Genomic DNA, 72,089 nt, shown 5'->3' with positions numbered 1-72,089 from the left:
TTGAAATAAGAATATGCCCATATGTTAATCGGGAATGTGAGCTATCATCATGCCAAATTTCAGCCCAATCCGACCAGTATTTTTCGTGTTCACTTGTCACAAACATACATCCATACATCCATACATCCATACATCCAAACTTTCTCATTTATAATATTAGTAGGATACTAGGATAATTTGTGAAATTTTGCGAATGTTTGATAGTTTACTGTTTTCCGTATATTGTTTAGATGCATTGGTAGGACATTATGGCAATGGTGGGCATATGTGTTATACTATAGCATACCGTAAATTTAAAGAACAAACAAATTCTCAAACCGTGCTTGTACTCTCCCATTGCAAACGTAAAGCACGAGCATAACTGCAATAATCCATTTTACACTAGCGCCAATCCCGTGCGAAGAACGGGTACTCTGCTAGTTTTGGTTATAAATAACATTGGTAATTATATAGTTGACTAGCTGTAACCCGCGGGCTTTGCCCCGTTTAACTTCTTAATTTTCAAGATTACCTCGTTCGCATGGCTCAATCACGTCCTGGTTGAAGTTTGTTCGCTACGCTCACTCACCTTTAGGTTGGAGCTCGTTCGCTACGCTCACTCACCTTTAGGTTGGAGCTCGTTCGCTGCGCTCACTTGCCTTCAGGTTAGCTCGTTCGCTACGCTAACTCGCCTCCAGGTTGAAGTTCGTTCGCTACGCTCACTCACCTTTTGGTTGCAAATTTTAGCTGTTGTCATAAATGTAAAAGAAATAATAGTGCTGCACCCTGTTGGTAATCCTTGTAACTTTAATGCTATTGAACATCATAGAACAGAACCAACTTGTTTAATTGAAACAGCTGTTAAGATTCAATAATTCCATTTCTCATAAGGTTAACATGGGAAACTCCAGAGCCACTGGGGCGGAGCCCGAAAGGATTTTTGAAATAAGAATATGCCTATATGTTAATCGGGAATGTGAGCTATCATCATGCCAAATTTCAGCCCAATCCGACCAGTATTTTTCGAGTTTACTTTTCCCATACACACATACACACATGCAGCAACCACCTCTTTTTTATAATAGTATAGATAGATATTACTGATATTATAACTTTAATGTAAATATACGTACGTTAGAATAATAGAACTTAAAAAAGTATTTGTTATTCTTTAGATAATGTTTTGGGCACCACACTGAAAGACTAGTGTCATATCAGTCAATTTTGGATTCGCCAAATAATACTTTTACTGAAGACTGGTTTTTAATTTGAATTTACTTTCAAATAAGGCAGACATACAATGAAAACTTAATACATACAAAGGTTATTTATTTTGAGGACGCATACGTGTAATCAATTTCGTGACAAAGCCATGATCTCTAAAACGGTTTTCAAAGATTCTTGTAGCTCACTATTTTCTCTGGAAAGTTCATACAATGTTGATTCCAATTTTTGTTTTACTAGATTAGCATGAGCTAATCGTCTCATGAAGCTATTAAGTATGCTGCAATCTTGTTCTTTTACTTCTTCTAGTGCTTCTTTTGAAACCCCAAAAGGCAGCACCTTCTCCTCCTGAGTTTCCAATCTTGTACATAAATTTCCTAATCGCACTAATTTTTCTCCTTTCTCTAAAATATGTTCTAGATTTTTGATGACATCATTACTCTCCTCAGTAAGTATTAACAGCTGGCTCTCGTCTAATGAAGCATCTGTAATCAGACTTTTTCGAGCCTCAATATACTCAGCATACGTTTCCTCCTTATCTTTTTTTAGGTCTTTAAGTGAGGTTTTGGATGCTTGTTTTTCACTTAGTTGAATTTGCAAAGTACTCATTTCATCTAAAAGTTTCGCCATCCTACTGTTCTGCTGAGTAATCATGCTGTTATAAAATTGATCTTTAATCTTTAAAGTTTCTAGTTCTTTTCTACGTGTATCCGTTGCAGTCTTGTACTCCTCTAGTGTGTCTGATATATTTCCAATCACTGTTTGAAGATTCTTTTCTAATCCACCACTCATTTCTTCGACACACTGGATCCCTCTTTTACTTTCTTCGTCTCTTTTAGTTAAATACTCACCTTGAGCTATGGCCATAGCCTCATTAAACCGTTCCTCCATCATAAATAGTATAGTTTTGTAGTAGTCCTCAAGTTCCTCTTGAGTTTGATTATTGAACTCGAGGTTTTCTCGTACACCATCCAGACAAAGCTTTACATCCAGATCAAACTCTTGTTTTAACTTTATAATTTTCTGATGAAAATCTCCTAGCAATTTGTCCATCTTCAAGCTATAATCCTGCCAAGACATTGCCTCTTGTGTTTTTGATTCATCAATGTTGTCTGCTAGCACATTAATTATAAAGTCCTTAAGATCCATTGCATGCTCAAAAGTACTCCATGCTTCTTCCATATCTTCCTTTATCTGAGGAAAGCGTTTTGTAAAATGTTTTGTGTACCATTCCTTCAAGTATTTTGACAAGTTCTTCTGACTGTAACTAGTCTCGCGAGATAATTCACCCTTCCTAGTTTTTATTCTAATCTCTTCAGCTTCCTTAAGTTTAGTTGCTTTTTTCTGAGCTTTACGCTGTTTCTTTTCTTCTGCTGTTAAAGGCATAATAAACAATGCCTAAATTTATATAAAAAAGCTAAGTATTTAAAACTGAAAGTTTCACAAATTTGTTAAAACCCCGATTTTACTGTTGTAATGATAAATTACTTGTTTAACTATAACATGTTATGTAAACAATAGGAAAATACAATAATAACATTAAAATAAATAGTATTCTATTTTCAATCATATGATAAATTAAGTACATACACACTATGATGATACTGATACTGTGTGTGCTAAAACAAACTCTTAATTCGTTATAGGAAGAGTTGCATTATCATAGACATTTCTACTACGTATTCGATTTCGCAAGGATCTTTACAGTCTGTAACAGATAATAACCATGAATACTAGAAAAGACTTTGTAAATTTAGGTTATTGCCCTGGAGAAAGGATAAACTGCATATTGCACTCGAGAAACACGTTGTGCGGCCCTTTAAGGGCACCACCTAACATTCCACTGATACTAATACCCTCAGCTAGACTCTTAAATGAATATGAGGAGCAGTGGAAGAAGTCGACCCTAGAATCCACATGGCTGCCACTTCTAAGAGAAGCCTGGAGATACCACTGTTGAGGGTATAGCTTGTTGGTCTATAGCATCTTTTGTAAGATGCTACATATGCCCGTCTTATTGCCGGGCTCTGCTTTGACTATGACATTCGGGCATTGTTCTAGGAAGAGTCGACAAAATTACTGGCCTTGGGATTCATAATGGAATCCTCTCTTGGCCCTCGTGCACACATCGATCACATAACTTCCAAGGCCAGCTCATTGCTGGGAATCTTTTTGTATGGGTCTGCTTTTAGTATTCAGAACGGCCAAAGACCTTAAGTCACCACCATAGACTAACCAACCACAGGTAAGGGAGTATGTTTTATCAATGCTCACCATGTGTACCCAATCGTTGAGAATGACAATGTATTGTAATTAATCTGGGCACCATGGTACAATTACTGGGTTGAATTTTGATACACACTGACTATTTGGGTCAAGCTATGGAATCGTTTTTGATCCAGGTCGGACCATATTGCTTTGTCCCAGTGTTCTTTTAAGTCAAAAGGGAAAAGTCACCCTTAAAGTAAAGCCATTAAATTGAAATGTCCATGTCTTCAGCTCCTGAGCAAAAATATGTAAGACTACATTACTTTACTACGTAACACCTGTCATCAACATAATATATATTTTTGTGAGATGGAGCAGTTAAAGAGTTGGATCAGTTTGTGTTTGCATTGGAAGAAGGTTGTGGTTTCAGTAACTTACTTCAGATTATAGTTTACCTGGTGTATTACTTCACAATCAGGTCCTGAAAGATCAGTAGAGGTTCCTTCTTTTACTCCCAAGGAGGTCTTGTTGATTTCCGTTGTTTCCAGGTCATGAATGTCTTAATCACTGAAACACATGTCTAAATATTGATTAAGTTATTTTAGATAGTAATAGTGTTAATTGATTCAATATGATCCTGTTGATGAACTGGCGGGCAATGTAACTTAGTCTAACCTTTTGCCTAACCTAGAATTTTTACTAGGCTATTGACATAATTAGACTGACCAAGCTATCATCTTTTTCGTAAAGTCATTGCGCAGTGAATAGATGATGACAGTTGACAAATTTGTGTTTAAATAAAAAGAACTTAACTGATGTTTACACACCTGTATATTATCATTTCCTATAGGCCTACATGATAATATATACGATTGCTGATAACTTGTAAAATATATTGCCAGGAAAATTTACTAGACACAGTAGAAGCACTAATTACATCGTCCATTAAACTCTGACTGATGTAATCTATACAGGGTGATTGATATAAGTGTGCCAGCCGGTTTATTCGAAAACTATAAGAGATATCAAAAAAAGTTAAATGGTAAGTGCCTTGGATTTTTTATTTATAAAATTATAGTTAAGTCCAAAAAATTATTTTAGCCGCCATTTTTCCAATATGGCCGCCAACTTTGATTTTTCTTATGGAACACCCTGTATTTTATGATGTATTCTGGTAGAAAAAGAAATTTTAAGACGATTTTATTCTTGTCATTTTTTTCATAACCCTAACCGTTTCAAAGATAATAATGGTTTAAGTTGTGAAATTTTCAATGGTTTTCGAACAAAACAGCTGGCATGCTTGCTTAGGCCTTTATCGAAACTTTTTCTCATGCAGAAATTTCAAAACTTTAACCATTATTATCTTTGAAACGGTTAGGTTTATGAAAAAAATGACAAGAATAAAATCGTCTTAAAATTACTTTTTCTACCAGAATACATCATAAAATACAGGGTGTTCCGTAAGAAAAATCAATGTTGGCGGCCATATTGGAAAAATGGCGGCTAAAATAATTTTTTTTACTTGACAACAATTTTTTAAATAAAAAATCCAAGGCACTTACCATTTAACTTTTTTTTATATCTCTTATAGTTTTCGAATAAAACGGCTGGCACACTTATATCAATCACCCTGTATACAGGGTGAGTTTCTACTGACCGTGTTAACTTCGCCAGTGGGTTCTACTCACTAAAAGGAACAAAAAAGTTCCTATAAACCCATGTCCGATTTTCGACCGTTTGGCTGTTTTGGGGGATTTTGTGTTTTTCTTATTTTATTAGACTTTGCTCCACAATTTATGTAATAAAAACTTAACCAATTACTTTAGAGAGTTATAGATAAAATCATTGGAAAGAACATTAAATTTGCTATAAATCAAAGGTTTCATTCAACAATTATACCATTACATAGTCCACGTTATAACCAAAATAAAGTAAAAATGTCATTAAATTAATTTATTACGATAATTTTCATGGGCCTCCTTTGATACATAAATCTGCATTTATGCAATGTTGAAATGCATAAAAAACTTGGCATTTTAATAATCTTTCAAATGATATGCTATTCAATACTATTATTGATATAAACCAGTGAGAAATTACTAATAAACTGCAATAAAACACGGTTTACAGATTTTTTTTGCACAGTTTTACTGTTAATAATAATTACTGTGTACTCCATGATGTATTTTATTGAACTATCTGATAAAAGTTGTACATTATTTTAACTTTTAAATATTTATTAAAATTATCTGAATTAATAAAATGTATAAACTCAAGGTTTTTCACATTTTCAAAGATGTAGTGTGTTTGATTCTTAAATGCTGTGTAATTAGTTTTACCTTGTGCTTGATTAAGTCAGCTTTTATTGATTTGTCATCTATAGCTAGATAACTCAGCTGCTTGAACATACCTTATTGAGTAATTTGCTGTTTTAACTTTATATTTCCAAGTCAATTAAGAGTTTTTCAACATTTATTAAAATATGGAGCCTTTTACCAATCAAGATTATGCCAACATGATGAATACAGTAATTATTATTAACAGTAAAACTGTGCAAAAACAAAATCTGTAAACCGTGTTTTATTGTAGTTTATTAGTAATTTCTCACTGGTTTATATCAATAATAGTATTGAATAGCATATCATTTGAAAGATTATTAAAATGCTAAGTTTTTTATGCATTTCAACATTGCATAAATGCAGGTTTATGTATCAAAGGAGGTCCATGAAAATTATCGTAATAAATTAATTTAATGACATTTTTACTTTATTTTGGTTATAACGTGGACTATGTAATGGTATAATTGTTGAATGAAACCTTTGATTTATAGCAAATTTAATGTTCTTTCCAATGATTTTATCTATAACTCTCTAAAGTAATTGGTTAAGTTTTTATTACATAAATTGTGGAGCAAAGTCTAATAAAATAAGAAAAACACAAAATCCCCCAAAACAGCCAAACGGACGAAAATCGGACATGGGTTTATAGGAACTTTTTTGTTCCTTTTAGTGAGTAGAACCCACTGGCGAAGTTAACACGGTCAGTAGAAACTCACCCTGTATATAAAATCCAATGTATGTTTGTATGTTTGTCCTTTATGGACTCCAAAACCGCTCGACAGTTTGTAATGAAACTTTCAGGCATTATTAAGCATTATTCAAGGATGGTTTGTGTGAAGTTTGGTGCAGATCCGTCAATAGGGCTCCGCCCCAGTGGCTCTGGAGTTTCCCATGTTAACCTTATGAGTACTCATATTTAAATGGAATTAAAGAATCTTAACAGCTGGTGCAACTAAACAATTTGATTCTGTGATGTTCAATAGCATTAAAAAGTTAATAGGTTTACCAACAGGGTGCAGCACTATATTTATTTTTAATTTATGAGAACAGTTAATTTGCAACCAAAAGGTGAGTGAGCGTAGCGAACGAACTTCAACCTGGAGGCGAGTTAGCGTAGCGAACGAGCTAACCTGAAGGCAAGTGAGCGCAGCGAACGAGCTCCAACCTAAAGGTGAGTGAGCGAAGCGAACAAACTTCAACCAGGACGTGATTGAGCCATGCGAACGAGCTCATCTTGAAAATGAACGAGCATGTGACATAAAACCACAATAGGACAGGACGACGTCTGTCGGGCCAGCTAGTTTTATTATGTAATTAACTGACGATAGATTTTTTAGTTAGAATTGTATGTATTTTTTAGCAAAAAAAGTATGAAGATTGAAACAATTAAAGAAGAATAGCTACAATTCAGAAACATTTTAGGCATAAAATCGTCACATACGCTGTAGATACAGCGTAGTGTTCCCTAGTGTTTACTTAAACACTTTACTAGGTGCTGGACTAGTCCAGTGCATCGACAAGCCGACCAGAGTGACACACAACACATCTACTTGTATTGACCACATTTTTGTCCGTTTTCATGATATGAGACGAGTCAAATCTGCTGTCATACAATCTCACATCACTGACCATTACAGCACTGCTCTTACAATCACTAACACCATTCAGACGCCTACAGGAACTGGAACTGACACTCTGCCACAGAACCAATTTCGCACCTACATTGATCACGCTTCACTAACTGAACATATTACAAAAACTGACTGGAGTCCTATCATGAGTAATCACGAGGTTAATCAGTGCACAGCATGTTTTTGTTCGACATTGAGTAACTGTATCGGAGCCTCAACAAAAACAATTAAAAATCACTCAACAAGATTTAAAAAAATAAAGCCTTGGATTACCGTAGACCTCATTAAATTAATTCGAATACGAGACAAGTTAAGTAAAAAGATCAAAACCCAACCTTTTAATATATTACTTCTAGATAGATTCAGGGCCCTGCGCCTATCTTTAAATCAAAACATCAAACTCGCAAAGAAAAATTATTATAGGGGTAAAATTTCAGAATCGAACAGGGATCCAAAATTATTTTGGGGCATAGTTAGTGAAATATCGGGCAGGAATTGCTCTAAGGACCATTTTCCATTTGAAAAAGTTTTACCTGGTTCTTCGAATAATGCGAACATGAAGACTAAAATAGCTAACGATTTTAATAAGTTCTTTACATCAGTAGGTTCTAAATTGGCCAACTCAATCAATTCAGCTGGGGCTCCAGTCGTAAACGACGCTGACTTCTCACTCGACACGAATTTCACATTCAACACGGTCACACACGCTGACATAGAACGTTACGTCCAGGGTCTGCGCGGAGGGTCTGCACCTGGCCATGATGGTATCTCGGCCTTTGTTCTTAAAGAAAACATCCACTCTCTATGTGCTCCTCTTCTGCACATTGTCAATGTTAGCCTGACATCTGGTATATTCCCAAACGAGCTGAAATTGGCCAAGATCATTCCATTGCACAAATCCAATGATTTCACAGACATGAATAACTATCGTCCGATTTCTTTGTTGAGTGTAATCGCTAAGCTATTAGAGAAAATATCTAAAGACCAACTTGTTTTTTACCTCCACCAGTGCAATATTTTAAGTGAAAATCAGTATGGTTTCAGGAGTGACAAAAACATATCTGATGCTTTATTCGATATTAATAAATGCATTAACGAGGCAATTTATGGCAACAAACGAAGTATGTTAATATTTTTAGACTTGAAAAAAGCTTTTGACTCAGTGGACAGAAGTCGATTGTTGCGTAAACTTGAGCTTGTAGGGGTGCGCGGCACCTCGCTCGCTTGGTTCAGCAGCTACCTCTCTGATAGGCTACAAACTGTCGCACTTGGTGAAGTGTCAAGCGATGTTTTGCCAGTGGAGTATGGTGTGGTCCAGGGCTCGACCCTTGGTCCTGTTTTGTTCCTCCTTTATATTAATAATATTTCTAAAATTCAAACAGAAGGAAAATTAACATTATTTGCTGATGATACTCTAATATTTGTAACCGGATCATCCTGGGAGGAGGTTAAAAACAAGGCAGAATCAGAACTCTGTTTGCTAAAAAAAATGGCTTGACCAAAATGTATTGTCTCTTAATATATCTAAAACCAAATTCATGCCAATTTCATTACGCAAGATAACCGAATACAAACTTGAAAACCTATCTATTCATGTCTGTGGAAATCATTCCAATAACTCTTGTTTTTGTAGCAAAATTGAAAAAGTTGATTCATACAAATATCTTGGTATTGTTTTTGATTCAAAGATGAAATGGTCGGAACATGTTGAATATCTAAAAAATAAATTACGTAAATATATTTATGCGTTTAGGCAACTTAGTGATATACTCGAAGAGCAAGAAATTAAAATAGCATACTATGCATATGTTCAATCATTGTTATCTTTTGGAATTATTGCTTTTGGTGGTGCTTACAAAACTATCTTGCAACCTGTTTTTGTTGTACAGAAAACAATACTTAAAGTTGCTTTTAAAAAACACTTTAGATATTCAACTGACGACATTTTTGTAGAAACGGGAGTTTTGACAGTCAGACAGTTATTTTTAAAATTTATTTTAGTTCACATGTACAAAAACTTTGATAATATTTTTATAAAAATTACTCATCCCCACAATACGCGCTTTTCTCGAAATGTTGGTGTAAAATGTTCCACAAACTTTAAAATTCATTTTCACATACGAATTGCTTTCACTTAACCCAAATCATTTATCGTAACATGTGTAACAGATATCAAAATGTCAACATTCTAAATTCACCCTCTCTCTCTCTATTTAAGAAGCATGTAGTAGCGTGGCTTGTAGGATTGAGTGCAGAGGACACCAAGGCCGTTATCGCGTTGGGCGGACCTGACCGTTGACCCTACACAATCACTGATACACCACCTTCACTGACTGACCAACACACCACACTCCACCTCTCCTCTTCAATCTTCACCAGATTTTTATAAATTTTCGCTGTTTTGTACAAAGAGTTTTTTATCGTCAATTTAATTCACAGAAGAACACCAAACATCCAGTTTCAAGCAAGAAAATTTTTTAAATTTAGAATTATACGAATTATTTTTTGTTTTCCTATACATTTTTTTACCTCCCATCTAAATTACCTTTTTCGCAACTCGAGTCTACGCACAGGCCCTGCCTATGTAGACTTTTTCCTTTGTTATAGAAGGTATTTTTTTGCACATTTTTCTTTTTATTTCTACAGAATATAATTTTTCTTTTTTAATCTAGTTAGTAATGTTTGCTGTATTATATTTAAGTAAAAAAAATACAATGTAATTATATGTATATAATTTATGGGAAATAAAATATTATTTCATTATTTCATTATTATTATTATTATTACAGACGTTGCATTTCTGTCAAGCAAGTTGGTATGTATGGACTCTGGGATGTAGAGTAGAGGAAATCAAATGCAGTAGCCATTCCAGGACTAATAATTAGTTATGAAAATTTGAAAAACTACTGATATTAAAACCAATACAATTAATTGACGTGCAAATTTTTGCCAAACAAAGTTCTTCCCTAGTGTTCCTTACTTACAAAGGCTGTGCTTATTATTTATAGTTTTTGTTCCTATGACTATTACTGGTAGTACGTCCCTTAGGGAAGCATAGAGGAGAATGACTACTAAATATACATACCCCAAATAGCACAGTTTATGTATCTAAAACGTATCGGACATTGCACTGCAACATAGGACATGTAACGGATGCTATTTGTTACCTATCAGATAGATACCTGATACGTATTCGGAACGTGCAAATGTCCGCGCTGAGGATATGTATCTTTGGATACTTTGGATATGTATCCGCAATGTAACGAGAATATGTTTTTAATACGTAACTGAATATATATAATGTATGTATGTAGATGTGATGGAATAAAACCCAGGGGCAGTGGAATAATTACCTAGGGGTGGAGCTAGAAGCGGTGGAATGATTTCTTGCATGGCCATGCTGGAGATGTATAACAGGAGTGTAGTTGTAGAGGTAGACCTACATGGAGGTAGTACGAATCTTACCTTAAAAAATGCTTAATGCAGTGGAATGATAACCTGGAGCGTAGCTGTAGGAAATTAGCTAGGCCCACATAGAGGCAACTGCGATATGTAAACGTTTGGTGAAACGGATTTAAGTACCTGTTGACAGTGTGCAGTGCACTGTTATATACTGTGTTATTTACACTCTGAAAATTACTATGATGGGAGCAGTAGCACTTTTTGGCCAGAAGGCAAATCTGTGAAGAATTTTTCCGAGGTAGGATGTGTTGGCAGTCTTCTTTGTGAAGAATATTTCCAAAAATGTGTATTAAACCCCTATTGTTTATTTAATCATTGTAGGTATCGGCAAAGTTTACAACCCTACCTAATTTTCATTGATTTTATCATTGTATGGTTAAAATTAAATGCATTGATTAAATTAAAACGTACGTTTCCTCATAGATAAAACATATGTTTTAACTATGGTTTCATTTAAGCCTAACTTCAAAAGAACACTTAGAAAATACAAATTGACGACAAGCAGGATTAGGACGGGTCCACTCTACCTGCGGATATTTTTTATGGGGAAATCCCCACAAAAAAATCAAAATTTCAAAAAAATGAAAAAACACCTGGAGATATTATGGATTAGAACCTACATACCAAATCTCATCGAAATCGGACCACAGGTGTAGTCCGTAGCTCTGTACACATCCACACACACACACACACACACACACACACACACAGACATCACTTCGAAAACCACTTTTTTGGGTCCAGGGGGACCCAAAACGAATATATCCACTCAAAACTCAAACTCGAAAATTTTGACGAAAACAATACTTTCTCCATATACTATGGTATAGGGGGAGAAAGTAAAAATGTAAATCCAAGGCCAAATCTAAATCCAATCCAATTCTGACATCTGAGTGAGTGTGAGTAGTGAGAAGTGAGACAGAGACACTACTACTAGTGGTACTAACTTACTTGTCAAAGTTGTAGGTTATGTTTCCAAATTGTAATTGTAATGTAATAAAATTTTACTAAATATGGGAAGAAAGTGTTTAGTTTTTATTTCTATGTTGTATTTAGGTATGTCATTTATGCTTTTAGAATCAGACTGTACCCATATTAAAGGCACTTGGAACACTAAGGACTTCTTCAAATTTCTAGTTAAATTTGGTGTACAAAAGACAGATCTTCGATTCAAAAAAGACACTCTAGGATACATTTTTGGAAATATCACCCTAAAAAGTGATTTTAAGTTTAATGCCACCTTAGCTGTGCTAGATAGAGCGTTTTTTCTTGATTACTATGGAAATAGGACAATTGTAGATAAGGAATTGGCATGTCAACAAATGTTTAGTAAAATCAAGGAGGTTGCTTATGATTCTGTATGCTTGACTGAAGGAGAAGATTTCTTGAGAAAGGTACCTTGCCTAGATGGAAAATTATGCTATGATGAAGATGCCCCCTGGGATGTTATAAAAGGTTCTCAATTCACATTTCAAGTAGAAGACCTCAAAGAACCACGGTAAGGTTAAATTAAATGCAGACCTAGAATAGGCTAGTTAACTCTAGCATGCACGTGTCAGATGAATTTTCTCCATGCCCATTTTAAATGTAAAAGAAATTAGGTACACAAAATGGCACCCTAGTCAGGGTTGCCACCCGTCCCGATTTTGGTTCCTTAACACGTTCGCTGCTACGGACGTTCTGGAACGTCACCGTTCATTGTTTTTTAACGTTTCCATGGATCAGCCAGCTCGTCACGAGCGTCCATATTTCTTTGCAGCTCGTGGGGACGTACTTTTCTGACAATAAAAAATATAGTTTCCCAAAATCACTACCAGGGCTGTAGGTATAGAACAGGGCTTTGTCCCCACCTCTTTCCTGCTAGATAGCAAAACTACTTTACCGACTGCAATCTGGGTAGTGCTGCTATCTATCAGAATTGCTCGGTACTATGTCCAAAGCTAGTTTTATTGCAGGACATTGCTATCCAGTATAACTACTGTTGTTTTTACTGCAATTCAGTGCCGTAAAACGGGGTGACTTGAGCCCACTTTTGAACTTTGCTTGTTCATTAAAGTAATCCCATTAAGTATTTTTTTATGAATCTTTTACAGTAAACTTAGTCTTGGTCTATTCTACAAATGTGTGGAATAAGATTTTTTTAAAGTTAGTGTAACTATTAAAAAAAAAAATATGGGTGGGCTCAAGTCACCTCGTTGGTCGGGGTGACTTGAACCCAGCTGATATATTTCAATGCTATTCTAATGCACTAGACCCACTGCACTGACCCATGAGGTGACTTGAACCCACATATATAGTTGACTATTTTGGTATTTTTTTAGATTAAAAATTCCTGTTTTTTTAGGTTTAATGACGGTAAGTGTAAAACAAAACACAAAGTTTTCGTCGAAACTGTAATAAATTTATAAAAAACTTACAGAAACATTTAAACAAATTTTACTTACTAAATATTGAAGATCTGAATATGATTAATCAGAAAAAGTCCACCAGCAATTTTTGAAAATATAAAAAGTAATTTTTTCTGTAAATGAAATGTTGCCAATATCTCGTTCTAGTTAATCTGAACCGATTCGTCACTCCGATATAGAAAACTTCACAATAGACATTTTGACAGTCATTAATAGACTAACTAAATGTAAAAATAACAAATTGTTTTTTATCTACACACTATTTACACTAGTAAAAGCACTTGTTCTACTTTATGTCTTTGTCCATTAACCGCCACTTTTCCACTTCTGGAACGGCAAAAGATCCTTCGGCGGTAATGGGTGTGGGGGCTGCTATTTTTCCTTTAACATCTGCTTTGCTGTACCAGCACTCGTCTACCTTTTCTGGCCATTTCCAATTACTAAGACCACTCATGGTCATTGTACTTATTTTAAAGTCTTCCCCTGCATTACCAGTACCGGGACCTATGTCCGTTATCATGCCAGGGAAAAACTTGCCTTCATACATCACCAAGACATAGCAGCCTTTTTCATAAGCACTTTTTTTTGTTTCACAATTTTCTTTTATCTTGGAAAAAATGTTTCTTTCATTTTTCTTGCTAGTTAATTTAGTTTCTATCTTCTTGCTTCTTCCCTTTTCTGGTGCTTGCATTTCTAATATATCATCAAAATCTTCTTCTTCGAACTCACTATACTCTGAATATACACTCTCTGGTTCACTTTCACTGCTAGTATCTGAATCTTTGCTCACTGCTGCTTTTTTCTTTCTTTTTACTGGTGGTGATGTTAAATTGCTGGTAGATGTTGAAGGCTGGTTACCATGTTGAACAATCGTTACCACTTAAACACAGGTGGGCTCAAGTCACCCCAAAATCTGCCAAACTTGGTCATGATAAGGTAAACCCAGGTCATACTGACTTAAACCATTACATAATCAAACATGCTTCAACATGTTTGTGTTGTCGAGGAAATAATGAAATGGGGAAAAATAGTTTTATTTTCATTTAAGTGCAAATACCCATTGTGCCGATAACCTTTTTTCAACGTAATGAAATTCAGATTCGGACGTGTTAACATTATTATTTTTTATAATTATTAAAATGGACAGTTAAAATAATTGGAATTGTTTGTGGTGAAAGCTAATTAGGTAACCTTCAAATTGATATATAAAACCTTTTGATAAATCATTTAGGTTTTCTGAAACGAAAATTCAAAACTTTTTCTTGCGTTTTGGGCTCAAGTCACCCCACTGGGCTCAAGTCACCCCGTTTTAGGTGTATTACCGGTAACGGCAATGTTACACAGGGGCGAGCGCTAGTTCAGCTCCTGGCGCCGTCCCGGCATCTAGGGCTCTCAGTGAACGTGTTTATGCCCGTATTTAAGCTTATGTTAATTCGGGGGGAGGGGGCAATGTCCCAATTTTCTCCTAACCTAAGGTGGCAACCCTAACCTCAGTGCTTTCTCCTTCAGAGTAGGCCTACCTTCCACTCGACTCAATTACAGGATAACTTTGAAGTCTAATTCAATATAGCCTAGTGTGCCAGTTTTGTAATTGTAGATCTTATATATTATACTAGCTGACCCGACAGACGCCGTCCTGTCCTAATGTGGTTTTATGTCAAAGGCTCGTTCATTTTCAAGATGAGCTCGTTTGCATGGCTCAATCATGTCCTGGTTGAAGTTCGTTTGCTACGCTCACTCACCTTTAGGTTGGAGCTCGTTCGCTGCGCTCACTTGCCTTCCGTTACATTTGACAACAAATTCGTAAAAAACAAATGGAATAGACACCTATTTGATAGCTCTCATTTTTTATGCATAGATTTGTTTTTAAAAATTAGGTTATCATTAAAACAGCTGTTTCCTTAATTTAATTTAGGCCTAATCAAGAAATGAAAGACATGGCATGGTAAACAAAAAATAAAACATTCTTCCCCAAGATTAACCTTTAAACTGCAAAGGGCCATAGGACGCTTCCCTTAAGGGTTTTTGAAACGGAAACAGGCTATTATGTTATTCTAGTACCTAAGGAATATCCCTATAAATTTTCATGCCAATTGGTTCAGTAGTTTTCCAGTTATAAACGCTGTAACTAACACAACTTTCTTTTATATACTAAGATGGTAAAGTCAGCACTGAATAGGCTAAATACTGAAAATACTGATAATAACTGAATAGGCTGTAAGGAGATATTAGTGGGGAATTACTAGTGAGATTTAATATATTATGGTAAATATAAGTTAAGTTTTTAAGCTATTTTTAATCAATATTATGAAAACAAATTTAACGGTTCTTTGAAAAAATAGAAAAAGATAAAGGAGACCTAAAAAGCGGAAAGCTGGCTTTAGAATTAAGTTATTACACTGATAACCAAGGCAAATCAATATCTCTGGATAATGCTAGATGTGATTTCTGTCCTAGAAATTGAAGCAAAAAAACTACCAAGTAAGTTTACTGTGCTAATTAGATCCATGGTAAACACATAGAGACGTAGGAATTGGCTAACTCAGGAACTCGCTAACTCGGTCGTGTGGCGGAACTGGCTAACTCTGGAACTGGTTAACCGTCTCAGTCAGGAATTGGCTAACTCCGGAACCCGCTAACTCGATTTTGTCTCGCGGCGGAATTCGCTAACTCTGGAAGTCGCTAACCCGGCCACGCCCACTGCTCGGAGCGTTGCCAACCTTGTACGACAAAATAATCGTACACTGCCGTATTTCAAAATGTCAGTGTCTATAAAGATACAGTAAATGTTATTGTTTTTTGTTATCAATTCCACTTTTAACAGATAACTAGCCCAAAGTAATTAAAAGACAATTAAAAAATCATGAAAAAGTGTTTTTTATTAAACTGTACAATGGCCAGTTAAATGTTTATGATTTCGATCTTAAATATAAATGCCATCAGTATAAAAGAAAATAATAGAATATGAAAAATATTCAAAATTTAGTTTAGTTGGTAATAAATAATTAAACCTCTACGAAATTAAGCTAAAATACACGCAAGTTCTTAAACACGGAAAACAGATTTAATTGTAATGTCGTAATAAACCAAAACCATTAATTAATACAGTCATCAACCATCGTAACTTTCATAATTAATTCATAGATTTTAAATTAAATGTTCGTCGTTGAACCGCCCAACTTACGTGTACAAATATGATGACAAAGACTAAGTTTTTATCTAGGCCTAATAGTTTGAACCAAAGCATTGTAGGCCTACTAGTAAATAGTTGCCTAATTCTAAAATGTGTTGAATTTTGTAGCAATAATGTTACATGTTTTAAAACGGTTTTTAGATTGTACACCTAAGCACCACTAGTAAAAAATAGGAGAAGATATAATATTCATATAATAAAACGTGACAGGGTTATTTTAATTCACGATTTTTAATAAACTAATTGACGGATTTTCCTGATTTGAGTGTTGGGTTTCCTTTATATTGCTTTCACAAACGATATAAACTATACCAAGCCATTGCTCGGTTCACCGTTCCCCAGTACTGAGCTACACAATAGACAATAGCTTTGTTTTTGGATAAGATAGAACCAGCCTGGAAAAAAACTCCAGACTTTTAAAAAGTAAGCCTACTGAAAGACGTAAAATTAATATTAATTCAACAAAATTAAGAGGATGACCCGGGTTCTACACTAATAGCCTACGATAAAAGAAATTTACAAGTTGTATTTATGCATAGACTAACTTTTAATGCAATCCATGAATACATTAGGCCTACCACTTTATAATGTATTGATAAATATTTATTTAAATTCAATAGCTCTATTTAAAAATACATAACCACTACAATGTAATTCTGTAATGACGTTTAACGTGTAAATTTTATTATGATTTATGATTTAAGGTTACTACAAGCCCAGTATATAAAATACGAACTCAAAAATTTTATTTGCAGAAGTTCACAAAATGGTATTTATTCGAATAAAAGAAACAAATGGCGGACTACGAAAATAGATATTTCATAACATGTAATAGATCCAAATTAAATGTGCATTTTTATCTTTTTCATACCAATAAGCTACTATTTAAGTAAGAAACCCACATATAAAACATACTCCCTTATATTAGTACATTTCTCATCCTTATGGATGATCTGAAGACAGTTGTATTGTTAGTTCTGTCTGGTGCACTGTCTTTAGAGGTCGTGTTTTGTTTACAATTGTTTCTTGTTTTCAGTAATTTAAAACCTCGTTTAACCAAATAAAACGTTCTAATCACAAATAATAACACGTCCTCTAGTTATATAACCTAACAGTAAGGAACAAATCATGAAGTTAACTATAAAATAATAGAAACACAATTTTGTCGACACTAGCGATCAGTGTCACCGGACATGAACTAGACACGAAAAATGAGCTTCAAAGTTTACAATGGGATGTAAAGTTTACTTGTGTTGGTTAGTCTATGGTAAGACTATAATGCATTTTCCACCCTAATAATCATAAGAACTTCTCTGTGGTTAAACTTACTTCTAAATATATATATTATCGACTACGTTGCTCTTACTCCTAATTAATCGTAGGATACGACATTATGGTGCCGATACGATATAGGTACTACACTTTCGGCAACACTGGCCAAAAATATTCGTGCTTGGCTCCCATTGGACGGCCCGCGAGGCTTCTGATTGGGAGTTAGCGAGTTCCGCCGAGGGACCGAGTTAGCGACTTCCGTACGAGGACGTAATTCGCTAACCCGGCTCTAGAGCGGGTTAGCGGGTTCCGGAGTTAGCCAATTCCGAAACCGAACAAGTTAGCGAGTTCCTCTCATCGACCAAATTTGAAGATAGGGCATTTAACATGGGGTTAGCGAGTTCCAGAGTTAGCCAATTCCGCGGACCCAACACATACTTGGAAGGACCGTGAAGTGTAAATATTTTTAACTTATTGATTGTTTTAATGTCTTATCACTAAGCTTATCCATTAAGATTTTCTACATAAGTTAGTTTTATTAACTTAAGGTTCATTTAAGATTCCAAGCTCCAGGCTTCATTAAGACGGGATAAGATTCCAAATATCGAAACATTGTGTCCTGTTTGTTACTATCGTGATGGAAAATGTCTGATATAAACCTTTGAACAACAGTTGAAAACAGCGTATAAAAATTGTTTGTTTAGCTTTCATTTAGGCCTACATAAGATCAATATCATATCTTTGTGCTATCAAACACATGTGGTTAAATATTTACCCAACATGGTCCAATCAAAAATTTCTACATGAAACAAGAATTTAAATAGCGTTTAAATTTCCCAGTTGGACAAGAAGTTTACCTGACCTTTTTAAAGTAAATAATAAGACCGCATGTTCGTAATAGCCTATTTAGATAAAAAATATTGATTTGAGAATAGGCCTACCTTGTTATTTAAAACTGTTGATTCAGGTAATTTTGTTGTTAAAATTCCCAATCACAAGATCAAATATTATTGGTTAATACCTAACTTATTAAATTTCAACAAAATCTGTAGATTACTGTACCTATTCGATCGGTGGTAGTTTCCAAATGGCGCGTAAATACTTTCTCTATATTTTATCAGTGCTCATCATCCGAATGTTTATCCTTTGTACTGTGTTTTAGGAGCTATATTGGCTTGATTTTAAATGCTATGACTCTTTGTTTTGTTTACATTTACGTTGTTATTTTTAATCATCACGGCAACCCATAAGGCCGATGTTAAAAGTTAAAAACGTTGAGTTACTTTTAAATTATATCTGCACTATCAAAAATTGAAAATGTTTTGTCTTAAACCAAACATTTGTTGAAACAACCTTGGTAAGTTTGGCTAAAACATATTCAGCCGTTTTTGAGTGATGTAGTGTTAGAAAATTTGCATTAAAGCCGACCATAAAGAGCTTCGCTTCACCCAATAACTAATTTTTAGTAGAGCCAGTGACAGCGCTGCCACCTAGATTTAATAACTGAGGCCATTAGCATAGATAAAACATACTCCCTTATCCTGTTGGAACAGCTGAAGCCAATTTTAATGTTAGTTCTGTCCGGTGCACTAGGTCATGTTTTGTTTACAATTTGTTTCTTCTTATTTCAGTCATTTGAAACCCCGTTAAACCAAATAAATTGATACAATCATAAACAAAAACTCATCCTCTAGTTATATAACCAAACTGTACAGCACAAATCAAGAATATTAACTTTAAAATAATAGAAACAAAATGTTGTTGACAGTAGCCACCAGTGTCACCAGACAAGAACTAGACACAAAAAACGAGCTTCAAAATTTACAATGGGGTGGGAAGTCTACTTGTGTTGGTTAGTCTATGCCATTAGTTACCAAAGTACTATAAGCCTAAGCCCAGGGGCCTACCATCGAAAATTTTATCTACTACTTGTAATAGGACAAATTTATAGCTACCGTAGTTTATTCAATTTGAGTAGAATAGAATTTTTGCTAACTGAACAAACCATTGCAGGTTTTGGTATGTAAGTTTAGTTGCTTGCTACCGCAATACATCCGGAGGTTGTGGTTTCCATCATATACCAGACGATGCTGAACTTGAATATGACATTTGGCTGGTGAATGGAAACCCTAACACAACTAGCTACAATCCACTAGTCTACCAGTTCTCATTTGATCGCCAAGTAAGTGTGAAATACTAAACAAATACTAGCTGCCATTACAACTTACAGTACTTGTGCTTAGCTATAGGAAGAGGATGCTAAAAAGGAATAACGTGGTTTTCAGATCTGCTTTATAGGTTTTTTAGCATATTATTTTCTTGAAAGTATAAAAATACGTCAAATAACACTTATAATTGAGCGGAGCGAGCGAAGCGAGCGAAGCTCTTATACTACACTCCTGCTTTTTTATTACAAATACTCCTCCTGAACGGCTGAAGCGATCTGCATGAAATTTAACACAGTCATAGTAACCAACCATGGGAAGGTATAAATCTGAAACGGTACAAATCGGACCATAGGACTTTTCCCTACATGAATGCAAACTTTTGGAAATTTAACATGGGCCTTATGGGTTAATTGGTCGCCATGTCATTATTTGCGAGTAAACACTAAAAAGTAAACAAGAGCCTCAACATTAGTCAACAAATCTACCACATGATAAATACAGTACAAAAGAAAAAATTGGATAATACTAAAGAGCATATTATAGTATATTGTATGTAATACGAAATGATTAACAATCAGTTCTATATTGAGTGATTAAACTCCATGCCGTTTATATTTAATTGTAAAATGGTTCTGTTCTTTTTAACAACAATGAATAGTTAACTAATTAGGCCTAAGTTTATGTTGCTTGGAGAAGGAGAAGATAAAACGAGGTCATTAAAAAAACACTACAACATAATTATACCAACAAAAATCACACCGCCCTTGATTTGCAAGAAACTTTGTAAAAAATGTTCTTGTAGCTAAAAATACAAAATCGTTTTACGAAATGAAATCACAACCACGTGGTTTACAGGTAAGGTTTAAGACTAAATGGTGTAACTTAGACAATAAAATAGTTGTATTGATAAATTTTATTGCACAATAGGGAAATTTTGAAAGTGGTTGACGACAATTTCTTACTTTTAACTGCTAAAATAAAACTAGACCTAAGTTATAGGCCTATAGTAAGTGGGGCTAACCCCAATCCCTCACAACAATAATACTGGTAAACAGTTATTGAGGTAATTGAATTGGTGAGTTTTATGAATGTTCAATGCAAATAAGTCTTCTGTACAAATAAATGATTCTTTTTTTAATAATGAAGAAAGAAGACATTGAAAAAAAATAAAGAAAAGCAAATTCTACATACAATGGGTAATAATAATATAATAATAATCGTTATTGCCTTTTAATAATACAGGTATTGCTTAGGCCTACCATGATTCATTTGCAGTATCGAAATTATTGAGCGGAGTGAAGCGAAGCTCTTATCCTACACTCACTGCCTTTGTTTTACAAATACAGGTCAGGCTCCACCTGACAGGCTTAAGCGATCTGCAGGAAATTTGGCACAGTCATGTAACCAACCATATGGGAAGGTATAAATCTGAAATGGTAATATTCGGACCACAGGACTTAAACCAATAATAAGGGTTGCCGGAATTAGGCTGATGCACCATATTGCGTTTGGAATCTGTAAATAACTTACAGCATTTTATGTGAGCAAGACGTGCAATTAATGTAGACTTTGAATATCTATCTGATTGGAACATGTTCAATTCCTATTTGCAGTCTACAAATAGGAATTCCACTAATGTGAACCAAATATAACACAATTCGTTGACTTGAACCCGACGTATCATTGACTTTGAATACTGCACATAGACATCCCATATAAGTGAAGCAGAAGTAGGCCTAAGCCTACCATTGACTTCGGATACTGCAATTAGGCATTTTATTTATGTGAACAAAATAAATGGACCATTGATTTATTAAGGATACTGCAAGTAGACTATTCATTTACATGTACCATTGGGTTTGGATACTACAAGTAAACAATCCGTCTACGTGAACCATATGTACTATTGACTTTAGAATCTGTAAATAGGCATTCCATTTATGTGAACCAAATATATCATTGGCATTGGATACTGCAAGTAGACATTTAATTTAGGAGAACCAGATGAAACATAGAATACGGTTCCTGCAAGTAGACGATTCATTCACTTAATCCTGACTTATGATTGACTTTGGATACCTCTGCAAATAGGCATTCTATTTAAAATGCAAAAAAATCATTGATATTGAATATGCTGGCTCCGCTCAATATTGCAAGCAGACAACTGCATTGTACACCTAGTAATACATTTACTCTTGTAGGGACTGTTTACTTACAAGCATACAGCAGTTGGAAAAGTTAGTCAAAAATTCTAACTAGTTAGATGTTATTAGTTAGTCCCCTAAAAAGTAACTAAAAGAAGTTATTATTTAGTTGAAAAACTAACTTGAAAGAAAATAAAGTTAGTTTTTGTAGAAGTTAGCTGTTTGTTGGGCAGTTGTGTTAAAGGATATCATAATGACACATCTTGGTTACTAATCTATACTATAATATGAGTAAAGTTTGTGCACAATGATTTAAAAAACGGCTCCTACGATTTCCTCCAATTTCAATGCTATTGAGAATTGCTTATATAATACATATGCATTGTATGATGTATTACTAACCAAAGGGATAGTTACGACTGCTCAAAAACATTAAGTGTTTTACCGCAAAACATTATACACTGATATTGAACTAAAAATCTAAAGGAAAGGCCAAGGACGTTTTGTAGTTTTTGACGATGCGCCGCACGAATTAATGCGTTATTACACCATCCCGTATTTATAGTTGCGACGTTTCGCGATCTCAGTGAATTAATGCAATAACGGTCAACAGAAAACAGATGTTATGTATCATGAGTTTTATATTGGTTGAAGCTTATTGTAGACATTTTATAGATTGCTCGTCCACATGAAAAAGTTTGTAAGGAAAATTAAGGAAGAGTGGATGCCTACCGAAAACAAATTGACTTTACAACTTAATTAATCGCAGTAAGACTGAAAATATTTGTAGGCTTAAAAGCTCTATTTTTTACCTCTTGAACAAATCAAACACCTCGAGCAAGCTCGGTCCGCTGGTACTTGTGTTTTAATCAAATATTGTCACATTTTACAATACTACAACAGAAACAATGACTTAAAACTTGTCAGATAATGAGCATCAACTGGAGATAATGTTTTGACACTTGATATATATCTATCACCAAACAATCATTCCCCCTTCCCACCCCTCAGTGCTTTGGGTGTTGATAATGGCCATCACTGCCCCTCCACAGGCCCACTGCATTCCAAAGCAACTAGACTTTTGACTTTCTCTATCCCCACCCCCCGCGTTGTTTGTCTACAAGGGCGCTGACCTCTCACGGCCGCACGCAACCCTCACTGATCACGTGAAATAAATAACCCGAATTTGAGATGCTTCTGCATTATAGGAAAAGTTAGTTAACAATTCTAACTTGTTAGAAGTTATTAGTTAGTCCCGTGAAAAGTAACTGATAGAAGTTATTAGTTAATTAGTTTAAAAACTAACGAATATTGTTATACGTTAGAATTTCTATACATTATTTGCCAAGTGTGCTTACAAGACGGTAATTTGCCTATTGGGTCTGATGATGATTGGAGTATCCAATCGAAATCGATCACCACTTACCATCTGTATTTACTGTCTTGTAAGTAAACAGTATAAGTGTAAATATATGAGTAACTTAAAGTCATATAATTCATCGTATAAATTGTACAGGGAGCGGCAAATTGATCTTAAGGTTTTCTTTTCCACCCTGTCGAGGGAGTAAGTGGTGGAAGGTTTTGGGAATAAGGGCCTTCCAGAGCCTACGTGCGGACATTTTTAGTAGCTATGGAGCTGTGGGTGGCTGAACACCATGTGTTTGTAGTGGAAGTGTTTTTTTTAAGTAGCAATTCCTGTGTAGCTTTTCAGCAGCCAGTTCCGTAGACGTTTCAAGGTAGGTTCGAGAGGAAAAGTCCCAACTCAAAACACAATTTTGCTGTGGGTGGGTAACTTCAGAGCTACTAGTTCAGCACTAAAACAATAATCAATAGGCCATGCAAGGTCAGCCTAGACGCCAGAGAAAGTTGAGCGAGTGAGAGAAACTGTGGAAGCTAGTCCTTGGCGGCCTGCACGTAAACAAGCATCAGCTCTGCACATTTCTTGACAGCTCAGTAGAAGAATATTACGATACAACCTGCACTTTCATCCATACAAATTGGCAACCGTGCAACAATTGAAGCCCAGTAGTTATGCGAAGCGCAACTCATTTTCAGAACAAGCGATTGATTTGCTTACAGATGACAAAATTGTTATTATGAGCGATGAAGCGCACTTTTAACCACACCACACAGTCTTCCTCACTCTCTTGACGTTCTCTGGCGTCCGGACTGACCTTGAATGGTCTGTTAATTTTAGTTTCAATGCTGAACTAGTAGTTCTAAGTTACCCACCCACAGCAAAATGATGTTTCATGTTGGGACTATTCTTCTTTGACCTACAACGAAACGTCTACGGAACTACCGCTGAACAGCTAAAAAAACAGGAATTGCCACTTAAAAATAATACTTTTCCACTGCAAACACACAGTTCTAGCCTTCCACAGCTCCATGGCTACTAAAAATGTCCGCACATTGGCTCTGGAACGCCCCTTTTTCCCACAACCCTTAACCACTCACTCACTCAACAAGGTGGCAAAGAAAACCGTCAGATCATTTTGCCGCTCCCTGTAAATAGAGAGAAGCAAAAATTCTTTTATTTGTGCTATCATTATAATAGTAATCATCCAAATAAAAAAACGGTATGATATAACTACGTGATCGGTTGCAGAAAGTATTTTTATCATAGTGTTTTTAAACAGTATTTCCTTTTGTCTCCAGAACACACTTCTTCTCTATCTTCTCTTCTTCATCGCCTACTTGGTTTTGGTTCCTCTTCAAGTTTTCGCTGTTACTCGGCAGCGACATCCAGTCACTAGGCTATTCACAGCGAGTCTTCTTCTGGAGTTTGTTGGAGTTATGTTCAACGTCATCGATGTGGTAAAGTACTCAATGGATGGAGTTGGAACGCCAAGCCTAGCCACGGCAGGAGATATTTTGGATATTCTTTCAAGGGTGAGTCTTCTCCTAGAATCTTACCTAGAGGAGTTGCTGTGGCTCTGGATTGTAATTGGCAATGTTGTACTGCAAGTCCCAATACACAATAAAATGTAATCTGTTGATTGTAGAATCAAATAATAAAATCTTCATTTATTTGGTTCCAAAGCCCCCTTAGTTGTTGCCTGATTGGCCTATTTTTATAAATTTCTGAATACTCTTCTTATCAAAAGATTAAAAGTTCAATCTTATTCATGTAGTAACGTTGTCATTTTGTTGTCTGTACAGACAACATTTATGCTCCTGCTGCTACTGTTAGCCAAGGGCTGGGCTGTTACCAGGATGGAGTTGACGTGGAAACCAGTTGTGTTCAGCATATGGGTGTTGTATGGAGTGGTACATATTTTGCTCTACGTCTGGAATAGGGTGAGTTTACAACATGAAAATTTCACTCTATCAAAGTGTAAGTTATTTAAAGATAAAATAAAACCAATATTACATAAACCCTGCTTTAATACCGTTTCCAAAAACTCACAAAAAAACAAAATCAAACAAATAAGTCAGCTGATAAATATTAAAATTAATATGGTCTATTTAAAGACTGTAGGCTACACAAAGTGAGATATTATTTTAAGAGCGTTGGACAAGGGCTTGCATGATTTCTCATGATAAGGTAATTTCAATTTATTTTAATTTCAATTATTTTGTGGGTTTTTAAAACTCACCAGTAGAGAACTATTTAGAATCGTGAGCGAGATGCGCATGTGCATTAGAATCCTTCGCCACTGCCAACGGTTTTGTTATTTTGCACAGTCCTCACAAAAATTGCCGTGTATGTATTTAGAGTAGAAACATAGTGGTGGGTGAAGTTTCCTGTCTCTCTTGTACTACCCTCCGTGGGATTGTGTATTGTTACCAGTTGTAATTATAGTTTTAGTCCTAATTTGTTTGGTGTTACAGACAAAAGTAGACATTGTAGAGGAGATAGATGAGTAACAGACATGGCCAGTATGACTTATCCTTGTGTTAAAGTGTGTCATCATTGTTTGGTGTTACAGACGGAAGTATATATGGTAGAGGAGATGGATGAGTACCAGACATGGCCAGTATGACTTATCCTTGTGTTACTTAAGGTGTGTCATCATTGTTTGGTGTTAAAGACAAAAGTAGACATTGTAGAGGAGATAGATGTGGAACAGACATTGCCAGTATGACTTATCCTTGTGTTACTTAAGGTGTGTCATCATTGTTTGGTGTTACAGACGGAAGTAGACATCGTAGAGGAGATAGATGAGTAACGGACATGATCAGTATGACTTATCCTTGTGTTACTTAAGGTGTGTCATCATTGTTTGGTGTTACAGACGGAAGTATACATCGTGGAAGAGGTGAATGAGTACCAGACATTGCCAGTATGACTTATCCTTGTGTTAAGGTGTGTCATCATTGTTTGGTGTTACAGACGGAAGTAGACATCGTAGAGGAGATAGATGAGTACCAGACATGGCCAGGATGGCTGATCCTTGTGTTAAGGTGTGTCATCATTGTGTGGTTCCTTTTTGAACTGCGCAACACGATGTTGTATGAACACAATGACAGCAAACTCCACTTCTTCCTTCACTTTGGTGCTTCAGCGCTTGTCTGGTACATTTACCTACCTGTTGTTGCTCTGATAGCACTTCAAGTGCCACCCTTCTGGCGCTTCAAGCTGCTGCTAGGTGAGTATGAGATTTTACTATGAATATATAATAGACATTACATCCCAATGTTAAATTTGTTGCCGGTTTTCAAATCGAAGTAGACATGGTTGAATTAAGTCGCCGACATTTTAACTAAGTCAAACTGATAGGCACTGGTGTTAATAGTGTGTTCAACCACTGAGAGTAGGTGGTTTGCAAGTTGATTGTCAGGCAGATGCTTTGATCATTGAAATGTACCAGAACATGAAAATGTGTTCCAGTAGAGAAATGTGTTGGTTAAACCTTATGGAACATATCAAGAACAAAGGCAAGAAATAAATTAATAACAACAGTCTTAATCCGAGAAAACCTAAAAATGTAATTTTATGTATGTCATGTAATTTCTGCATGATCATTGATTTGGTGAATTTGTTCTGCAATGATCGTCAAACGTACAAAACAAGCAATATGTAGCTGTAAATCATGGGTAAAACTACTATTATTAGACAATAATTATATACTATAGCCTAGTTGTGTAGCTCAGTGGTTATAGTGCTCACCTATTTCTAATCTCAGAAGTTGGCCAGTTCAATCCTGAGAATATATTTTGATGACTTTTGATAAATGGTATTATTTAAATATACAGCCGATCTTAGTTAAACAGTAGCAAAGCCACAAAAAGCATCTCACTTCTCTCTACACTCATTTTTTCAATCAGATTCATAAAATTTGTGATATTATCTTAGTGTAATGGTAATGATTCAAGACAACATTAAAATACTATACATACTAAAATGTTATGTTTTTAGGAAAAAGAATTTAGCTTTGATTAAATAAATATATAGGATGGAGAGGACACAGCTAACTCACCTGATGAAAGGTTGCAGACGAGTCAAATAACACATAAAATAAAAATATACACACACATACATAATACTTGATATTTCTCCTCTTTCAGAGGCTTCTTCAGAAGTAGTTCTAGATGCCAGTTCTAAAACAACAGTTTAAATTCAAATTGCCTGACAGGTTGTCCAATTGACACAACACAAAGCACTAATAACTTAACCTAATAAAATCATATCAAAGTTATCTGTATGGATGTAACTTACAAAATGATATAACATTGTTTATTGTTTCTATTGTGTATGTAACTTATCACTTAACTGTGCAGGGATCACATACTCTGCCGATTGTCTGGCGTATTGTATCATGACTCATCTGCTCTGGCCAACAAGAACAGAGCAGTATTTCCTGCTTGCTCATTCGCTCGACCCTAGCGATGAGTTGGACGAGTTCAATGAAGCACCACATGTGCTAAATTCGGGCTACACGAGTTTGCGAAACTCCATCAACTCGGGTAGTGCCCAGGTAAAATGCCAACATAAGCACTGAGTGAAAAATCATTATATTATTATATAATTAATTAACCATGTAAATACGTGAAATAATATGTAGTCTGAATGTACTGAAAAAGTAGCCCTAAAAAGTGAACAGAACTTTCAAAACATTAATTATATACAGGGTGTCCGGTCATAAGTGTTAAATAAAATTTTGCATTAAACTACATGGTAATGGTGACAGAATGTCGCAAATTTGAGGTTCCCAACCTCAACAGTTAGAGAATAAAAAATAAATTAAGATTTTTCAAAAATTATTGTAGTTGTTATGAAAAAGATTATTTTACTCTGTTAAAAATGCACTTACTGTCAATTTCAATGTCATTTTCAGAATCCTCACAAAATTTTAAATAGATATAACACATAATCGTTGGGGTACGGAAAAATATTCTATTTAAAATTCTTCGTTAAACAAATTATTTTTATATCGACGAATATGTAAATAACATTCATCAATTTATTTCTCGGTTGTTGAGTTCCGGCGAGGTTATCAAATATGACTAAAAACTTCCTTATTTAAAGGGCTTTACAATGGTGTATAATAGTGTTTACCGTATTTCAAATTTCCTAATGTAATTCGATCATTATTGTGAAAAACATGGTAGGGCAAAGAAAATCTATTGTGAAGAATAATACATTTAAGTGCAGGCAACAAATAATTAGATTTTTTCTCGCATGCAACGCTTTGTTTATAACTACCAAGCTAAGACAAGAAACATAGTAGTAAAATGTTTTTGTGATAAAGTTACGGTTATCGTATATTTTTCATATAAGGTTTAAATTATCTCCCGGAATTTCTATCTTGTTGAATGGATTTAGTCAATAGATTCAGGTATTTTACTGATAACATTATCCAAGCGATAAGAAAACCAAGTGAACCAGTAGTCATATTTTAAAAAAGATCTATCAGTCATATGTGGACAGTAATCGGTCAACTATGTCTTTTTCGACTCGGGAGTATGTTGAAATGCATTTTATTTATGGTTTGTGTAACGGTAATGCGTCGGCTGCTCAGAGAGAGTACCAGAATCGGTATCCTGATCGCACCACCCCCAGTACTCAGGTGTTTACTAGAGTGCATCAACGTTTGCTGGAAACAGGATCGGTTGAGAAGAAGAAGAAAGAAGTAGGACCTGTGCATGATGTTGCAGCTGAAGAGGGTGTAATTCAGAGAGTTATGGATAATCCTACTACTAGTGTTAGGCAGCTTGCCCTTGAAACTAGTATGTCCCGGTGGAAAGTACATAAAGTGTTAAAGGACAATAACTTCCATCCGTATAATTTTACAAAGGTCCAAGGATTGGAGCCTCGTGACTTCGAATCCAGAAAGGAGTTCTGCCGCTGGCTTCTTCAACGTGATATTGTTGAATATCACTTCCTTAAAAAAATACTATGGACTGACGAATCCCGTTTTACCAGAGAAGGTGTGATAAATATTCACAACATGCATCTTTGGAATAATGAAAATCCAAAAGCCTCCAGAGAAGCTTCTTTTCAAAAAAGGTTTGGGATCAACGTGTGGGCAGGTGTGATTGGAGATCGGTTAATTGGTCCTCATATCTTCGAAGGAAATCTGAACGGTGATTTATATCTAGATTTTCTTCAGCACTCTCTACCTCAGTTGTTGGATGAAATTGATCCTCAACAAAGAGCTGAAATCATATTTCAGCAGGATGGTGCTCCACCACATTTTACTGAAAGCGTTCGGTTGTGGCTATGGTCGGGTAAACTACCCGACATGGATTGGACGTGGAGGAAGTGTGGCATGGCCTCCTCGATCTCCAGACTTGAGCCCGTTAGATTTTTTTGTTTGGGGTTACATGAAAAGTCTAGTTTACTCAACTGTTGTAAACTCTGAAGTTGAGTTACGGGAGAGAATCTTTGAGGCTGCTGGGAAAGTAAGGGAAAAATTGACGTATGAGGTCACAGTTGGCGCAATCCGCAAAAGAGCTAGGGCCTGCTTGCGGGAAAACGGTGGGCACTTTACACCCAAACTGTGATTTGTGCTTCGGACAAAGTATGTCATTGATTTGTTTAATGTGTTAACTATCCTTTCATATTTAAATTAAAGTGTGTATTGTGTTTTTTACTAATGTGTTGTGTTTTTTAATTACAAATTTTCCAAAGTCTTAAAAAACTCTTTAGTTTGATGCAAGTGTAGTCTGGTCAATCATAAATTATACACAAACTCATCATCAGTGGTCAGCTCATAAAATAGTAAGTAAAAGTTTATTATTTTTTACAATATCTGTTTTGGCTTGACCGTGATTTTTCACAATAGTGCGTAAAATTCACCATGGATTTGACAGTAGGTAAATGTTGTTATACATCATTGTAAAGCCCTTTAAATAAGGAAGTTTTTAGTCATATTTGATAACCTCGCCGGAACTCAACAACCGAGAAATAAATTGCTGAATGTTATTTACATTTTCGTTGATATAAAAATAATTTGCTTAACGAAGAATTTTAAATAGAATATTTTTCCGTACCCCAACGATTATGTGTTATATCTATTTAAAATTTTGTGAGGATTCTGAAAATGACATTGAAATTGACAGTAAGTGCATTTTTAACAGAGTAAAATAACCTTTTTCATAACAACTACAATAATTTTGGAAAAATCTTAATTTATTTGTTATTCTCTAACTGTTGAAGTTGTTAACCTCAAATTTGCGACATTCTGTCATCATTACCATGTAGTTTAATGCAAAATTGTATTTAACACTTATGACCGGACACCCTGTATAGCCTAATTTTACTGTGTTGTGTATGGGCATTTTTTAAGGAAAAATCACTCTCTTTTAAGGGAAAGCAGTTTAAACGATAGTGATGACAATTAACTAAAACAACTATCACTGAAACTATCATTCTATCTATAGCCTATTGTTGATATTATTTCATTATTTCTGGATAAATGCTATTTCAATTTACCTTTAAGTGAAAAATAATAATCAATGATGGGAGATAATTGGAATTTATAAATGAGAAAATTATAACCGGTAGAAGTACAAAATACAATTGAAATAAAAAATATAATTTTTCTGTTGTATTATAACAAATAATATGCCATCACTCAATTCAAATACAAGAAAGGCTTTATATGTTATTTGTAATTTTTCAAAAGAAATGTTGTAATTTTTTATGTGCAAAATATCTATAGTGATCATGTGCTTGTTGTCATAGGATCTGACCTTTACCACCATACAGAGTGCAGGCAGCACATCAGACTTGGCTTCACTGGAGTACTCCAAGATGGTCATGTGATCCAACCAACTCCGGTAATTACTTCTATTTTGTTCACATTAAAATGGCTACCTATACTTAGTTCACAATATTTAGTGGTTTTAGGGGAAAAAATCTACCCCCTACGCTTGGCACTTATCCTTTAAAAATAGCTCAACAGCTGATCAAGCAACATACATTAAATTCAAAATATGTAGTGGAGTATCTTCCCCACAAACTGCCTAAATATTGTGAACAAAGTATATTTTGAAAGGGACTTGTCCCCATAACAAACAATCAAATGCTTTTTCCTACAGCCACCCGACAAAGTGGGCTTAATTGCACAGATTATAGTACAGAAAGCCTTACTTTGGCGCACACCAGTATTCCAACCAAACAACACAAAACAGCGTGCTTTTATTATGCACATATTCCGTGAACGCTTGAAAATAAGTTGGCAACACTCAAAGATATTACAACTACGATCAGCTGGTGCAGCGTTTCCTATTTTGTTCAATGTTTGAATTTAACCTAACCTAAAAGCGTGTTGTACAGTGTTTGAAAGACTAATTGAGCAGAGCGAAGTGAAGCGAACGAAGCTCTTATACTACACTCCTGGGACCTGTTTCATAATAAACTACAAGCTACAAGCTGTAACTTGTAATTTGTAATTTCCATTAAATTTGCATTGGACAATCAGCCGATTTACTAATAATATTAGTTTGTAATTTATTATGAAACAGGCCCCTGCTTTTTTTTACAAATACTTCTCCTGAACGGCTGAGGCCATCTGCACCAAATTTAGCACAATCATAGTAACCATAACCAACCATGGAAAGGTATAGATCTGAAATGGTACACAAATTGGACCACAGGGCCCTTCTCTACGTGAATTTAACTTTCGAAAACTTAACATGGGCCTTATGGGTTAATTTGTTGCCATGGCATTATTTGTGAGATAACAATAAATACCCCCGCCGCAGTAAACCTGCCGACTAAGCGAATTTCCATTTGTCGGAATTGATTTTAAATTAAATCTCTTTAAATAACATTAGGTTTAACGAGTCCCTAGGTTTGCTGCTACAAGGAAACCGTTAAAATGGGGTTTTTAGTAAAATATTAATAGCTTAGTATAAAATAAATAAACTGGCCAAGTTTAATCAAAATATAGGCCTATCCATAAACAAGCAAACTACAACATTTTACAATATTCTCCATAAGAATAACATGGGAATTTTAAATTTAAATTTTTTTAATTTTCTCCGTTACCAATAACCGTACAAATACACTTTAGCATACTAAATTATTTGTTTTTTTAAGCTCTTTAAAAAGGTCTAGAGATAAATTGGGATATTTTGTGTTTTGAGGGTCAAAAATGAGAAAAACCATTTTGTACCCCATAAAACCCCATGTAAAACCCCGTTCCCATGATCCGATCATGCTGGTTTGCGAACTCATTAAAGTTTATCCCGCCTTACCCCTTTCAACCACATTTAATCAAAATCGGACAAAAATTACTCAAGTTATCACGTTCACGGACGTATATATATATATATATACAGGGTGGCAGAAAAGTAACTTGCACCCCCCCTTAACTTTTCAACCATTTGAGATATTTGAAATCGGTTTGCGGCAACCTTCTTAGATATGAGGGGCTACAATAATAATGGTCAATTTTGAAAATTTTGCCCTTAGGGGTGGGGGCAGGGGGTAGCTCAAAATTTTCAAATGACAAGTATAGTCGAGTTTGGTATCATTTTACAGGTCTTGACAAAACATAACAATTAACATAAAGAAAATAGAAATCGGACCATTAATAACAAAATTACAGCTAAAAATGATTGAGACAATGGTCATTTAAAGTAATTTTGAGCTGCCATTTTGTTATTAATGGTCCGATTTTATATTTTCTTTATGTTAATTGTTATGTTTCGTCAAGACCTACAAAATGATACCAAACTCGACTATACTTGCTGTTTGAAAATTTTGAGCTACCCCTTACCCCTGCTACCCCTAAGGGCAAAATTTTCAAAACTGACCATAATTATTGTAGCCCTTCATTTTCAAACAAATTGCCGCAAACCGATTTCAAATATCTCAAATAGTTAAAAAGTTAAAGAGGGTGCAAGGTGCAAGTTAATTTTTTTGCCACCCTCATGGTTATTTGGATTTGAAACGTTTTAGGGTGCCATTTTGTTATTAGTGGGCCGATTTTGGTTTTCTTTATGTCAATCGTCAAGACCTGTAAAATGATACCAAACTTTCCCTATAGGGAAATTCGCTAAAAGGTAAACAAGAGTCGCAACATATGTTAGTCAAAAAATCATCTTAATAGCACATTACAAATAACGTACAGAGAAAAAGGGGAGAACAATCGGATTTTCGGATTAATATCATTGAGCATAATTTACTACAAAATGAATAACCAATAAATATGGTCGCCAAAAAAAGGCTGATGCGCCACTGACTTTAAATAATCCAAATAGCCATTCCGTTTATGTTGCCCAAATATAGGCCTACCATTGAGTTTGGATACTGCAAGTAGACTTTCCATTTATTTGAACTAGATTTACCATTCAATAATGCAGACTTTGAATATGTCCTGCAATTAGGAATTCCATTAATGTGAAGAAAAGATAAACACTAAGTTTGGATACTGCAAGTAGACATTCTATTGACGTGAACCAGGCGTACCATTGACTTTGGATATTGCGAGTAAACAATTTGTTTACGTGAACCCGACGTATCATTGACTTTGAATACTGCAAATAGACATTCCATTGTTAACTAGAAGTAGGCCTACCATTGACTTTGGATACTGCAAATATGGCATCTTATGTATTAGACTAGTAAAATTTTTGGTTAACCTAGAAGTAATTGTAATATAAATTCTTACAATGGATTCTTATGTAAAAATGGCTGAAAAAAACGATGGTGAAAAGTCTACTACTCTACGGAGGTGCGTTGGCCTTGTATGAAAGGTTTTTCAAAATGGCTACCGTAAATATTTATGTTTTTAGCCAATAAGTCCTAAACTATTACAGATAGCTTAAATAAGTAAATGAGTAAATTTTAAAGGATTAAATTGCGCAACTTTTGGTATATAATAAGTTACAAGTCTTTAAATTCTTAAAAGATAATAATGTTGTCAAACAATTTTAATAGTTTATCGTTATTCAGAGAAATTTTGAGTTATGGATTTTAAGTTGGCAACAATGATTGTTTTGTACCAGCTGAGAGTTCTTATTGTTGTTGTTAATATTTCTACATGTTCCTAGTTTACTTTCATGTTCAGTAGTGATGTTTTAAATTAAATTTTAGTGAAATTAGTGTTGCGATGGGGATGTTAATCCCCCTTAGTATTACAACTGAAAATAGAAAAATGAATAGCGAAACATGTTTTATTTGTGAACAAATTATACATGACAGTTGTGAGGTGTTATCTCTCACTGAAAAAGCAATTGAAGCAATACACCGAACCAGTATGGCAAGGAAAATAACTGAAAAACATGTAATTTTTTGTAAAAAATTAATAAAAATGTAGAGCGCAGTTTAAGACTTAAAAGTCTTCATTCAGAAAGCGGGAGGATGAAACCAGTTGTTCCCGTTTGACACGTTTTAGTGAAACCTATTTTGATTTCAAAAGTAATTGTTTTTGTGCACAGCTGAATTAAGCCTAACATATAAACAGAGGAATAAAACGAACGGTTTGAAGCTCAGCAGGTTGAACTCAACATCAGTGCTAGAAAAGTGCAACGAATGTAAAGAAGAATGGGCTGTCAAAGTCAAAATACGGCTTCTAAATGTGTATGATTTGCCTGCTATGAAAGCATGTTATCACAAACAATGTTTAGTAAAATTTTGAAATGGAAAATCTATACCACAACAATTAGTGACATAAGCTCTGCCAGGTCGCCCATTCTGCTGCTGCACATAGAGGTACAAGTATGCCTGATCACAATCCACATCTCCTGAGTGTTTTATTCAATATTCTGCTGACAACATTAGCCACAATATAATTAGACTAGATGGTAATGGAACTTTCCATGGCATGGGTATTATAGCTAGCGTAGTTCCAGCAGGGGCATTTTCTGAGGTTGAAACGTAATGTTTCCTATGAAGAGAGCTTAAGGACGTGGAAGATTTCCATTAGGCTACAGTGTATTCTTCTCAGGCTAGTAGAATGCGGTTTCTGAAGATTAAGTATACATATCGTTTAATGTACCTATGAGGTAATTGATCTAAATATGTGCTTGGTCATGAAAAATAAATAGTTTCCATGGTAATCATTAAAATAAATAAATTGGAATAAGAATTAACACTAAACTTTTATGACCAATGGGGTGGAGCCCCAAGACATCGGATTTTCGAAACAAGATTAGTCGTGTTGTCCAAATTATTACCTACTCTTATGAAAAGTTTCGGCTCAAATGGTTCTCGAGTTTTGCGTTCTTGCTGAAAATATATCATTGCCACAAAATCTCGTTAGTGATATATATAGTATAAGTATTATACTACTAGCAGAGTACCCGTCCTTCGTGGGGGTTGGCAAATAAGTACATGAAATGGTTATTGCAGTTATACTCAATCTTTGCGTTTGCAATGTGAGAAGACACGGTTTGAGAAAATTTGCTCCCTCAAATTTACGGTATGCAATACGGTAGTATTACACATCTACCATAGTTACAATGCTCTACCACTTCACCTACACAATTGAGAAAAATAGATTATTAAGAATTCGCAAAATATCACGAATTATTCATGAAATTAAAAACATAAACAACACTGTAAACAATCCTACTTTTACAGTTCTCATTTGTATCACAGGTTTTTGTTGCTGCTTAGTTCAATAGTTATTTGTGCAACTAGTGAGAAAAGTGAGCAATTGACTCACTCGAGAGAAATCCTTACTCACGAGCCGTAGGCGAGTGAGGAATGGTTTCTCGAGTGAGGCAATTGTACTTTGAACTCGAGTTGCACATTATACTTTTCCTACAGTTACCATAAAACAAATAAATTGGTGAAGAAACATAACCTATTTTTACACAGAAGTGAACTTTTAATATAACATTTAATGTGAAGTGACAAATACAACAGTACAACAGCTGACCAGCTGATTTACAGCCAGTGCTGCCAACGTATTTTGCGCGCATACGACGTTGCCTGCATGTTACGCGCTCACTATTTCGTGCCTTCACGTTGAAAATCTGGAGTGAGACAAAGTAATTAGAGTGAGACAATGTTAACATTGTCTCACTGATGAGCGAATTGGCCACTTTGCTTTCTCAAATCAGTGAGAGAACATGTACATTGTTAGGTAACTGTAGGAAAATTAGATTTTTTTTCATAAAATGCACTGAAATTGAATTTAAAACATCACTACTGAACATGAAAGTAAACTAGGAACATGTAGAAATATTAACAACAACAATAAGAACTCTCAGCTGGTACAAAACAATCATTGTTGCCAACTTAAAATCCATAACTCAAAATTTCTCTGAATAACGATAAACTATTAAAATTGTTTGACAACATTATTATCTTTTAAGAATTTAAAGACTTGTAACTTATTATATACCAAAAGTTGCGCAATTTAATCCTTTAAAATTTACTCATTTACTTATTTAAGCTATCTGTAATAGTTTAGGACTTATTGGCTAAAAACATAAATATTTACGGTAGCCATTTTGAAAAACCTTTCATACAAGGCCAACGCACCTCCGTAGAGTGGTAGACTTTTCACCATCGTTTTTTTCAGCCATTTTTACATAAGAATCCATTTACAGAAATTATATTACAATTACTTCTAGGTACAGGTAAATTTTAAGCTATTTTTACTAGTCTATATGTGAACCAAATGGACCAATGACTTTGGATACTGCAAGTAGAAAGTGTGGATACTGCAAGTAAACAAGACCATTCACTTTAAGAATAAGAATTGTTTACTGTCGTTAAACATGTATGTGCAATGGGCAAAGTCACATTTAAAATATCCTTACGCCTATGTGCGTAAACATTTCTCTTGTGTTCAGCAAAGTGCCACTTCGCTTACTTACACAAACAAAGAAAATATAAATTAGCTGCTAAAATGGTTTTCATCTTGTTTTGCTATTGAATACAAACAGCTGTTATTGTTTTTCAGATGCAATCTGTATTAATCCACCAACAAGTAATAGATTCATCTTTAATTACTGGAATTCTATTTTAATTTAATTTGTTTTAACATGGAGAAAATGGTATATTTGAGTAAAGCGGTCTTATACAATGAAAACACAAACAAATTTAAATATTGATACAATTATTGTATTTTGTTAATGGGGATTGTTGTCTTCTTCGGCCAATCAGGTAACGACTTAAACAGCTATAAAAAATATACAGTTGATGACCTCGATTCCAGCTGATTTTGTTTCACCTTCACCCCAGGAAGAAAAAGAGCTACTTTGTCTCCTCAACGCAATTTCTGTTTCAGGGATAACCCCGGAGATAATTTTATCCGCACCAGCAGAGTTTAGCCGATGGACTAAGCCTCAGCCTGTGATCAATCCTATACCTGCAGACTAAGGTGCCTTCTTCTTTCTTTTATACATCAGTACGTTGGTTGTATAATGGGTCATGTGCATTTAGTTTAACATAAGTATGTTTATTTATACTCAATTCAATTTTGTTGATTTTAGTTACAGTAATTAATTGTAAATACTAAATATTCATCTTTGATTTAAGATGATTTAATGATAGTTTTAATGGGGTTTTATAAGATAATTTGTATATTATGTTGAATTTAAACATTTTTAATTTTATTCATGGTAAAGTTATTGTCCTTACTTTGTTAAAGCATTTTATAAGTTAAAAATTAATTCAATGGCAAAATATTTCCCAAGAATAATTAAGTTGAGATCATGGTGAACTATAACAGATAAGGTGTCATAATGAAATCAAAATCTAAGAGCTAAGCAGTAATGGATTACCATAGATATTTTCTTGGGTGAATTATAAGTAGGGATGTCCCAATTCCTATCCTCGATTCCTCAAAAGCATTTGTTGAGTCTCGACATGTAGTGTTCGAGGTTTGGAGCCGATCCCTGCATGTTTTTAACCGGATTGTAAGATTATTCTTCTCTTACCATTGCATTGAAGTTATAAAAATGTTTAGTTAAAATTTAATACAGTATTGGATTTTAAAATCTTGAATTTTTTTTTACTCACCACTGATTGTACGCCTTAAACCAGACATATACACAAGAAACAGGTTACATTATATTAGTTTACAATTTCTTCCAAAAACAATTCATTCATTAAAATTAGACATGAAAGAAAAGTTAAGGTACTTTCCTGTTTAAGGGAACATTTATTATTATCGATGATTTTCAATCGATATATCGATATTAACGAATTGAAACTTATCAGCTGACAACTACGATAAATAAATATTGTTCAGTATCAATAAACAATTTAAATGAAACTGTTCCAAACCAACCTAACAAAACTAACCAAACTTGCTGTATAACATTTAAAAATTCTGTTTAATATTCCCCACATGCCTTTTCTATAATCAAACGGAATTTTTAAAATGGTACAGCAAGTTTGGTTGGTTATTTTAGGTTAGCTTAGAACAGTTTTAATCCATAATAGACTAGATTTTAGCCTGAACAAGATCAGTTGTCAATTTGTAATGGATCGTAAAGGGAAACAAAAATATCGATATATCGATTAAAAATCATCGATAATAATGGATGTTCCCTTTAACAGGAACGTACCAAAGTTAACCATACATTTCACTGTTGACTAACATGCTATTTGGTAACAAGGTTTGACAAACATTCAATTATTATTCATTCTGTACTTTTTGTGAAATTTTTACAGTAGAATATTATATTTTCCATTTATAAGTGCAGCTTCTGAAATAACTCGACAGCTAATTTCATTTGTACCTTTTTATCAAAGGAATACTGTGTATCTGCCATATTGGTCACAGTTTGTATAAAAATATATCCTTACAATTTAGAAATACCATTTAATACTGGAAATACCGGCTGCTTGATCAAATTAAGCTTTAAAAAAATATTTGTATTCGTGCGCTCTCAAGTTCCTAAAACTTCATGTTGCATCATTTGTGTAGGATTTTGTACCTTTTTAATATTTTTGTGAACTTTACAAAGTAACTAAAGAGTTGAACCAATAGGTTTGAGCTAAAACTAAAACATCAATAACATATTTATTTAATTAAAGAAACTTTATTTTTGACTATTGTATTTTTGATGCCATAGTTTTCAATGTTCTGTAAATTAAAACAAATGTTTTTTTACTTTATAAACTAAAAAAAAACTACTTTACTTTATCCATAAAGTAAATTATTGCTTTGTTCTTGTGCAATTTCTTTGTAGGTACTTTAAAAATGTTAAATTGAAATAGAATGTTATGTAGCATATAACCTAACATAGGTACTATATATGCTGGTGAGATCAATTTTCTTTTTTAGACCTACCAAATCAACGGTATTAATTGATATTGGACGATACCTATTACAGTAGCAAAACTAACACCAACATTTTTTTTTTAAATTTAACTCAATATAATGTTTAAACAAAATTAGGAGATAGGTTATGGTTATACAACTTAAATATTTTGTATTTTATTTGTATCCTTTTTTAGTGTACAACTAAATTAAAGTACCTTGGATAAAGATTCCCCTATATTTGTATAAATCCAAATTCAGGTACATGCAAACATGACGTGTATTGCTACTAAGTTTTTACCATGCATTTTTACTCCTTAAAACTTCCAATTCGAACATCTTTAGGTTCAAATTGTATAGTTTATTAATAAATATCCTTACCAATTCTCAAGCCCAAATCCAAAATATTAATTCCCTGATGGGAAATAATAATTCATTATTAACTTGTTTTTTTTTTTATCATCTGCTTACAGATTAAACTATTTATTTTTTTGGTTTTAAAATAATTATACTAATACTGTTGACTAACTGGGCTACAAACCCAAGGCTTTTTAATATGTTATTTTTTTTAATTTAGATTCAAAGGCTTTAAGGTAAATTAAATTAACAATTTAATGTAAGTCACTTATTATTTTGCTTATTATAAAAAAAGGTACCACATAAATTAAAAAAAAGGTTTCTAGTTCAACAAATTCTATATAATCATAATTTGTTATTGTTTTATGACCTTTATAAGACCACTATAGTTAGTTTTTCTGCCGTTAATCCATATTTTCCATGACCAATATTTTTTAGTTTGTTAGCACATATTTTTTTTATTTTTCCGAAATCACTTTTCCTTTTCATTGACTGTTGAACTTTATATCATTCAGGCACTAAAAATATTTTAATTTTGCCTGTTTGGTTCTTCAAAAACCCCAAGTTGTTTGTAACTTTTTTGTTTGTTAGTATCTAATATTTTCTTACGAGCCCATTTCTTAAGTAGTTTTCTCTGCAAGAAAATAGTATTTCAATAGTAGGTAATTTACGCTACAAGGCCGGGAACTATGTGTTTATGTTCATGATGGTTCAGCTGATATTGGAGTCCACCAGACTTGACCTACCCTTTCTGTAAACAAGACCTTAAACTAGCTGCTTATTTTGTAGTGTGGGAAAAGAGTTTGTTTTTTCACATTCTTACCTTTTACATAACCAATTAAAGAGTCGTAGGTTGAATAAAAACTGTTGATAACAATAGTAATTCATATGATAAAGCTTAATTTGTTATAACAATTACATTCTTTACCCAAATCTGCGCACAGCAGATATGGCAAAGATGTTTATAAAATAATATCCTTTCGAAAGGTAGCGTTGTATAGTGTGTAGAGCACTGACTCTGTTTTTGATTAGCAGTTAAACATTTATCCTACTCTTTTCAGCTCTCCATGCACAAATAATCTGCTTTGTATAAATCTAGGACACTTTGTGATATATGTCAATTCTTTTGTATATAAATTGAGCTTTTGACTAATGTACCATTGAAAAAATAATATTACATTCCGATTTTATATAGTTTGTATCAAACTTTTCTAATCTGTACATAAATATTTGTATAGTATAAACATATGGGGTGTATACATAATTTGTAACTTTGTATATATTGTAAAAGTTATGTAAATGTTGAAATGTTTTAATAGAATATGCTCAGTTTCTTTTATGATAAATTTCTTTGTTTACCTTAAGTAATGAATACAAACCAATTATAGGCACACCCTTTGGGAAAAACCAAGATTAAAAACAAATAAGAACGTTACTTTTCGCTACACAACAAAGACAAATTATTTTCTTAAATAAAACAGACATTGGATATTTCTTTATTGCAGTTAGAAACATTACAAAACTCATAGCATTTTTTAGGTTATGCCTTCAGTTAATATTTACTTTGGTGGTACAGTTTTGGTTGTTGAAAATTTGAAACAGTTGACAAAACAACAACAAAACTGTTGATTGTTTACGTCGGAAAAATTTCACAGTAATTTCACAGTAGTGTAGAGAAAATATATTTTGTAGTCAGCTGCTTTAAAACTAACATTTGGTGTCAATTTCATACCAATGGAAAAATTAATTACCAAACTACCTCCAAGTAATTCAATACTTTTGTATAGAATACATAAAGCAGCATAACACTTATCTCAATTTTTTACATTTTGTCAGTCCTCATTTGTTTTTATACTCATTTCCTTTACAGCAAAGCCAACCTAATAAACTGAACTGAGGTACAACGAGGCATATTGTGTAACAAATTTGTGGAATATTTTCCCTGTTGTTAATAGCACTTAATCTTTAAAAATTCATCTTTATAATTGAATATTCTGTTATTTTGTAACTTGTTGTATAGATTTATTATTTATATTGTTATTTGTATGATTTTATTTTTAAATGATTTATATATTTTATTCTATTCTCTATTGTTATCTATTAAGGTAAAGGGTTAAAGTAAGTTAAGTTGTATCCAAAGACTCTTTTCATATGTTGGTATTGTACTGTCAAAAACACATGAAAACCTTGTCAGATTTAATCTACTCAATAACCATAATAATTTGAACGTTTAAAAGCGCCAGGAGCTAGAAACGTCACTGTTCATTGTTGTTTAACGTTTTCATGGATCAGCCAGCTCGTCACAAGCGTCCTATATTTCTTTGCAGCTCGTGGGGACGTACTTTTCTGACAATAAAAAATATAGTTTCCCAAAATCACCACCAGGGTCATATAGAACAGGTTTTTGCCCCACCTCTTTCCTGCTAGATAGCGACACTACTTTACCGACTGCAACCTGGGTAGTGCTGCTATCTATCAGAATCACTTAGTACTATGTCCAAAGCCAGTTTTATTGCACAACATCGCCATCCAGTATAACTACTGTTGTTTTTACTGTAATTCGGTGTATCGGCGGCAATGTTACGCAGTGGCAAGCGTTAGTTCAGCTCCTGGCGCTGTCCCGACATCTAGCGGTCAGCAGCGAACGTGTTAAGGGTTGATTTCACAACTTTTAAATCGTGTGATGGCTCAAAATAAATGTGTAAATGTGAACAATAGTGACACCAGAGTCCCACTAATCCAAACCAATTGGAGTGCAGTTGGAGATGCAATAAAATTGTATTAAAAAATGTATCTTCTTTGATTTTAAATGGCAATATATTGCTTCTACGGTCACAACAACACCATAGTTGTCTCCCATAATCTTGAAAACACCGTGATAGTCCCACACTTCATTGGGTAACATCGTAATCATTTCCTACAATCACGGCGACACCCTGATTGTCTTCCATAATTTCGGAAATGTACATGATTATCTACGTACCACTATTGTGGCAACACCCGTGATCATTTCCTGCAATATATTTTTTTTTTCTACTTGGCAACCTTAAGAACTAATTAATAGAACACCGTTATGAATATGTGCTTGGCCATAGGAAGTTGGAGATTTTAAATTTTTTAGTCAAAAAAATTCATGTAGACCTACAATATTCAAGTTTCCGGGTGTCCAGATTGGATGGATACCCTTGTTCTTAACACATAGCTCTATTTAATGTGAATACAGTAGCTGTTTCCCCCTAACCGCAGATAGGATTAGCGGGACTCTGGTGTTTTAAATTACTAATGTTGGGACTGGCTGAAAACTCATGTGGCTAACCTTTTGTGCGCTGTTGTCCAGCTGAACTAGTCATGTCTTTGATACAAGTTGCGAGATCGGAATTATTTTAATATCATAGTTGCTCACTAGGTATCTCCAGTAGTAAGCAGACACAAAACTAAATACATCGTAAAAAACCAATGATTTTAATTTGTTAATACCACTGGCTATCCGAGCGACAACCAATTTAAACAATTTGTTTTGCAAAAGACCAATTCAGCTGGCAATTGACGAGACAACCTAAAAAAATCTTTATAATTTAAGGGTAAAGTATACTAAACTTTGTTAATACTGTCTTGTACAGGAAGTATAGGCTATATTTGTTGTAAAAGATTCTAGGCTAGGATTCAAAGAGGTTTTGAAAGGAAGATTAGATTTACCTGTCGATACATAAGTATGAACACACTAAAGGAATACACATTTTAGATAAGTCTCTTCTGTGACTACTGGAGGGAGATGGATAGTGTTTTGTGTGGTCACAAATAAGATTGTCAGGGACAACAAATATTGAAATTTTGGGCTCTAAATTGAACCTTGACTAACGATAGAAGTAGACATACCATTCTCATGATAAAGTAGTTGCCAGTTTAAAAGTGATAATGAATATCATAGTTGAACTGATGGCGATGCTGTTAATTACTGATTTAGTACATTTTGTTATTTACACATACTTTCTAACCAAGTAAACCAAAAGGACAACTTATTGTTAGCTGCAGCGTCTGTTATGTCATCCTAGGGATAAAAACTAAGATATAATAGTATATTTCATCAGGAGGGGTTTAAAGTGACTCTTTTTGACCCGAGCTCAAGTTTCACAGAAAACAATCAAGGGTTCAAAATACAATTGCCTGTGTGATAACAATAACCTACAGTAGAACCTCTTTAATCCGAACGTCTACTAATCCAAACCCCTCATTGCTGTACTCTATACACAGTACAGCAGTTCTTTATTGTATACTGTATTTAATTTACAGTACTGTTTATTCACCATGTTTACTACTGTATCAAATAAACACTTTATTTTACTTTATAAAACATTTTTTTCACTTTCCCCAAAATAATGTTGATTAATTTTAGCCATGTTTTAGCTATTGTTATGTAAAAACAACAATATGTTCTGTAATCCGAACTATTCAGTAGTCCAAACTACCCCTGGTCCCAATTAGTTCGGATTAAAGAGGTTCTACTGTATATTTTTTGTCATATTGCAACATTATTAGAAAAGAGTTACACCATTATTGAAAAATAAATTAGAAAAAAAAAACACTTTTTTCATGTAAAGAAGATACATTTGTTTAGAAAGTGATTCAATTATTTTGTCTATTACGATTAAGTGAGTGTACATTTTACTTTAATCGATATGTCCTATTGACAAGAAAGCAACAATAATCTACAACAGATACATACTTCTTATGCACTTGCAATTTCTTCCAATCAAAGTGTACAACTGAGTTAACTACAACTGATTTGTACACCTTAGGGAATAAAACAGCTACTTTAAACCTGCAAAGCATGAATTAAAAACAGCAGATTTTGCTGCAATATGACAAACAAAAAAAAACTATTTGGCAGCAGCTACATTTTAAGTGGTTCATTCGTCTATGTTGCCTACAGCTAGTTTTTATAGACATTAAACAGGATTTCTAGCTTCTATTCAAATTCAGTAGTTGAATTCATTCTGCAGGGGAAACCTGACCTTCCTTACAAATTACGAATCTATTGGAAATGTGACTACCCTAAAAAATCAGTAAGTGCTTAAATCTTCATCAGTTGTATGAATCGTACTATTGTGGCATAAGAAAAATATAATTGCTCATTAAATATTTTGACATATTCATTTGTATTATTTCCTTATATAAATACAGTTCCTAAAATGAAAATATGAAAAGTATGCTTTCATCGATTTTAAAACTAATATATAAAGGGTCTTAAGTAGATGTATATTTACTAAAGTGCCCATATAGCCTACATATCCAATCTCCAAAAATTAAATTAAGTTTAACATTTATTTTACACACTTTCAGGTGGTGATCTACAACAGTACAATGCCTACAATCTACCCTTCCTCAAGATAATTATGATTACTTGTTTCTACCGAAGAATTAACCTTAGTTGTTGTTGTTAGTATTAACCTAGTTCAGTGAGAGCAAAAAATAAACAAAGCCTTGGGTAGCTGAGTGGTTATAGTGCTCGCCTAGCAATCAAAAGGTCGCTGGTTCGATTCTGAGAAAAGTCAGTGATGGTTCGAAAGTGGACCCAGCTGTTCCTGATCATTGAGATTGAAATATTGGTGCTGGCTAATGGAACGGCTTTTCTTAGTTAGTAACAAAGCTATACAGATCATCTTATACTATTCTACTCTCATCCTTCACTCACATTTGGGTTAAAATACTCACCTAGGTAGTGTCCCCCAAGATTGATAATTCCTTGGCCTTATGATCGAGTTCTTTTCATTTCATCAGACTACATAGAATAATCATCACAAATGAAAAAACAATACAAATTTGCAATTTTTCCTTCAGATATTTTTAATCACAAGCCTTAACTAATTTATGCAGACACATTTAATAAAGCAAGTAGTAGTACAAGAATGAACTATACTGGTAAAAACTACTTGGGAATCGTTGTGCTACGGACTGAGGCAATAATTCACCAAATCCCTTTGTACCTGTCATATTGTCAAGTACTGTATAAATGAAAACGTCTTGTCATCATCTTCCATCGCATAATAAATATTATAAATACTATACTATAATCAAGATTAATTAATTGTGAACTTGGATGTTATTTGTCATTAGACCATTAATTAATTAATTAATTAATAATGCTATCTAACAAAAAGGTTGGTATTTGATAACAAGACCAAGGCTCGGACCGTTCCCCAAAAAAGCACCCTAAAAATGCCAGTGGCGTGGATAGAACAAATAATAAAATATAAAGAAGTACGTGGTAAACTAAAAATTGTAGCATTACAATAATAATTAATAAATTATTGAAAGGATGAGGGAAGGTAAAATTATTTTTGGTAACAGTAGAAACAATTGTGTTTATTTATCTTCAGAAGAGTTTGAGGTGTCCAGCTACTTTATCAACCAGTTTGGCTGGACCTGGGCCGATGCCGAGGACTGACGGTGTATCAGGCTGCTGTGGGGCATCATCGTACACAATAACTGCTACCAACCCTACAACAGAAAAGTCCAGAGAGAACCCTTGATCAAACACTGTTGGGCATGTGCAGAGATTACTTCTGCATTTGGTCAAATAAATCAAAACTAGATTTAATGTGGGAACAATATGATTGCACAGTTGTGCAATTATAATTGAAGTACAAGAACTTTCACAAATACAAAATTGCCAGACAATAAAAAGCGATTGGATGGTTTATAAAATAAACAACATAGGCTACAGACTTTAAATTTATGTGAAAATTGTTTCAGATCTGAAAATTTTAAATTATGATAACAATAAATATAAATTTTGAATATTGTAATTTAAATTGCATATTTTTTCAGGATTAAAAGTGTAAAGCCTATATAATTTATATAATTTGTGAAGAAAATAAGAAGAAACATAATTATTCTAGGGTGCCAAAGAAACAGAAGTAAAAATTATAATACAAAAGAAATTACCTGAAAACTATGAAAAACACTAAATTGAACAATTTAGTGATGCAAAATTAAATTCTGCTCTTTTTTTTTTTTTTTTTAACGCCAGTGGCATTTCACGAGAGTTACGAGAGATAAATGTTTTTGTGGATGTGCCGGGGATTGAACCCGTCCCTCCCGCACCGAAGTCCGAGACGCTAACCACTAGGCTAGCAACACAACCACTAACTCTTAACTAGATTTTACGATAGATCCATTGGACGCATGTCAACTCCGCACCTAAGAGTCACATTTTCGGGAGTACTGGGATAGCTATAAAAGCAAAACCGCCTTAAATCTTAAAACAATACAGTTCTTTAACAGAAGTACATTGAATTATTGCTAGGCCAAATTGCTGAACGTCCGTTCGATAATTTTATTAATTTATTCTTTGCTAGTGCTGATGGAACTAGGGGGGGGGGGGACTCCACCATGTGCCTGACGAAACATTGAGCATTACTGTATCAAAAATTACTACTTAGACGTTGCTTACTCACCCTCATTCTGAGCAGTTTTAGCAAGTGTCAAAATATCATCCTTCCCAGGCGTCTTCAGCACTACCTAAAACATGGTTTGTATGAAAAAAAATATATTTTGAATCAGAAAGACACAGCCTGCCTGATTTGTGAATTTAACTAACTCATTAGTCCTATGTTGGCTTGCTATTGTATTTTGTATCTTGGTTTCATCAACAGTTTTAAGGTTCGAACAGTTATACTTAAAATTTAACTCTAAGGCATTAAGCACACTTGCTAACAAAGTTGTTTATTTTATTGGTTACAGTTCAGCTATATTGTCCTTGAACGTCCAACTGCTTTGATTGAAATTATAAAAAAATAAATGTAAGAATATTTAGGTGAACATTGATTTCTATCGATTTTATTAATTATCATGGATTTAGAGAGAGAAGTATAAGATGAGAACACCTCTGAAAATTATATGGGATCCAACAGAAATTTGTTAGATGACCGTACGAAATAACAAAAGCAATGGTGGTGGGAGAAGGGTTCTAATGTGCATCTGCAACATGATTCGCCACACTAAATGATTGATCCATCTATATTATAGCACATTCTCATTCAAGGATATGTGACAGATAAACTTGATTTCTATTAACATTGTAGTAAAGGCTGATTTAACACCCAAAGTACAGACCTTAGTTTGTCCAGATTTTTCCCACTTTTTTGTGATATCTGGTATATCTGAGAGGGCTTTTTTGTAGCAGTTAAGAGCTGCATGAGAGCAAAGTGCAGCTGCTTTATTTTTTCCCATTTCCAAGTCGGATCTGCAAAATAAATTCAATACAAAACAAAACGGTTTTTCTTGCTTGTTATCTTACAATATTCCTAGTATAAAATATTTATTAGAAAAAATACTCTAAAGAGGTTTTACAAGTATTTGTTATCAAGATACACCATTAGCTTGGACTGTAAACACTTCCTAAAGCACAAGCTATTCCATAATCAAACTATAAGCTTTGACTATTAATACCAACAGTCAATGATATAAGTATAAACGTTTTGCTAGGTTCAAGATAGGTATTCCTTGAACTCAAACCATAAAGATTTTCCATGAGCTTGGACTAAAACTGTGTTAAAATCCTTAAAACATTTCAAGAGCTGAAACTCACTTATCCAAGCTCATATAATCACTTTCCAAGGCTCACGATACAATCATAAGCTCAAACTACAAAAGTTTTCCTAAACTGTGACTAGAATTTTATAGCGTTTAGTAAGCATATTCATTAGGTACCTTACAATCAACACCATTTTCATGTCCCTCATTCCTGCTCCTACGACTAACTGAGCTCCAGCCAACAACCAACGGAACTTGCCTTGCAGCAAAAGTGCTGCCACTGCACCCACTGCTACACCGGAAGCTACGGTTGTTAAGGCAGAAACATCCAGTGTCTGTGATAACACCATACTCCACAAATATGGTTCTAAAATTCCACCTGTAGAGAGAAAAAGTAGAGGTTGTTATTTATTAGCGAATTTCTCTATAAGGAAGTAGCTACAGTATTACCGTAGGTACCACGGTAAAACCTAGGCCCGGGACTGATTTACTTTTTCCTTTTAATGTCCACAGAGGCCAAAAACACCATTCGTTTGAAATTTTTACCTTCTCCCCCTATACATAGTATATGGAGAAAGTATTGTTTTCGTAAAAATTTTCGAGTTTGAGTTTTGAGTGGATATATCCGTTTTGGGTCACAGTGATGTCTGTGTGTGTGCGTGTGTGTGTGTGTACAGAGCTACAGACTACACCTGACATGTTGTCCGATTTTGATGAAATTTGGTCCATAGGTACCACCAATCCATTATATCTCCAGGCGGTTTTTTTTTTCATTTTTTCAAAACTGATTTTTAAAGGGGATTTTCCCATAAAAATCCATAAAATAACGGAAAAATCAGATTTTCTCAAAAACGGCCTGGAGGATTTCTTGGTAAATATTATGTATGTTACAAGTGGAGTCCTTTAAGGTCTGAACAAAATGGTACAAATTCCATTTCCGTAAAAATTACGTTTCCACAGTTATTGTAACTTATGTTACGTCTCATAAAACCCCATAAAATAACAAAATATCAGATTTTAGGATCAAAGTTACTCCCACCACTTACCCAAGATTACAACAAGCTTATGGAAGAAAGTATGTGTCAGTTTGCTAATACCGTTTATTATACTGTATATGTATATATGTCTATAAACAAAGTCGTGTTGGTTACACCACTTTATAACTCAAGAACGGCTGGACCGATGTTTAAATTAGTGGTCCCAACCAAAGTCTCCGGTTGCAAACATAAGAGTGTAAGCAAGTGGATCTAATGACAGATCTAGAATGGATACGCGTTTAACAGTTTCAATAGCGGAATTGAATTGACAAATTGTATCCAAAAAAATTCTGGATCTAAGTCTCACATTGCTGTTTTCAGATTGGGAGTTTCCATTTCCAATAAGTCCCTGAAAGTATGGTGAGTTCCGCAAATGAGGCAAACAAACCTTTCATTTATGGCAACAAAGAGTAAAAATTTTACCGTGTCGACCAGTCTTTTCTTGCTTAAAATGTTAACATGTAATGTTCATTTGTCTAAGGTTGGATGTATCGCCATGGCGGTACTGCCACTCTGTATCCGTCAAATGTTCCATTTGGGAGGTTGATGCAAGCTGTCACGTTCATGTTACCTCCAGCCACTCACAGTTCTTCATCTTACTGGTAGCATTTAATAATTAATAAAATACGAAAGTTAACCCAAACAACAGAAAACACTATGAAGGAATTTTGATAAAAATTGTAAATTACATGATAATATAATACGTAACAGATTTCTGCCCTGTGAACAATCACTTTTAAACATTCACTTCTTCACACCAAACTGTAACCAAAACAATTTGTCGTCTAAGTATTGCTAGGAAAACTCTTTATTTATGAACCAGACTTAGTTAACAGATGTTAAAAAAAATATATGAATTCCGGCTTTGCTCTGGAAGTATTAAGTCCTGCAGTTTACGGTTAACCTTAAAAACTATTTCAAACTACGTGTATGTTTAGTTGTAAACAAAGGGAATTGAGTTTGATCGAATGTCAACAGATGGCACCGTTCCCAAATTTTAGCCCTTAACTATGTATAGCATAATTTCACAGTTTAAATTATTGTTACAATTTTGTTGGTGCATTCTTCAGCCCGTCTAGCTCACTAGTTTCTCAAACGAAGTGAATCCCTACATTTAATTTATTCGGTCAAACAATTTGTAGCAATGAAATTTTTCATGCAAGTAACTCTCGTCTTATCTGGAGTATGTCTTCGTTTCAAACGTCTTTGATGGAGTCAAACAAATTTTAAAAGTTTAATTAATTTAAAATAAATTAGTTAATTTTAAAGTTCCATTACTCAGAAGGTTTTAGGTTTTTAAAGTGGAATCCTGCTTGATCACCAACTTGGACAAAATCAGTAAAGATGGGCAAGTTGCTAAGAATAATAAAATTGTTACCGGTAATGAGTTGTCTGAGAATAATTATTGTGATGATGAAATTGTAAAGAGAGATACTACGGAAATTGTAGAAAAATAGCTTTAGTTTAAGTACTTCATTTTAATATGTAGGCTAATGTAAGGTTTTATACAAATAAAATTGTTTTAATTTTTAATAAATGTAAAAAAAATAACTTAAATAACTACCTAAGAAAAATACATATCAATTTGAAATTGGTCTTTTGCATAAAAAACACGTTGAAAGAATATTCACCCCACCTTAAAAGTTTAAATTTTTGCTTAGCAACCTATGTTATTATGTTATAGTGTAAAACTTAATCCATCCCCTTTTAGCGAACATCCCATATAGGAGATAAGCTATTACGGGAGGTCTTATGGTAAAACATGGACCCGAAACCGATTTACGTTTTCATTTCGATGCCCCCAGAAGCCTAAAGCACCACCCACTCAAACTAATTATATATGTATGTGTTTATATACATATATAAAATATAATATATCCATGTTATATACGTGTCCGTAAACATGATAACTTGAGTAATTTTGGTTCAATTTTAACGAAACTGGCATAATCGGTCCATGGAACAGGGTTTTATGTGGTAAAATTTTGTAATCTTTGGCCCTCAAAAGACAAAGTTTCCCAATTTTTTCTCTAGAGCATTTTAAAGAGCTTAAAGAAAACAAATAATTTAGTATATTAACGTTTTTTGTAAGTGTATTAGTTACGAAAAAATTCAAAATTTGTAAATTTAAAATTTCATGTTACAGTATTCTTAAGGAGAATAGTGTAAAATGATTTTGTTTGTTTGTTTATAGATATGTCTTAGTAAATCTTGTCAAATTTATTATATTAGGCTATTAATATTTTACTATAAACACACTTTATTAGCCTCCTTGTAGCAGCAAACCTAAGTATTCATTAAACTCAATGCTATTTTAGATTTATTTGAAAATCGGGGTGAATGAAAATTCGCTTAGTCTGCAGGTTTGCTGTGACAGGGTGTATTTAATATTTTCTCTTACTCCTTGTGATCCTTCCCTCTTATATAGTAAAGAATTACAGTAATTTTCAATAATCCCCTTTTATATAGAGCATGGAGGTAACTAATTTTATGACTTTATGAATAAATGTTTAAATATCGTAAAAAGTAATAATATTTCTAAACACCCTGTATAGAGTGGTTTAATACACTTAAAACTAGTCCCAATCGATTTAAAATAACTAAAACCATCGAAAACCACACCACACTCGACCTTAAACGTAAAAACAAAATTATTCAGGAACAAGGGCCCTTCGGAACAAAAAGGGCCCCAAAAAGGGCCTTAGCACGCCCAAAATTTTGGGGACTCATCGGATCTTCATTTCTCATATTATTAGTAACTCACAGGTAAAATTTCATGAATGTACAAATTTTGTTGTTTATAAAACCCTATTTTACCTGTACTATAAAGTTGATTTCATTTCATTATTTACACAGAAGGTGTTGTAATCCTATAACTTACCTTAATTCATGATACAGGCTTAAGAAATTGGGTCTAGACACACATTATGTCTATTTAATTATTTAAAAAAATATAAATATACCCCCACCCCCCACCGCAGCAAACCTGGAGACTAAGCAAATTTACCTGGCTGGATTTCTACCAAAATATTCCCTAAAAAATGTCAGATTTATTTCCTATTTAAATAACATTAATTTTAGTAAGTACTTAGGTTTGCTGCTACAGGGAAGATATTGAGGTGTGTTTTTTTATTGCAATGTTGATAGCAAGTATGAAATAAGCCAAATTTCCAAATTGTGTTAAAATATATCCTTAATCAAGCCAACTACAATAGTTTATTTATTCCCCATGAGAATTTTAAATTTACAATTCTTTTTAATTAGGTATCTAGTAACCGTTGGGCTTACAACTACACTTCAATATACAAAATTATCTCTTTTTTAAGCTCTACAAAATGGTTTGGAGAGAAATTATGAAATTTTGTGTTTTCAGGCTCAAAAAAGTGAAAAATTAATTTTTACCCCATAAACCCCCCCCCCCCTAAACCCCCGTTCCCATTTCCAATCATGCTGGTTCGTGAACTAGTTCGAATAAACGTAGGTTTACTTGTTTGTACCAAATTTAATCAAAATCGGATTATTTTTGCTCAAGCTATTGCGCTAACGGAAATATAATTATGTGTACCTATTAATTATGTGTATAATTATGTGTATTATGTGTGATAATTATGTGTATTTGAACGGATTGTGTTTTTGGCCTCTGAGGGCCTCAAAACCAAAAAGTATATCGGTCCCGGGTCTAGGTCTTACCATGAGACCTACGGTAATAGCTTATTCCCTATATGGGAAAAAATTTTCCAATATTCCCTATTTGGGAAATTTGCTAATAAAAACACTTTACCTTCAATGTAGCGGCAAACCTAAGTAGGCTACTTGTTAAACTTCAGTAATGTTATTTAAATATTGAATGAATATGAAATTTTTTACTTGATATGTTAGTGAAAATTCAATCAGAATGGAAATTCGCTAGGCTACAGGTTTGCTACAGCAGGGGTATATTTTTCTCTGTAACAATTCAGCAAAATGCAGCGCAACGCTTCAATGTACTAAATTTTTTTAAGTCCTACAAAATGGATAAAAGAAAGAATTTGCAAAGGTTACATTTTGAAGGTCAAAATTGGAAAATCCGATTTTTACCTCATAAAACCCCCATAAATCCCTTTTCCCATAGTCCGGTCATGCTGGTTTGTGAACTTGTTCAAATAAACAGATTTTCAGGTTTATAAAAATTTTATGAAAAACATTTTTACTCGAGTTATTGTGCTAACACACACATTTATAAATACTAGTTGCTCTGCCCGTGCTTCGCTACGGGTTTTCGGTGAGGATGCAGAAAAGAATAATCCGGTTTTTTAAATCTACAATAAGAAACAGCTACAATGCACTTACCAGAAAACATAAAATAGGCAAAGCTCAATCGTACTTATTGATTATTTAAATGCAGATTTCTTTATGTATTACCACCACTTTATATAGTTTATTGCATTTAAAATATATGCAAAACGCAAAAGTCTAAATCATTGACCATCTTCATATAAACAAATTAAATTAAATTGCAGAACGAAGCATAACAGCATTAACAGCTGGGTTAGTAAATTTTATTCATAAGAAGTACGGGATTTTGATGGCCTGTGGAGCAAAGCCCGAGGACTTTAATTCCAGAAATTGGTGAAAGGGGGCCACCAATGTTTTTGAGTTTGTCTACTCAAAAAATACTTAATTTTGAAAAATCATTTGTAAAAATCTGTCCATTATTAACGGAGGAGTAGTGTTTCGTATAAATCGCCTTCACATATTATATATAAGGATATATGAATTCAACTGGATGATTTTGGCCTCTGGGTTCCTCAAAACAAAAAAATTCAATCAATTCCAGGGCTAGGTCTTACCACGAGACCTACAGTAATAGCTTATTCCCAATATGGGAAATTTGCTGACTGAATACGCAGTAAATTTTGTGATAGGATTCATATAAAATGTTCAAGATACCAAAGTCAACAGTTTAGTTTATTGCTCTAACTAACAGTATATGAAAATTTAAAAGAGTTTCAACTGTCCCACAACACTGTTGACCATATCGTGAGGTCCTGGTCCAATCCCAACAACAGTTGCAGTTCCCCTCGCGATCTGTGTGTGACCGGCGTCGTGAATGACAATTGCAATCAATCCCTTCTTCTGAGCATCTCTAGCCAGAGTGAGCAGCCCTTGCTCTCCGGAAGTAGCCATGACAACTTTAGGTTGCCCCTCCTTCTCCCACTGTTGCAGATACTTGTCAGCGTCATACAGAGCTCGTTTGTAGCACGACACAGCAGCATGAGCACACTGGGCAGCTGCTTTTCCTTTTCCCAGTTTCAAATCTGTTCTCACCACCAATGCCATCTTCATCTCACCGCTTGTCTGCGTAATGGAATTCGCAGCAGCTAACAACCCTCTCATGTTTCCTTTCCATAAGACAACAGCCGCAAAGCCAAAGGCGAAGCCAGACAAGATTGAGGTTAGACTCGCCATTGTTTGAGCTTTCACTTTAATGCATCCTTCCGTTTTTTGTTATATTCGTCCATACAAACTCTAAACCTCTTGACGTCGTCTTGGCACTTTCTCCAATCTTTTTTGTCAGCAATACACTCCTGAAAACAAGGGATCTGTTTCAGGAACATTCCTATGATGAATTCACTTAATAGAAACACAACTAATTGAGATGAGAAGGTTTTAACTGTACAAAACTAAGAAATACACGATTCAACATCAATTTAATTTATTTTTTTAACGCTAAAAATATTTTTTTTCCTACCATCAGGCTTAATTCAGAAAAATTCTATTTCTAATTTGAATATTGTCTGATATGTTTACATTTATTATTTGGTACTTCAGTATTAAACGGAGGCCACATGTTGTCAGCGCGCTGCGGCGGTTATGTTAGGTTGGGTTATCGTAAATATTATGTGTGTAGGACTTTCCTCGCTTCGTTATGAATCGAACGATACTTTCTATTATGATAACCCAACCTAACATAACCGCCGCAGCGCGCTGACAAAATGTGGCCTCCGTTTAATACTGAAGTACCTACTATTTATTTATCATGATATTAGGTACTTGAATAAATTAGGAGAGAATTTAATTTTACCAAAATCCTCAATATCAGGGCCTAGTGGTTTGACCAAGCATTAGGCCTACCGCACACGAGAGATTTTTTGTCGGCCGACTGTTGGCCATCTGTCTGGCTGGAGTCGGGTGGACAATCGAAAAGTCGTCAAGACTGTTTGGTCGTTGACTATGGGTGCGCACACGAAACGACTGTTTAGTCGTCTTTAGAGTGTCAAAAGGATGTATATGACAGAAGCCGCTGTCATATTGTGCGTTACTGATAAGATTTCGTGCAAGAAAACTTAAGAGAAAATACTGGGTGTATCCAATTTATAGTCCGAGAACCTTGAAAGGCCAGATTTACCTCTATACTCGGATTTGAGGAAATATCCGGACACATTTTTCCATGTACTCATGGATGAGTGTTGATTTTTTTGACCAATTGTTAATACCCCGGCTTCAAATACCTCATCCCATAACTTTTAGGGAATAAGCTGTAACCGTAGGTCTCATGGTGAGACCTGGTCCCGGGACCAATTTACCTTTTCGGTTTGATGTCCGCAGAGGCCAAAAGCACCATCCGTTCAAATTCACAAACCCATATATATATATTTGTCCGTTAGGCACGATAACTAGAAAAAAACTATCCGATTTTGATGAAATTTGGTACAAACGTGTAAATCTAAATCTACATGTATTTTATTCGAATGAGTTCGCAAACCAGCATGACTATGGGAACGGGGGTTTATGGGGTAAAAATGGGGGTTTCCCATTTTGCATAGCTAATTTTGCATCTAATTCTGCAGAGCTTGAAAAATAAATAATTTAGCATGCTAATTGTTATCATAATGATTACAGGGAAATTCCAAAATATTTAAAGTAAAAATTTTCATGTCATTTATATGTAGACCAAGTAAAAAGGTATTTTGCTTGTTTATGGATGTATTTTGATACAACTTGGCAAATATATTTATTTTATACTCAGCTATTAATGTTTTACTAAAACACACCCTGAATAACCCCCCCCCCTGTAGCAGCAAACCTAGGTACTCATTTATCCTAATTTTATTGAAATAGATTAAATAAAAAATTAAATCAGGCAACTGGGAATTCACTTAGTCTGCAGGTTTGCTGCAGCGGGGGTATTTTTTTAATTATGACCAAATACTCTTTCAAAGTCTTTTTATAAAGAGGTGACCATGCCTAAACTTCATCGATAAGTTTATCAACTTTCTCGTCCCTCAAAACACTTGCACTGGTGGTTGTCGAAGCCATAATAATACCAATAACACACAAATAATAATACAAACAATAATAATACACATGATAACAATGCACTCGACTGTCAGACAGACAGACTTTTTAGTCGTCAGTGTGCGTGATCAAACTTATCTCCATGCCTTTATCAATAAGACACGACAGTTGAGTCGGGGAGCAGTCGGCGGGAAAATCGGTCAGCACCAAACTGCCCCGACTGTCTGCAGACAGTCTGCCGACTGTCTTGCTGCGGTCGGCCCGTGTGCGCGCTCAGATTTACCACTATGGGGCCGACTTTGACTCCCGACTACGACTAAAAAGTCGGCCGACAAAAAGTCTCTCGTGTGCGGTAGGCCTTAGGCCTGGACACAATTTTACAAGTTATTAGTTCAACTCATTGTATGCTACATTGATAGAGAGTTCACAAAACTGAAAACACACACAAAAGGTTGAAAAATTTAGCAGGCCTACAGTAAACTTAATTGTTAAAAGTCAAAACCTAACATACAACAAAAATGTAACACATAATTTTGATGTTTCTTGTAGGTAGTGAAAGTATGATTGATTAGCCTGTAGTTTGTAGGTTTAACAGATTAATAAAAAAAACTAAGTAAAACAGATTCAACACTAGTAAGTTATAGAAACAGATCCCTTGTATAGGCGCAAGTGAGCAGTCTAGGCTACATAAAACTTCTTTATAATGGAACAAGATTAAAACAAGACTTTAGATACCTTATGAGATCTAAAGGTTTTCGATAACTAAAAGGCAAAGCCCTCACTGACTGACTGACTCACTCACTCATCACTAATTCTCTTACTTCCCATTTACCTAGGAGGCTGAAATTTGGTACACTGATTCTTTAGGCATTAAATAGGAAAACTAAAGCTGTTTTTATTCTGATCGGACTCTCGGGCTCCACCCCAGTGGCTCTGAGAGTTTCCCATGTTAACCTTATGAGTACTCATATTGAAATGGAATTAATGAATCTTAACAGCTGTTTCAATTAAACAAGTTGGTTCTGTTCTATGATGCTCAATAGCATTAAAGTTACAAGGATTACCAACAGGGTGCAGCACTATTATTTCTTTAAAATTTATGACAACAGCTAATTTGCAACTAAGAGGTGAGTGAGCGTAGCGAACGAACTTCAACCAGGACATGATTGAGCCATGCGAACAAGCTCACTTATGAAGTTAAACGGGGCAAAGCCCGCGGGTACAGCTAGTCAATTTATAAATCAATGGAATAGCCTACCTATACAATTTTCTCAATAGTTCTGAACCTAGCCAAACAAAAAAATCTAATACTATGCTAGGTACTTTAAGGGACACATGGTTTTCAGACTTAATAAGCATAATGTGTAAAAATAACGTGTGGTGCATAAATAACAGGAAGGAACATGGATCGGATATTTACAATCAAATGAAATAAGTTAATCGATAGTTTTAATAGAATGCATGTGGGGCGTAAACTGAAGTGCAGCCTTGCCCCCCTTAAGTTTATATCTACTTCTATCAATTGACGCCACTGGTAAGTCTCAGTTTTGGTTCTGGTTTAAGTTTAAACGGTACCCTGGAGGTCTCCAGAGCATCGTCTAACATGAATCAGTCAGTCAGTGTACCGGTCCGCACAACGATATAAGTTAATCACTTTTGTTTAGGCCGGCCAAAAGTATAAATTCTCAACGTTACGTGTAAATATAAATGTTTCGTGTGTCAGTGTATGTATATATGTGAACTTCAACGGTGACCAATGCTATCAACAGTAATTAACAAGACAGAAAATTTGACAATGGGGCTGTTGGCTCCCGAAACTATAGTCATTATAACAGACGACTTGGATTGAGGACGTAAACAATGTATTTAACCTATTATTATTACCGGTACTCATTAAGTTATCAATCCAGGAGGCAAACATGGATAAACTTATTATTTTCATAAGTTACTTACTTAGGCCTAGGCAATTCTTTACACTGATTACTTGTAGACAGCCCTTTGAGCTTGTAAGGTTAAGATGAGTTCAACTTTTCAGTCTAAACAGACCATTTTTGTTGATGATTTAAATGTATATAAAATAAATATATTCGTGTACAGTTTCATAACTGGGCTATGCTAATATTGATTGAAACTATCGAATTGAAAATAGGCTATTGATTAATAATCGATATTTTTAAATATTTTTATTATAAAATAAAACTATCATAACCTAACCTAACCAACCAAACTTGCTGATGGTGAAAAAATCGCACGAAGGTTTACTAATTGAATCGATAGTTTCAATCAATATTAGCATAGCCCAGTTAAGAAACAGTACCCATATATTCCGGTAAGTTAAGTTAACTTAGCTACTATCTTTGCTACTACAGAAAAGTGGGATAAGATAGGTAACTTAATACTTAACTCAGTAAATTTTACCTGAACTTTGTAATGTAACTCCAGACAACCAGTTTTCTTCAACAGCTTATCAACTGGATCGTCGTTATCTTCTATTTCCATTACATCAATCAATATTATGATTCAACGAATCAACTTCTGTATTGATTTCTTCTTTGTAAAATGAGTTTCATCATTAATTTTATGATGAGGCCTATTTTATTTTAATTCTAACCCAACTTTTAGAAGAGTGTAAATATAAATGAAATTTAGACACTAGACAGCCCAGTATTATTACTAGGAAGTACTAAAACCATAATGAGACATAGCATTGATTATATTGAGTATGTGTAGATAATGGAATTGTACACAGATAGCAACCGTTACAAGAATATCGATGCTTTTTATACTGTTCGTTCATATTAGAAGGCTTAAAAATATAGATGGTTTTGCCTGTGGCCCCAAAATATTTTATATAACTAGAAATTGGTGTTGTAGGATTTACGAATTCGCCTGTGTTTGTTTCGTTAACTTCAAAATGATGACTTGAGGGGCGATCTCAGGGCTAGAGATACATATCTCTATAACATATTGGAAGTTAATATGCAGGTTTCATGCCAATAAAATGTAAAAATTAGGCATTTTAAGGTAGTATACAGAATATCTTATCCAAATAAAGACACATGCCGAGTTTAATGAAGATGTGTCGAGAAATAAACATTTATTTCTCGACACATCTTCATTAAACTCGGCATGTGTCTTTATTTGGATAAGATATTCTGTATACTACCTTAAAATGCCTAATTTTTACATTTTATTGGCATGAAACCTGCATATTAACTTCCAATATGTTATTCTTATGAATGAATATTTTGAACACTATTGTTCATAATAACTTGGACATAAGTTGACAAGTTTTGTTTTAAGGCAGAATTTTCCAATTACAATTACGTTACGACTTATTAAGCGTTATACGTTCTCTGAATATGAGAATGTGCTATAATGGGTCTTAAGCTTTAAAATGACACCTCAATCGTAAAAATCTACGAAGTAAGTCGGGTGAAAAAGGACTGTTACAGCTTATTGAATTAGGAAGATAGATAATGTTAAACAAGACTGGATATTAGAAGCTAATTATTAACAAAAGGGCCGTTGATTTACATAACAAATTAATAAAATCAATTACAACAATCAATCTTACGTAGCGTAGCTGATCGGGCTGTTACTCGACCGTGTATAGGCCGCCCCTCATGACGTCAAAATGACGTAGTCGTTTTTTTCATGGGGGTAAATATCCGGGGGTAGAAATCCGCTACCCCCTTCTCTTGAGGGAACACCATTATCGCAACGATACGAGGTGAAACCATCGGTGTTCGTGGCGTAGTGGTTAGCGTAATGGCGTAATCGACTGATGTCGATGAGGATCGATTCCCACTTTGGAACTTTTTGTCCAAGATTTTGCTTAGAATGCGATTACTTTTTTAAATGTACATCTTTTGTTAGAGTTTGAAGCATTTATAATTTTATTTTATGAACAGAAATATTTTGTTATTAGTAAACATTCATTCGATTTTTATCTTGTATCTTTTTTATATCATCAGCTAGTTTGGTTGGTTAGGTGAGGTTACGACAGTATAGTATATTTAAAAAGAATAATTTTATATTTAAAAGTTAATATCATAATTAAAAAATTGTAAAGTTAATTTTATAATTTTTCTTAAATCTACGTGAAGGGCTCTCCCACCATCCCCCCTCATTCGCAGAAGAGGTTCTCATCGGTTCCTGATCAGGAAATTGAGTTGAGACGCTAGTTGTCAGGTGCAGGTGGAATCGCCCTGGCGGGACGATGTCGAAGTTGGACAACGTTAAACGTGGACTACGTTAAAAGCAGACACCGCCTCAATCAGACAACGATAAAAGCAGACAACGACGAACATGGACACATTCAAATGTGTCCAAGCTTAACGTTGCACGCAAACGACGAACCTGGACACATTTATAAGTTGTCCAGGGGTGGCGTTGCACGACACGACGAATCTGGACAAATTTAAATGTGTCCAAGTTTAACGTTGCATGCAAACGACGAACCTGGACAAGTTTTCAAGTTGTCCAGGGTTGTCGTTTGCGTGCAACGTTACCCTTGGACACATTCAAATGTGTCCAAGTTTAACGTTGCATGCAAACGACGAACCTGGACAAGTTTTTAATTTGTCCAGGGGTGGCGTTGCACGACACGACGAAACTGGACACATTCAAAAGTGTCCAAGGGTAACGTTGCACGCAAACGACGAACCTGGACACTTTTAGTTTTTGAATAGACTGTACACCAGGATCATCAAATTCTCAGTCTCGCTCGGTTGGTAAACTCTGAATGAGCGTCCTAAAACAGAAATGCCGTGAATACGCCTTATTGTTACAAGGCTTCTTTCTAACACACTGTTACTAATACACTGTGCTGAGTGACTCATAGTCCGCGAAACACATTGTACATTATAAATTCGGAAATTTAATTGCATGTTTATTTGGTCGTTGTAAATGTTTGCTGGATACCCTATTAATAAAAAATTAAAACCTATGGGACCTGGATACACCGTGTCCCAAACGGACGGTTCAAATCTACAGCTTTTGTTCAATATACGTGTTGCTAAATGTCGTAGAAAAGTTAATTAAGTCTCATTTTAAAACTGCCATATTTAAGTGATTTTTAGTGCCCTTCAATAGTAATTAGCTGTCCATTGTTTTTGGCTCATTTGAATCTTCAAAGCATACATTTGCAATATGGAGCTGCGGCTGAAATCAAAATTTGTTAATGGTTTATAGAAACGAAATATGTGGAGTGTTTTTGTCTGGGGGTTTGTCCTTGGTTTTCAATGATTGAACGTATCAGTCGTCAACCTCTAACATGGATAAACTAACAAAATGAAGCAAACAGATGCCTTAGATTTTAACGTTTTCGTGGCGAAACAACTGCACTAGAGCAGTCAAATTGTTATGGATTATTTAATTACGGTATGTGTAAATGGATCCTGCTCGACTAAACCTTTTTCACAATGTGCAGTCTATCGTATCCTACGATCACATATCGTACCTACATAGGTTGAAATAATAAAACTGATTCGTTTGAGGATTATTTGAACAATGCAGAAAAATAGCGGTGATACACAATGACAACATATCAGGCGTGTATTTGAGATCGTTAGTGAATCCACTACTGGTAATACTTTGCAAAACCGTTACGGAACTATAACTACACCCGCCACAACGAACATGCAGACTAAAAGCTACTTTACTTTAGTCTGACTGTGTTGTCAATAAAATATCTCCTTAAAAATGAAATATTTATTCTCTATTACTATAACATTAGTTTAACGAGTTTTTATGTATGCTGCTACAGGGAAGGCTGTAAGGTGTTTTTATAGTTCAATTTTGACAGTATAGTATAAATAAATACATTTTCCAAATTTGATCAAATTTTGTTTATAAACAAGCAAACAACAACAGTTCACTTATTCTCCTTAAGAATACTCTCCTAGGGCTCTGCCCTGCCTGCCTTTAACGTTTCTACGTTATTCTTATGAATACACTTAATATTGGAATTTTCAAATGTATAACGTAATTTATTTCATTATATCGTATAAATTTATACGAAAAGTAATTTGAAAATTATAAGGCTGCTGATCTATCGAAATTGTGTTTATTTATTCGTTGTTTCTTTTCATCCAGTATATCTATGGAACATAATAATTATTCTTTCTCTTTGCGAAGCACGGATATAGCTCGGACGTAGGGGGTGGTGAAGGAAGTAATAAAGGTGAGCAGTGTTGAGTGTGGGAATTGATTAATGTATCTGCAATGCTAAAATGCTATGGGAAGAGACTGTAGATTGTGGGTTAAAATGGTTACGAAGCACGAATAGATACATATTTTCGATATATACAATTGTTTACAATAGAAATTTACAACTGAGTTGACAACAGCTGATTTTTACTCCATAGAGGCTAAAAATGATTCTTACTCCCTAAAGAGTGACCCGCAACGCATGCATTAAAAACGACTGCGTTTATGTAGTATGACAAAAACAATATATTATGAACCCTTGATGATTCCGAATGTTGTTTTTCAACTTTACGTTGTAATCGCAATAGAGAGCCACTTCAACCCATTTAAAACTTAAGTTTCCGGATTGTTGATAAAACAATTTTTCTTTTATTAATTCATTTTATTTGTTCGTAATTTATTGGAAAATTGATATACAAAACAATCCAAATCACTGGTTTGTATGATATTGGACAAGTTTCAAATTTTACTGCAAACGTCACTTAACAAATACCATGATGTAACGAGATAATACGTCATCTGAAAACAAATGGTGACCTGTTTAGAGTAATGTTCTTCATATTAACTTTCAATTTTATCTTTGCGTTATAATTTATTTACAATCAGTGACGTGTTTTGAAATTACTTTTAGAACAATTCATTTAGTTGCCAATTTTACATATTAGTTAGTACAGATTTCTGAAAAATACTAGTACTTCATCTATGCTAGTAGTCTCATCTAAAGGTACCAGTACAATCGGTACATATCTAACTCATGTCACAGACTCGCGGGTAAAAATAACTCGTTAAGGGTCAAAGAATCCGAATCAGAGTGCATTTATTAGTCAGTCAGTCTTAACAATGTAATATATTTTGATGATTCTGGTCAATAAACAATAACCTGATAATCTATATAAAGTGAACCGATAATATTAGGATGAAATTATTATTTTGTATACAGGATTCATGTAAACCAGAGGTTTACTAGTTCGATTCTAATAACTGAGCGGAGCGAAGTAAAGCTCTTTGGGATCGGCTTCAATGTAAAACTTTGTAACACTATCACACTCAATAACGGCTAAACATATTTTTGCCAAACTTACCAAGCTTTTCCGACAAATGTTTGGAAAGTTTTGAACGAAACAATCTCAATTTCTAATAATGCCTATATATTGTAAAAGTAACTCAAAGTTTTTAAATTGTAACATTGACCTTGTGGATAGCCATGATGGTTACAAAATGACGTAAAAGTAAATAAAACTATTAATCATACCATACCTTTACAATCGAGCCAATTTACTAAATAAACATAGTAGAGAGGACAGACATTCGTCTGATGATCACAGATCAAATAATACTGACAAATCTATATAAATAAAATTCTAGTTTTCTCTGAATTATATATTTTTTTGGTTACTTTTTCGTGTTATACATTAATGTAGCCAAAACAAGTCTTATCTCAATTTCTGTCTGTCTGTCACGGCTCAGAAGGCATTTTACGCGGCCATCTCCAGAAAAACGAGAGTACATAAAATCAAGATTCAAATCATTTTAATGTATTCACGGGGTTAGCGTGAGTGTATTTAGCCAATAAAATATAGCCTCACTACTTTAAATCATTTTTATGTATTCACGGGGTTGGCGGGAGTGTCTTTAGCCATTACAATATGGCCTCACTACTTTGTAAATATAGCTGTCACTGATATGTTTACATTATGTTGTTTACAAAAACCGCAACAATTTCAATCACGTTTTGAAATAAAAGCCAAACAAAGTGACATTAAAAAAAAAATTGTCCTTACATAACGGATTTAATTAATCGCAAGTGCAATAATGTGTAACCGCAAATGAAATTAAATAACTTAGCATCATCCAGGTCAGGAACCGGAGATTCTTTGTGTATCAAATTGTTCCTGATTTTTGATAACCGGGAAAAACCTTGAATCAGTGCTGTTTAGGGCTGGGAAACTTACATTTTTTTAAATCATCGTCGTCACTAGCTTACACAAATTAGGTTTCCACTCATTGACGGCGCTTACTGATTTTATATGTACTTTGCTATGGTTAAATTGTAGCAAATTCCTTCATTAATTAAATTCTGAATTTTCGTGTGTATGTCTGTTTGTGACGCATTAATGTCTTTATTACTCAGTGTTTCACGAAAAAGTCAAGAGCACTTTTGTTAATGGAAATGTCAAATTGGATAGTGTTCAATGGTGAGGACTACACTATCGCCGTGCGTCTCTACCTCGCCGGACCGCCAGATCGGCGGTTTCGCCGGAGCAGCGGGTAGCGGGGCATTGTGCCTTAAACGGTGTAGAGGCCAATAGCACTGTCTTGTCTTTTAGCAGTAGTACCCTGGTTCACTGTAAAATGCCTGGGCAAGTGTTGGCCACGTGTGAACAGGTTCTCGTTCAACTTGCCTGGCCTACGACAATTCCAAAACCACGTGATGCCAATTGGCAAAGACAATTGTCTCGCCAACTGGCATCGTGTAAACCCGGCTTTATGGAGATGAACACACTTACCGGCGAAACAGCCGGACTGCCACTGCCCCCACTCCACAGTCGTGGTTCAACCCTCGAGGGTTGTGATTGTTTATGATTTAATGCATTGTCCAAGTAGTGTATTTAGTTTTGTTTTGCTATTTAGGAAATTTAGTTTTTATTTTTAGTCTGTTTAGTTTTCTATATCATCATGGTAGATGTTGATATGGATTTACTTATTAGTTTGGTTCATGAGAAACCAGAACTTTGTGATAGGTCTTTGGAAGTTTACAAAGACAAAAACAAAACGAGGGACAGCAGCAGCTGGCGACAAATTTGTGCCGCACTGAATCCAGCCTTTCCAGCGTCTCATGTTTGTTTTATCCTTGTATTTGCACTGTAATCTTCGATAGTAGCTCGTCGAATAAGGGGACAGACATTCGAAAATAATTAAAAAAACTTATTTTCTCCATTTATCAACTGTAAAAATATAGTGTAAAAAGCTCCATGTAGCTGTCTGTTCTCCAGAATAGGATGTACCCAAACAGTTCGGTGGTGTTTTATCTTCCTTCTGTGGTGGATCAAACACAGCAAGGCCAACTTTTGAGGTCTTGACAGCACCATTTCTAAGACTAAACTGTACTAGAACTGTACTAGTGTAAGACGAAACTCATTCAGAGTTCATTGCACTCTATTTTATTGTCGCCGGCTCCGGCAAAATAGTTTTCGCCGGAACAAGTGTGTTCTGACCCTCAACCTCCGGCGGATCTGCCGGATCCGGCGCTCGGCGGTTTCGCCGGTAAGTGTGTCCCTGGCCTTAGCTAGTTTTAAATAAACATGATTTACACGTAAAGCAAGGTATATGTTTTATAAGTTAACTAGAGTTCCAGATTAATAGTTTAGTTTACCTTAAACATGATTGTTTTATTTTCATTAGACATATTTTTAATGAGATTCAGTAAGAAAACTAACCTATTAACACTTGTATAAATATGCTCCAGACTCAAGAGCATAAAGTAAAGACCATGACATTTTTTTTGCAAGTCCTTAAAATCAGCATTAGAAAATACATTATACAGCTGAAAATCACATCTTAGAGTCTTCGGAGTGTTTATTTGCAGTTTTATGTATACAAAAATACTTATTTCTGACAGTAGATTTATTATCAGTGGAATTCATTAGTTTTGAATGAACGTAACCTTTTTGGCCTAACACAAAACTGTATGATGCGTCTAATTTGTAGAGGAAATCCGATGTTAAATATAGGCCAATAAACTAAAAAATATGTGATTAACCGTTACGACATCAACTCTTAGGCCTATAATATGGCGCAGCTTTAAAAATGATAATACTGTAATGATACCATTTTTAAATGCAGAATTTTTATGTTGGTAATTTTTACTGTGTCAATAATGCGAGTTTATTTAGGCCTACAATGGTTTTCAATTACTTGAGATGAACGAAATACGAATGACACGTTTTTGTGCAGTCACACAAAATGTGTGAAAATGTGCAAATAGCACCGATACTTTTTAAATAAACCTGAACTACTATTTATTTTTTATTAAGTCACGTTTGAAGATAGAAATCTACGTTTCATATTAGTTATGTATGGACAACATATACAATATTTACATGCTAATAATAAGAAAGTCTGGTCTATTATACACACATTCCCATCAAAAATAATTTTATGTGAAATGAAGAGGCTTGAAAACCAAACAGATATTTTTAAATAGTCGCCCGAAACTATATTACGATTGGCAACGTTAGACGTATATGTAATCTTATTACTACTGTCATGATTATTTCATTCATATTTAATCCATAATATCCGGAAAATTAAAAATAATACTAAGTTATGAAAACAGAAAAAGTATAGTTCAACTGATCTGAAAGATTGGCGACAAACATGGACAACGCAAAACAAAAGCCTGAGGGATGCATTTTCTTTATCCTAAAGGCGGTTCCAGACATGCGCCAGTCACCAAGCACGAAATATTAACGTTCAGCGATTTAGTTGTCTTGCTATCCACCGATTAAAAAGTAGACTTATACTACACACATGAGTAGTGGCAATATGATGGTCCTATGACACTTTAGGCACATTTTCCCCATAAGAATAACATGGTGAGCTTTTTTTGACCACTTTTTTAAAAATCCAGCTCTCGGCCTATACAAGCCTATATAAATGTTCAATACCATTGTACAACACTATTACTATTTCAAATCCACATCCATTCACAAAATCGAGCGAGGTTTGCACGCGAACTCGTGCGCGCTCCCCCATATAAAATGCATGCTACCCATATAAAATAATGTTAAATTTTTTTCTTACTTTTTGATTTTTTTATGTTGTAATATTGTTTATAATCAAAAGTTGACACCCACTACGTTTGCCAGAATTTCAACCGTTTTGCTGTATCTCAAGCCGTTTTCGAGATATAAGCGTTTTTAGATAGTTTTACGGACTTAGACGATTTTTCATGGTAAATTTTATTTGTACCCATATAAAATAATGTTACATTTTTTTCTTACTTTTTGATTTTTTTATGTTGTAATATTGTTTATAATCAAAAGTTGACACCCACTACGTTTGCCAGAATTTTAACCGTTTTGCCGTATCTCAAGCCGTTTTCGAGATATAAGCGTTTTTAGATAGTTTTACGGACTTAGACGATTTTTCATGGTAAATTTTATTTGTACCCATATAAAATAATGTTAAATTTTTTTCTTACTTTTTGATTTTTTTATGTTGTAATATTGTTTATAATCAAAAGTTGACACCCACTACGTTTGCCAGAATTTCAACCGTTTTGCCGTATCTCAAGCCGTTTTCGAGATATAAGCGTTTTTAGACAGTTTTACGGACTTAGACGATTTTTCATGGTAAATTTTATTTGTACCCATATAAAATAATGTTAAATTGTTTTCTTACTTTTTGATTTTTTTATGTTGTAATATTGTTTATAATCAAAAGTTGACACCCACTACGTTTGCCAGAATTTCAACCGTTTTGCCGTATCTCAAGCCGTTTTCGAGATATAAGCGTTTTTAGATAGTTTTACGGACTTAGACGATTTTTCATGGTAAATTTTATTTGTACCCATATAAAATAATGTTAAATTTTTTTCTTACTTTTTGATTTTTTTATGTTGTAATATTGTTTATAATCAAAAGTTGACACCCACTACGTTTGCCAGAATTTTAACCGTTTTGCCGTATCTCAAGCCGTTTTCGAGATATAAGCGTTTTTAGATAGTTTTACGGACTTAGACGATTTTTCATGGTAAATTTTATTTGTACCCATATAAAATAATGTTAAATTTTTTTCTTACTTTTTGATTTTTTTATGTTGTAATATTGTTTATAATCAAAAGTTGACACCCACTACGTTTGCCAGAATTTCAACCGTTTTGCCGTATCTCAAGCCGTTTTCGAGATATAAGCGTTTTTAGACAGTTTTACGGACTTAGACGATTTTTCATGGTAAATTTTATTTGTACCCATATAAAATAATGTTAAATTTTTTTCTTACTTTTTGATTTTTTTATGTTGTAATATTGTTTATAATCAAAAGTTGACACCCACTACGTTTGCCAGAATTTCAACCGTTTTGCCGTATCTCAAGCCGTTTTCGAGATATAAGCGTTTTTAGATAGTTTTACGGACTTAGACGATTTTTCATGGTAAATTTTATTTGTACCCATATAAAATAATGTTACATTTTTTTCTTACTTTTTGATTTTTTTATGTTGTAATATTGTTTATAATCAAAAGTTGACACCCACTACGTTTGCCAGAATTTTAACCGTTTTGCCGTATCTCAAGCCGTTTTCGAGATATAAGCGTTTTTAGATAGTTTTACGGACTTAGACGATTTTTCATGGTAAATTTTATTTGTACCCATATAAAATAATGTTAAATTTTTTTCTTACTTTTTGATTTTTTTATGTTGTAATATTGTTTATAATCAAAAGTTGACACCCACTACGTTTGCCAGAATTTCAACCGTTTTGCCGTATCTCAAGCCGTTTTCGAGATATAAGCGTTTTTAGACAGTTTTACGGACTTAGACGATTTTTCATGGTAAATTTTATTTGTACCCATATAAAATAATGTTAAATTTTTTTCTTACTTTTTGATTTTTTTATGTTGTAATATTGTTTATAATCAAAAGTTGACACCCACTACGTTTGCCAGAATTTCAACCGTTTTGCCGTATCTCAAGCCGTTTTCGAGATATAAGCGTTTTTAGATAGTTTTACGGGCACTGTCACAAGGGCCAAGTGAAGCGGTCATGCGACTGGGGAATCCCCAGGTTGTGACGTCACCGGGGATGAGCCTATATATAGAAGTGGCATCTGGGTGATATTTCATTCTCGTGCGTGATGCCGACCTGTCAACACTGCTCCGCCTCGCTGTCCAAGAAGAGCAATTTGGTCCGCCACTACAAGCTAGTACATCAAATGAAGGTGAAACTGTGCAAGGTATGTGATTTAATCTGTGATGATAATGTGGTTCTAAAATCGCATATATTACAAAGTCATAAGAATTGTAATTTTTGTAAGAAAAATGTGGTTGGTCATTTTAAAAGACATGTCAATTCTTGCAATAATTGTCCATATACAATGATTGAATTTGTTGGTGAATCGATTAGAACTGAACTTAAAAATACTCTTCAGTCTTGTCCTCTTCCGATAAAATGGACTTTAGTAAGGAGAATTAAATTTATAAAATATTCAATGGATCAAAATGGGCAATTAGTTAATGAAAAAGAATGTATTGCAGATTTTAGAAGCCTTACCACCTTAACTATTGAGAAAAGAGATTTAATACACCAAATTGAAAATGCACTTTTAAAGATTGATGCATCCATGCACAAATATCAAGCCCAAGGCAGTGGATGGATATATGATCATACTAAATATTGGCAACTGCATGTTTATAAGTATAAGCCCCTAACTCCAAAGTCATATATCCCCACACCAGAAAGTATTAAATTGACAAAAGCAGTTCTAAATATAAAAAATTCAGACAATAAATGCTTCCTTTGGTCAATTTTAGCAGCTTTATATCCAATGAATAATACACATCAAAATGTTAAAAGAGTCTCTAGCTATGCACCCTATGAAACACAGTTGAATATGACAAATATAAAATATCCCGTAAAAATATCTGATATAGATAAATTCGAAAGACAGAATAATATAAGTGTTAATGTATTTGGAGTTGAAGACCAGAAATGTATATATCCATTAAGAACGACCAAACTAAATAGTAATACTCATGTAGATTTATTATTATTACAAGAAGGTCGTAAATCACATTACTGTTTAATTTGTGATTTTAATAAGTTAATGTTCCACTCTACAAAACATATGAATAAGAAACATTTTTGCAAGTTGTGTTTGCAACATTTTTACACTAATGATAAATTAGAACGTCATATAACATATTGTAAAAACTTTGATGCCCAACGAGTGGAAATGTCGAAACAAGATACATTACAATTTAAAAATTATAAATATCAACTTAAAGCCCCATTTGTAATTTATGCTGATTTTGAGTGCTTTATAAACTCTAACAACCATATTCCATCTGGATTTGCATTTGTTGTAGTGAGAGATTCTAAGATTATTTCTGAAGAGTTATATAGTGGTGCAAATGTTATGGATGTATTTTTCAAAAGGTTATTTGAGACTTATGACTTCATTAAACATCAAATGTCGATATATATTCCTCTTTTAATGACTCCTGAACAAGAGGCATCTTTCCAAAACTCAACGCATTGTCATATTTGTGAAAAACCCCTATATTTTGATAGGGTGCGAGATCATTGTCATTCATCTGGCCGATACCGTGGAGCTGCCCACAATGATTGTAATTTAAACTATAAAGTAACAAAGAAAATCCCAGTATTCTGACATAACTTGAAAAATTACGATGGACATTTAATAATGCAACACTTGGGAAAATATGATCGTAAATTAAATTGCATAGCCAAAGATATGGAAAAGTACATTTCATTCTCTGTTGATGATTTAATATTTTTAGATTCCTATAACTTTCTGTCACTTCCATTATATAAATTGGCTTCCAATTTAAATACATTTAGATTCATAGACAATCCTCTACTACAGCGTAAAGGTGTATTTCCCTATGAATATATGACGGGACCAGATAAGTTTGCAGAGTCTCTACCCCCAATTGAAGCATTTTACAGTACTCTAACTAAAGAACATATCTCTCCCATTGAATATGAACATGCTAAAAATGTCTGGACCCATTTTAATATAAATAATTTACAAGAATATCATGATTTATATCTTAAAACAGATGTATTGCTACTGGCTGATGTCTTTGAGACTTTTAGAGACCTGTGTTTAAAGGATTATAAACTTGACCCCGTACATATGTATTCACTTCCTGGATTAACATGGGAGGCCTGTCTTAGAATGACTGGTATAAAATTACAATTATTTCAAGATATTGACATGCATTTGTTCATAGAAAGTGCAATCAGAGGAGGAGTCAGTATGATTTCCACAC

At 34.2% G+C, this 72,089-nt stretch overlaps 3 protein-coding genes across 4 annotated transcripts; 1 reads left to right on the top strand and 2 right to left on the bottom strand.

Annotated features, from left to right (window-relative positions):
- Positions 1-1,291: 1,291 nt before the first annotated feature.
- LOC129001134 (dynein regulatory complex subunit 2-like) lies at positions 1,292-2,678 on the bottom strand. The gene has a single exon (XM_054428333.1). It carries the CDS (start codon positions 2,587-2,589, stop codon positions 1,333-1,335), a length of 1,257 nt encoding a protein of 418 aa, XP_054284308.1. The 5' UTR covers positions 2,590-2,678; the 3' UTR covers positions 1,292-1,332.
- Positions 2,679-11,796: 9,118 nt separating this feature from the next.
- On the top strand, positions 11,797-38,508 carry LOC128999779 (integral membrane protein GPR180). The gene is made up of 8 exons (XM_054426452.1): positions 11,797-12,341; positions 19,730-19,898; positions 24,687-24,920; positions 25,191-25,328; positions 26,365-26,620; positions 27,753-27,949; positions 31,162-31,256; positions 37,670-38,508. Exons 1-7 carry the CDS (start codon positions 11,857-11,859, stop codon positions 31,240-31,242), a joined length of 1,560 nt encoding a protein of 519 aa, XP_054282427.1. The 5' UTR covers positions 11,797-11,856; the 3' UTR covers positions 31,243-31,256; positions 37,670-38,508.
- A 7,773-nt stretch (positions 38,509-46,281) lies between these two features.
- LOC128999905 (peptidyl-tRNA hydrolase 2, mitochondrial-like) lies at positions 46,282-59,417 on the bottom strand. 2 transcript variants are annotated; one of them, XM_054426675.1, is made up of 5 exons: positions 59,278-59,409; positions 48,722-48,923; positions 48,125-48,254; positions 47,467-47,530; positions 46,282-46,507 (listed from the first exon to the last, which is right to left on the bottom strand). In XM_054426675.1, the coding sequence occupies exons 2-5, from the start codon at positions 48,892-48,894 to the stop codon at positions 46,383-46,385; spliced, it is 492 nt and encodes a 163-aa protein (XP_054282650.1). In that variant the 5' UTR covers positions 48,895-48,923; positions 59,278-59,409; the 3' UTR covers positions 46,282-46,382. The 2 variants fall into 2 exon arrangements, with proteins under 2 accessions (XP_054282650.1, XP_054282651.1); XM_054426676.1 differs by lacking the exons at positions 46,282-46,507; positions 47,467-47,530; positions 48,125-48,254; positions 48,722-48,923 and adding an exon at positions 54,508-55,148 and having other exon boundaries at positions 59,278-59,417.
- Between the last annotated feature and the right edge of the window lie 12,672 nt (positions 59,418-72,089).

The sequence above is a fragment of the Macrosteles quadrilineatus genome, unplaced genomic scaffold, assembly GCF_028750875.1.
Source record: "Macrosteles quadrilineatus isolate MER2022 unplaced genomic scaffold, UCM_ALF_1.0 Scaffold_8__2_contigs__length_117827958, whole genome shotgun sequence".
Classification (NCBI taxonomy): Eukaryota; Metazoa; Arthropoda; class Insecta; order Hemiptera; family Cicadellidae; genus Macrosteles; species Macrosteles quadrilineatus.
Note: the sequence above shows the minus strand (reverse complement) of the source record. Positions and strands in the feature narration are given on the sequence as shown.

Excerpts from the sequence above, each read along its gene's own strand:
- LOC128999779 (XM_054426452.1), top strand. The coding sequence starts at position 11,857 with ATGGGAAGAAAGTGTTTAGTTTTTATTTCTATGTTGTATTTAGGTATG. Across the intron at positions 19,899-24,686 it reads AGTTCTCATTTGATCGCCAA|AACACACTTCTTCTCTATCT; the intron begins GTAAGTGTGAAA and ends TTTTGTCTCCAG. Across the intron at positions 24,921-25,190 it reads TTTTGGATATTCTTTCAAGG|ACAACATTTATGCTCCTGCT; the intron begins GTGAGTCTTCTC and ends TTGTCTGTACAG.
- LOC128999905 (XM_054426675.1), bottom strand. The coding sequence starts at position 48,894 with ATGGTGTTATCACAGACACTGGATGTTTCTGCCTTAACAACCGTAGCT. Across the intron at positions 48,255-48,721 it reads AAAATGGTGTTGATTGTAAG|ATCCGACTTGGAAATGGGAA; the intron begins GTACCTAATGAA and ends TTTATTTTGCAG. Across the intron at positions 46,508-47,466 it reads TAAAACTGCTCAGAATGAGG|GGTTGGTAGCAGTTATTGTG; the intron begins GTGAGTAAGCAA and ends TTTCTGTTGTAG.
- LOC129001134 (XM_054428333.1), bottom strand. The coding sequence starts at position 2,589 with ATGCCTTTAACAGCAGAAGAAAAGAAACAGCGTAAAGCTCAGAAAAAA.